The sequence below is a fragment of the Gorilla gorilla genome, chromosome 1, assembly GCF_029281585.2.
Source record: "Gorilla gorilla gorilla isolate KB3781 chromosome 1, NHGRI_mGorGor1-v2.1_pri, whole genome shotgun sequence".
In the NCBI taxonomy this organism is placed as follows: Eukaryota; Metazoa; Chordata; class Mammalia; order Primates; family Hominidae; genus Gorilla; species Gorilla gorilla.
In genome coordinates, this window is record NC_073224.2 from 119,447,115 (window position 1) to 119,519,203 (window position 72,089).

The 72,089-nt window shown below is 42.2% G+C and overlaps 1 protein-coding gene across 4 annotated transcripts; it reads right to left on the reverse strand.

The window, feature by feature from the left end:
* Positions 1-5,783: 5,783 nt before the first annotated feature.
* TSPAN2 (tetraspanin 2) lies at positions 5,784-50,227 on the reverse strand. Of its 4 annotated transcripts, XR_010129941.1 has the most exons (9): positions 50,088-50,227; positions 33,591-33,693; positions 22,847-22,944; positions 21,164-21,238; positions 19,586-19,684; positions 18,240-18,311; positions 12,159-12,242; positions 7,918-9,335; positions 5,788-7,856 (listed from the first exon to the last, which is right to left on the reverse strand). XR_010129941.1 is itself a non-coding variant. In XM_031009213.3 (8 exons), exons 1-8 carry the CDS (start codon positions 50,154-50,156, stop codon positions 9,270-9,272), a joined length of 666 nt encoding a protein of 221 aa, XP_030865073.1. In that variant the 5' UTR covers positions 50,157-50,227; the 3' UTR covers positions 5,788-9,269. The 4 variants fall into 4 exon arrangements, 2 of the variants coding, with proteins under 2 accessions (XP_030865113.1, XP_030865073.1); XR_010129943.1 differs by lacking the exon at positions 21,164-21,238 and having other exon boundaries at positions 5,784-7,856; positions 50,088-50,218; XM_031009213.3 differs by having other exon boundaries at positions 5,788-9,335.
* Between the last annotated feature and the right edge of the window lie 21,862 nt (positions 50,228-72,089).

Below are 72,089 nucleotides of genomic sequence, written 5' to 3' on the forward strand. Positions count from 1 at the left end.
CTGGTGCAACACCAGCTGCAGCAGCCATGAGAGTGTTGGTGTCACCTCATCCCAACTCCCGGCAGTGCAGCAAGAAGGGAGACTCCTTCTGCTTGGGGGAACAAGATGTTACTCTTTGTCTTGCAACTGGGTACCAGCCCAGCCACAGTAAAACAAAGCACCTAGCAGAATCTTGAAGCCCCTATTTCTAGGCCACTGCTCCTGGACCACACTTCTAAACCCACTCCAGACCAGGAGGGAATCCACTGCTCTGGCAGGGCAGACCCAATTCTTGGCTGGCTTTACTACCTGCTGACAAAAGTGTCCTTGGGCCTTGAATAAACATCAGTGCAGTCAGACAATAGCAGCCATGGGCCTTGAGTGTCCTAGTCCTATGCTGGTTTGGGAGGTCATGGGTATCAGATGCAACTCAGCGCACTGCCAGCTGCAATGGCCACAGAGTGCTTGAGTCACCCCTCCCACAACATCAAGTGGCCAACCCCAGAGAGGGACTCCTGCTTGGGGGAAAGAGAGGGAAGAGAGTGAGGGACTTTTCCTGGGTATCCAGGGAATTCCCTTATTTTCTCCAAGTCCATCAGGGATGGGTATCCAGGAATCTGCAAGGAATCTTAGTGTACCTGGGCTTTGGACACCCTCTAGTGCTGAAATAGCTGTAATGACACAGGCTTACTGAACTCAGCTGCCTTTGAATTCTTAGAAGGCCTTCTGAAGAAGGATGAGGATAAACAAGGCCAGACTATGAAGACTGGAATAAATACCTAACTCTTCAATGCCAAGACATCAATGAGCATCCAAAAGCATCCAGCACAAAACTTCAGGAAAATATGATCTCACCAAACAGACTAAATAAGGGGCCAATGGCCAACATTGGAGTGGTGGAAATATGTGATATCTCAGATAGGAAATTCAAAATAGATGTTTTGAGGAAGCTCAATGAACTTTAAGAAAACAGACAGAAAAGATTCAGAAATTTATTAAAGACATTTAACAAAGACATTGAAATAATAATAATAAAAAACAAATAGAAATCCTGTAGCTGAAAAGTACAACTGATTAACTGAAAAATGCATAATCACAGTGTCTCAACAGCAGAACTGATCAAGCAGAAGAAAGAATGAGTGATTTCAAAGACAGGCTATTTGAAAATACAAAGTCAGAGGAGAAAAAAGAAAAAAGATTGAAGTACATTATGAGATCTGGAAAATAGTCTCAAAAGGGCATATCTAAGAGTTACTGGCCTAAAGAGGAAGTAGAGAAAAAGATGGGGTAGAAAGTTTATTCAAAGAAATAATAGATCACTTTCTAAACCTAAAGAAAGTTATGAATATCCAGGCACAAAAAGGTTAGAGAATACCAAGCACATTCAACCCAAATGAGACTACCCTGAGGTATATAATGATTATGCTCTCAAAGGTAAAGGATAAAGAAAGGATTCTAAAAGCAGCAAGGGCTGCTTTTCTTTTGAAACAAATAACATATAGAGGAGCCCCAATATGTCTTGCAGCAGACTTCTCAGCAGAAACCTTACAGGCCAAGAGGAAGTGGGATGACATATTCAAAGTGCTGAAGGAAAAAAACTTTCAACTGAGAATATTGTACCCAAAAAAAGCTATCCTTCAAACATGAAGGAGAAATAAAGACTTTGCTAGACAAACAAAAGCTGAAGGAGTTCATGAGCACCAGATCTGACTTACAAAAGATGCTAAAGGCAGTTCTTTAATCTGAAAGAATAGAATGCTAAAGTGTGACAAGAAATCATCTGAAGGTATAAAGCTCATTGGTAAAAGTAAATACACAAATTCAGAATATTCTCACACATTAACTGTGGTGAGTAAACCACTCATATCTTTGGTATGAAGACTAAAAGACAAATCTATCAAAAATAATAACTACAACAATTTGTTAAGAGATAAGCGACATAAGGGTGGGTGTGGTAGCTCATGCCTGTGATCCCAGCATTTTGGGAGGCCGAGGCGGGTGGATTACTCGAGGTCAGGAGTTTGAGACCAGCCTGGCCAACATGGTGAAACCCTGGCTCTACTAAAAATATAAAAAAGATTATCCAGGCATGGCAGCAGGCACCTGTAATCCCAGCTACTAGGGAGGCTGAGGCAGGAGAATAGCTTGAACCTAGGAGGCAGAGGTTGCAGTGAGCTGAGATCACGCCACTGCACTCCAGCTTGTGTGACAAAGTGAGATTACATCTCAAAAAAAAAAAAAGCGAGAGAGAGATAAACAACATAAAAAGTTATAAATGGAGACATTAAAAAGTCAAAAAGTGGGGAAAGATGAGTTAAATTGTAGGGTTTCTTAGTTTCGTCTAAAAACAACTAAAAAACTTGCTTGTTTGGTTGTTTGCTTCTTTTCTTTGTGATCAAAGTTACCAGTTTAAAACAAGTTATTATAACTGTAAGATTTTTTTGTCTCATAACAATCACAAGCAAAAACCTATAATAGATACAGTAAAAATAAAAAGCAATGAATTAAAATGTATTACCAGGGAAGATAACCACAGAGAAAGATAGTAAGAATAAAATAAAGGACTTAAGAACCAGAAAACAAACAACGAAATGGCAGTAGTGTTTACCCATCATTAATTACATTGAATGTAAACATGGACCAAATTCTCCAACTTAAAAGACACAGGGTGACTGAATGAATGAAAAAACAAGACCCAACACTTTGTTTCTTTTTAAGTCAGAAACTGCAAAAAGAGACAAAGAAGGTCATTATATAATGGTAAAGGGATCATTCTGCAAGAGGATATAACAATTGTAAATATAATTGTACCCAACATCAGAGCACAAAAAGAGAGCTAGATTCCAGTACAATAATAGTAGGAAACCTCAAAACCCAACTTCTGCCAATAAATAGATCATACAGAGAGAAAATTAAAAAAAAGAAACATGAAAAGTAAACTACACTCTAGACCAAATGGACATAACTGACATTTTCAGAACACTCATAATACTGCTGCAGAATACACATTCTTCTTGCCAGCATATAAAAACATTCTCCAGGAAAGACAACATGCAAGGTCACAAAAGAAGTCTTAGCAAACTCAAAAAATTGAAATAATATCAAATATTCAGGCTGCAATGGAATAAAATCTAGAAATCAATAACAAGAAGAACACTGAAAATTGAATAAATACATGAAAATTAAACAACATGCTCCTCAATGACCAATGGGTCAATGAAGAAATTAAAAATATTTTTTAAATTCTTGAAACAAATGAAAACAGAAATACAGCATACCAAACCAATGGAGTACAGGAAAAGTAGTATTAAGAAGGAAGTTTATAGTAATAAATGCCTATATCAAAAAAGTAGAAAGACTTCAAATAGACAAACTAATGATGTACCTTAAAGAACTAGAAAAGCAAGAACAAACCAAATCCCAAATTAGTAGAAGAAAAGAAATAATAAAAACCAGAGTAGAGATAAAATGGTTACTAAAAAACAATGCAAAAGAGCAACAAAATGAAAAATGAAATTTTTTAAAAGATAAAAAAATGACAAACTTTTAGCTAGACTAATTAGGAAAAAAGAAAGACCTAAGTAAATAAGAGACAAAAAAGGAGACATTAAAACTGATACCACAGTAATACAAAAGATCATTAGAGACTTTTGAACTATATGCCAATAAATGGAAAAACCTAGAAAAAATGAATAAATTTCTAAATACATACAATTTACCATGATTGAATCATGAAGAAGTAGAAAACCTGAGCAGATTAATAACAAGTAATAAGGTAAAAGCAGTAATAAAAGTCACCCATCAAAGAAAAGCCCAGGACCTGATGGCTTCACTGCCAAATTTTATCAAATATTTAAAGAACACCAATTCTACTAAAACTATTCTCCAAAATTGAAGAGCTAATCAATGAGTCCAGCATTACCCTGATAGCCATACCAAACAAAAATACAACTACAAAGAAAATGACAGACCAATATTCCCGATGAACATAGATGCAAAAATACTCAACAAAATACTAGCAAACAGAATTCAAAAACGCATTAAGAAGGTCATTCACCATGATCAATTAATTGGGATTCATCTCAGGGATACAAGGATGGTTCAACACACAAAAATCAATAAACATTAATAGTAACAAGGACAAAAACCATATGAACATTTGAATAGATACTGAAAAGGCATTTGATAAAATTCAGTATCCTTCATGATAAAAACTCTCAACAAACTGGTGATAGAAGGAACATAACTCAAAACATTAAAAGCCATTTAAGATAAACCCACACCTAACATCACATATTGAACACGGAAAAATAAAAAATTAAAAGCCTTTCTTTTTTTTTTTTCCTTTGAGACAGGGTCTCACTCTGTTGCCCAAGCTGGAGTGCAATGGTGTGATCTCGGCTCACTGCAACCTCTGCCTCCCAGGCTCAAGCAATTCTCGTGCCTCAACCTCCCAAGTAGCTGGTATTACAGGCATGTGCCACCATGTCCAGAGAATTTTTGTATTTTTAGTAGAGACAGGGTTTCACCATGTTGGCCAGGGTGGTCTCAAACTCCTGACCTTGTGGTCCACCTGCCTCGGCCTCCCGAAGTGCTGGGGTTACCAGCGTTAGCCACTGCACCTGGCCAAAAATTAAAAGATGTGGAAAAAGACAACAATGCCCACTTTCACCACTTCTATTCAACGTAGAACTGGAAGTTCAATCCAGAGCAATTCAATGAGAGAAAAAAAGGGCATCCAAATTGGAAAGAAAGAAGTCAAATCATCCTTGTTTGCAGAAGACATGTTTTATATTTAGAAAAACCTAAAGATTCCACCAAAAAAATTATTAGAACTGATAAATGAATTCAGTAAAGTTGCAGAATATAAAATCAAAATAAAAAAGTAGTATTTTTATATGCCAGCAGTGAACAATCTGAAAAAGAAATCAAGAAAGCAATCCCATTTACAATAACTACAAAAAAATTTAGGAATAAATTTAACCAAAAAAGTGAAAGGTCTCTATAATGAAAGCTATGAAATGTTAATGAAATAAATTGAAGAGGACAGAAAAAAATGGAAAAATATTCCATGTTCATGGGTTGGAAGACTTGATATTGTTAAAATGACCATACTACCCAAAGTGTTCCACAGATTCAATGCAATCCTTATCGAAATACCAATGACATTTTTTCACAAAAATAGAAAAAAAAATGCTAAAATTCACATGGAACCACACACACACAAAAACTCCTGAATAGTCAAAGCAATCGTTGGCAAAAAGAATAAAAGCTGGAGGCATCACACTACCTTCCTTCAAAATATACCGCAAAGCTATAGTAACAAAAACAGCATGGTATTGGCATAAAAACAAACACATAGACCAATGGAACAGAATAGAGAACCCAGAAATAAATCCATGCATTTACAGCTAACTCACTTTTGACAAAGGCACCAAGAACTTACACTGGGGAAAGAACAGTCTCTTCAACAAATAGTGCTGAGAAAACTGGTTATCTACATGCAGAAGAATGAGACCAGACCCCTATTTCTCACCCTACACAAAATTCAAATGTATTAAAGACTTAAATGTAAGACCTGAAACTATGAAACTACTAGAAGAAAACACTGGGAAAATGCTTCAGGAAATTGGTGTGGGCAAATATTTTTGGGGTAAAACCTCAAAAGCACAGACAACCAAAGTAAAAATTGACAAATGGGATTACATCAAGCTAAAAAGTTTCTGCACAACAAAGGAAACAATCAACAGCCACTATGCAGAACAGTTTGGAGGTTCCTCAGAAAACTACCATATGACTCAGCAATCCTACTGCTGGGTATATATCCAAAAGAAAGAAAATCAGTATATCAAAGAGATGTCCGCATGTTCATATTTATTGCAGCACTATTCACAATAGCCAAGATACAGAATTAACCCAAGAGTCCATCAACAGATGGATAAAGAAAATGTGCTATATACACACGATGAAATATTATTCAGCCATGACAATGGCTGAATAATGAATAAAATCCTGTCAATTGCAGCAACATGGATAGAATTGGAGGATATTAAGTGATATAAGCCAGGCACAGAAAGACAAATATCATCAAGATAAATCATGTTCTCAGTCATATGTGGGAGCTATAAAAATTGATCTCATAGAGGTAGTAAATACAATGGTGGTTACCAGAGGCTGGAAAGGGTAGCAGGCAGGGAGGGATGAAGAAGGATTGATTACTGGCTACAAAAATACAGTTAGATGAAATGAATAAGTTCTAATATTTGGTAGCACAATAAGGTGACTATAGTTAACAACAATTTATTATATATTTTAAAAGGCCTAGAAGATCTGGAATGTTCCCAATACAAAGAAATGATAAATGTTTCAGGTAATAGATATCCCAATCACCCTGATGTGGTTATTACACATTGTATGCTAATATCAAAATATCCCACATATCCCATAAGTATGTACAACTATTATGTAACAATAAAAAAATAAAAATTAAAAAAATAAAGTATATGAGAGGATATGCATAGGCTACACGCAAATACTACACAATTTTATACAAGGGACTTGGACATCTGTGGATTTTGGTATCCACAGGGGGTCCTGGAACCATTCTCCTATGAATACTGAGAGATGACTGTATATGCAGTAAGAGTCCTTAGGGTGTTGCTTTTAAGTCAACTACCAATAGTAAATTATAGAAGGGTTACCACTCTGTTTTTTTTAAATCACATTATTTGATTGGTAGTTTGACATTTAGATAAGTTGCGTGAAGGTTTGTAGAAAGATATAATAGGACTTTAAGATAAATCAAACAAGCAATTTCAGTATATAGAAAATTTAATATGAAATCACTTAAAATATTTCAACATTAAGAAGTCTTAATTCAGTGCCTTGGCATGAGACATTTAAAAGCATGTTTGGGTCTAATCTCAAATTAGTTCAGGGGAACAGAAATAACTGAAAACTTATGTATATGTGTGTGTATATATATACACACACACACATCTGTATATACATACATGTATATATTCAAATTATATACATATAAAGATATTTGTAGATTCAAGATATATAGGGATTATATATCTATATATATTATGTGTGTCTATTTATACAGCTATATATATATATATTCATCTTTCTGTGTGTGTGTGTATATATATCCACACACACATATAAAATCTATTGTTGCTTAGTGGTGGAATTCTCTAATTTTACTCATACGCATATTTTGGAAAGCTTATCCCCAAAAGGGGCACATTAATCGTACATGGAACAGAACCCTTCTCTTCTACTTTAATTAATTTCATTTTAAATTTATTTATTTCTATTCTTCCACTTTTAACTATTGTAGTCTCCTTTAAACTTGTTAATTCAGATAGGAAACTAAACTCACTTTTGTGGAATCAGAGATGATTCTGAGTTGGAAAGAACCCGAGTATGCACTTGGGCCTGTTTCCTGTCTTCAGGCAGAGAGATAAACTAAAGCTAAGAGAGATGGACTGCCTGTTCTTTGCCTAAAAGGTCACATTTCTCAACTACTGGGGTACAAACTATATTTCATGAAGTAATTTTTGTAAAATAATTTTTCTTTAGCTATAGACACAGTAAAGTAGCCATGTATAATTGTTTTTAGCTTGCCTCAAATATGACCTTTGTTCTTCTAGAAAAATTTCCTCCAAAATCAGTAGCAGTAGCAAGTATGGCAGAAAGAGAAATGTGGTTCTCCATGGGAGAGAGACTATTTCAAGCAGTTATATCTTTTTAGCAAAATGTTTTGTGAGTTTTTTGGGAGTGTGACACTTTTAGTGCACACTCAAAGACTTGTGTTTTCACATGTATAGAAGTTCATCTGGGGGTTTCCAAAGCCTTCCGTATTTTCACTTATGTGTGGCCTTACAAAATGTAGTTTTTAAAAAATCTATGGTTTACTAAATGTAACACGTTAAAAACCACTGAAAAATTTGCCAATGTAAATCCTAAATTTGGGTTTACTAAGTTAAAATGAAGCATTAAGACCAAAAAAACATTGAAAATTTTATTTTCACAGGGGATTTGCATAAAAAGAACATTATTTTTGTTCTGTGTATATATAAGTATTTTTGTTTCCTTAACTTGTTTCTGTTGCCCACACACAACTAGGAGAAGATGCTTTTCTTTATTTTGGTTTGGCCAAAGATGCTAATGGCTAAATTATGAAGGACTTTGTTTTACTTATGTTAAGTGGTGAAAACTGTAGTTCTTAATCTATGAAGAATTCTCTAGGTGGCTATACAAGAAAAATACAAAAAGTTAGGAAAACATGTAAACGTAAGTTATGAGGTATTTCATAGATACAGTGCCTGTAAAAATTCTCTTTCCCACAATTTTCAACTGCCAGATCTCTTGCTTTAGTCTTTTTTCCTTATATTTGGAGAAACAGAAGAGTTTGACATAAAAGTCCCTTTGAGGATGTGAGGGTTGCAGTAGTTTACAGCAGGGTCAGAAAATGAAAGTAATAAAGCAATATTTACATGTTTTTGTATAAGAACAAAAATATTTCCTTAAAAAATTATTAAAAGTTTTTTAGTCCTATAAACACTCACTTTTATAGGGCACATGATTGTCTGTGTGACTTCTCTTTCCAGAGGAAGACTTTTTTATTTTTAAATTCTAGGAAAGCATGACTTATTCAAATTAGATTTTCCATGCTATATTTAGTTTTACAGATGTGTTTAGTTCTAAAACTGTGGTTTACTGTATTCTGGGGAGAGCATGTATATAAAAAAACCCAGGAAACCCTTACACCCAACTTAGACACAGTCAGTTTTAACACTCCACTGTGATCTCTCAATTCTTACAGCTTATTGCTTCCATTAAGAAGAAATCTCTGAATTCTCTGCATCTAATTTTCAATGGCTACAGTCTGAGAAACTGACCCATTATCACTTTTTCTAAATAGCCAAGTTCTCAGAGTTTCTGAAAGCTCTTTGATCTTTTTTTTCTGGGAGCGAAATAGGTTGTTCCTCTTATATAACAACAATCAGGAATTCCCAGCAAACAGATTTCATTACATATAAAGCATATTCCAGAAACACGCAGATCACACATGAATATGCTCTCAGTCATCATAAACAGGCATTCACTCAAGGGGTAAACCAGTAATGAGCCAAACATATGTACTCATGCAAATGTACAATTGACAGCAAATTATTTTAGATCCTAATGTCATTTCAGTATTAAAAATGAGCTGGGAGACAGCTCCTGTGACATTTGGTATGAAAGCTTCCGATTGCGATTTTCATGTAGAAGTAGCTTCATATCACATCTCGTGAGTTTCGTATCGCACAGCAGAGGACCATGCTGAATATCATGCCAAAGATCTGAAACAGAAGGAAACACTCATCAGTGACTTTGAAATGGGTACTGATGGGTAAAAAGATCAGCAGACTTCCTGGGTGTCTAACTCAAGTTAACAAGTAATTATAACCAATAATTACCAGTCACAGTTGATATTTTAGTATGTTACTTAAGGTTGGCTATGGGGTAAATAATTCTAGATTAACTGTTTAAATGTGTATTATTATTGTTAACAAGTAACAAGGCTCTGCTTTAACAGAACCTACCCTGCTTCAGAGTTATAGAACCGTTCTGAATACTTGTGAAAGACAGACACAATACTGGCTTTGGAATTTTATATTTCAGGTTAATCCCAGATCTCTTTTATACGTTTATTTTGAAAACTGTGTCCATAACCACTTGTTGTTTAGATATGCTTGTGGTCTAAATAATTTTCTATTGCTGGAAAAGCTCTGATTTTTTACAACTGTGTCCATACATCAAAAAATGGAGTATCAGCTGGGTGCAGTGGCTCATGCCTGCAATCCCAGCACTTTGGGAGGCTGTGGTGGGAGGATCGCTTGAGCTCAGGAGTTCTAGACCAGCCTGGGAAACATGGTGAAACCCTGTCACTACAAAAAATACAAAAATTAGCTGAGCATGGTGGTGTGTCCCTGCAGTCCCAGGTGCTTGGCAAGCTGAGGCGGGAGGATTGTTGAGCCCAGGAGGTCGAGGCTGCAGTGAGCTGTGATTGCACCACTTCACTCCCTGGTGAGAGACCCTGTCTCACAAAAAAAGAAAAAAAAAGTGGAGCATCACTTCATTCTCGGTCCATTTTTAAGGGCAAACGATGCTTCACTGTTTAATTCAATAGTTTTAGCAAAGCATAAACTAAAGGGTTTATACTATGGTGTTATTGACTTTTACCTTTTGGATAGTTCTCTGAGAAGTTAAATACTTGAGTGGAATCAATATCCACTTCCATGGTTTGAATAGAAGAATGCCAAAGATTCTTCTTGTCCGCTATTATTTCCCCTACGATTTTGTAGAGCCCATGGAACCCTATCTGTGGGCACCATTCTATAAACTACTGTCAATGCTTATTTTAAAAAATGGGTACTATGACTTTCTGGTTCTCTCCTCAATTCCATCCTAAGTCAGACTAGGATCTGTAAGGGCTAAATTCAATAAGATGTGAATGATCAGTTGTTTTGAAAAGGGAGGGGCAGAAGCAGGTAAGGGCATGGCCAGGAACAGGATTTCAAGCTTCTGGATGACAGGACTCAGTACCAGTGTGTAGCACAGGCGACACCCAATGGACTTTTAGTTAGCTGATTACATTGTGCAGCTCTCACTTTACAGAGAAAAGAACTAACGAAGAAACCTGGGGGTGCCGACTCAAGATAGGCTCACTATGGGCATTTCCCCTTTACCATTGCCATAAGGTTGGATGTAATCCCTACCTATCCTGGTTTCAGTGAGACTCCTTCAGTCTCAGCCTACTGCCGACACGAGTCAGGGGTGAATGCTTCTAGGCTGCTCATCTGCTGAGATTGTGAAACTCTCCATTATGCAGCACACGCTCAGACCTGCCTCAGGACTGTCCTTTGGGGAGCTGCAGAACTGCAGCCAGGCTATCCCCAGAGCAGGTGGGGAGGACCTGAGAAATGTCTCTTGATTTGGAGGGCCTCAGCAGAGTATTTCCAGCCACTTCTCCACCCCTCTGTGCTCTAAATACAGAAAAGGGGAAGGCGCTTGTGTGTCCCCTGATAACTGCAAATTCACTGATTTCCTCACAATTCCCACAGCCCTTGTCTTAGTTTAGGCCATGAACTAATCTACATAGAGGGCTAGAGACTAAGTGCCATCTTAGCATTAGCTATTATCATCCAACCCCTGGACAATGGAAATCATCCTTTAACCCGCCTTCCAAATCCAGTCTTGCCTCCCTCCAACCTTTCCTCTATCCTCTACCACAGGTTCTTCCAACTCTTGGTGACTCCCCTTTCCTTAAGGATGAAGCCCACCCTTTCAAAGGGGGCATACAAAGATCTCAATGATGTAGATCCAATACTCTCTCCATTACCACCTCTCGCAACTCCTGCCGTACCTGTCCGCTGCTATCCATTCTTCCCACACACTCTTCTTTTGTACTTTAGAAGTACAGAGCCACCTGGTGGTGGTCTGGATGCACTACGCTTAATACCATCTATGCCATTGCCTTTGCCTGGTAGATTATGCAGAGAGCTGGCATTTGTTGAGTGCTATATGTCCCAGACACTTTATTTATATTAATTTGTAATACTACTTTATATGTAGTATCCCATTTAATTTTCACGGCAATCCTATAAGGTTTATATATTAACAGAGGAGGAAATTGAGGTACAGAGAAATTAAGAAACTTTCCTGTGATCTCAGAGCTTGCAAATGGTGGAGCCCAGAGTTAAATCCAAACCATGTGATGCCAGAGCTCACCCTATTAATCTCTATGCTCTGCTGCCTCTTCAAATCGTAGGTGAGAGAGCTTAACCTGATATGTTGCATTGAATTTGTAACAGTAGAAAGAGACCCAGAACTGAAAATCATTTATCTAGGTTATGGATAGTAGCCTTAAAACGGGAAGTTAATAGCAATGATACACTTAAGGTCATAATGAGTTAAAGTTGAAATTTCTATTATATTTTAGAGGACAAACTATTAATATATTTATGAGCTTTGTTCTTAGAAGATGTAATACATTGTGAACAAAGGTCTTTTTTCTTTATGAGAATTCTCTCTTAAGATACTGTCACACTTGAAAAGAAATAAGATGCAAAGTTTCAAGGCTTTTTAGAGGGCAAAAAAGGTAAGTTCTAGAACTTTCTCACCGTCAGACCTGCAATTCCAATACCGACAATTCCAATGAGCTGGAGCTTAACACTGATTACGGTCTCAATTTCATCGATGCAATTCTGTTTTGAGGAAAAAAAGTCGGGAATAAAAACTGATTGTATGTGTCAGTCATTACCCTGATCCTATCCTTTCCATCTCTACAGTTCATTCTGTGAGAGTTAATTCATGCCAGCTTCTACTCATGTTTCAACAATTCATCTTTGATAACATCATCCTAATAAGCTTAACGCAAAAATGCAATTTGGGGAAAAAAATAGAAGCCTCTCCTTCGGGTGAGATTTTCATGTTTAGGCCACTGGCTTCTTCGGAGCCCTGAAATATAACTGGAGGAAGCTATTTGTCGGGTTCCAAGGAATCTAAAAATTTGGAGCCACTTCTTACTTGTAGCAAATAAGTAAAATACCCTTAAAACAATAACTCTTTGTTTTCATATTGTCATTTACAGTTTAAAATACTTTCTATGTCTTTGATCCAATTTACTATGCAAGGTAGGCATGACCTATTAAGAAACTAAAAAGTCTTAACAGGTTCAAGTGAAAGAAAGGAAAGCCAAGAATTAGAAAAGCCAAGTCTTGGAGCTAGAGGACCATTCTCTTCTGTGGTGGCTGGGCTGGGCTGGGTGAGTTCCTATCCTTTCATCTGTGCCCATAAGACAACTGTGCAGCATAGATTCAAAGGGCCTTCATGGATGTGGGGAAACTTAGACAGAAAGCCAAATAGATCACCTGTAACTATTATTAGTTTCCCCAACTTCAAACACTCCTATTTGGAGTGCTCTTAAGTAGAGGGATGCTCTCAATCCAACTGTATCCTCAGGTTGTTCAGATCTGTTCACTTGTCACTGGTTGGTTCCTTTGATAACATCTGAGCTACATAAAACCCTCAACTTCTCTCTTCGTATTTCCTATCACACTTCATTCATTCAACAAACATTTCTTGAGCATCTACCTTGCATTAGTCATGGGAAGAGGGGTGGTAAATGCGGAGACAATAGGATATGGTTTCTCCTGCTTTCTGAGTATTCACAGTTTAGAGAAGGACACAGATCCACAAGAGATACCTATAAGGCATTCTGACAAAAGTTTGAAAACTACTGTTCTAAGGAGTGGCTCCCTTACTTAGTGGAAAAAATGAGAGTCAACCTATAGCAATTCTTTCACTCTTCCTCTCCTTCTCCTATATACTTAGATGCTCCCTTCCTTCAGTTCCAGGCATTGCTGTAGGTAGCAAGCACACTCCTGACTCCTTTTTCTCTGATCAGAGCCAAAGAGGTGCCCTTCTCTGTTGAAAGTTAACCTCGTGGCTGGGTGTGGTGGCTCAAGCCTGTAATCCCAGCACTTGGGAGGCCGAGATGCGTGGATCACCTGAGGTCAGGAGATCGAGACCAGCCTGGCCAACATGGCGAAACCCCGTCTCTACTAAAAATAAAAAAGTTAGCCGGGCATGGTGGCACCTACCTGTAATCCCAGCTACTAGCGGGGCTGAGGCAGGAGGATCACTTGAACCTGGGAGGTGGAGGTTGCAGTGAGCCGAGATCGTGCCACTACACTCCAGCCTGGGCAACAGAGTGAGACTCTGTCTCAAAATAAATAAATAAATAAATAAAAAAGAAAGTTAACTTCATATCCTGCTTTGGGTCTTTCTCTCAGCTCCTCAGGAAGCCTGCACTGCCAGTTACTTTTTTTCCTTCCTATACATTCAGCCTCTCCTTATCCATTGACATTTCTACTTATCCTATCACCATGCTCAGGTTCTTCAATCAAAACAAACAAAACAACACTCGAGACTGTCCTCCTCTAGTTCTGCCACTAGGCCCTCCTTCCCTTCATTGCCAGCTTCTTTTTGTAAAAAACAAATGTACAAAAGGTATATTGGCTTTAGTCACAAAAGGAATACATGCTTCTTGTAGAAATCTGGAAAAGAGATTTTTTTTTTTTTAAAAGAAACGTCTGTATTCTCACCATAAAAGGTAATAAATTTGTTGGTGATACTTACACACACAAACACACCTACACCCTGAGGTCATTCTTTATATTCAACAGTGAGCTTTTTAAACTTAATATTACAACTTTAAAAATGCCTTGTTTCACTAAAAATGTCTTTGAAATCATGATTATGATGATTATTTTTTTTTTTGGAGACAGAGTCTCGCTCTGTCACCCAGGCTGTAGTGCAGTGGGGCGATCTCGGCTCACTGCAACGTCTGCTTCCCAGGTTCAAGTGATTCTCCTGCCTCAGCTTTCTGAGTAGCTGGGATTACAGGCACACACCACCACGCCTGGCTAATTTTTGTATTTTTAGTAGAGACGGGATTTCACCATGTTGCCCAGGGTGGTCTTAAACTCCTGAGCTCAGGCAATCCGCCTGCTTCTGCCTCCCTAAGTGCTAGGATTACAGGTGAAATCATGATTCTTAATGGTGGTAGAACATTTCATCATATGGATATACTACAATTTATCCAAACAATCCCCTATTGCCACATATTAAAGGTCTGTCCAGTGTTTTGTTCTTATGAATAACATGTAATGAGCATGGTTTGCACAAAAACGTCTGTCTGCATTTCTGATTCCTTTTCCTTAGAATAAACTCCGAGAAGTGGAATTTCTGGATAGAAGGGCATAAACATACTTAATCCTCTAGTCTTACATAGTCATACTGACCTTTAAAACTATTTACTAATTTCTCTGAAAATGCTCACGACATCACGTTTACCAAAACTGTGTATTATTGTTAAGGGAAAGGAAAAACACTTGGTCAATTTCATAGATTAAACAACAGCATCTCTTCATTTTAATTTGCTATTGATTTTAAATATTACTTTTAATTTCCTATATTTTCTATATGTTTAATGGTAATTTGGACTTTGACTTTTGTAAACTTTCTTTCTATGTCCTTGGCTCAAATCGAAACTTCTTGAAAGGATGCTCTCTCTCCTCACATCTCGCTCTCTGAAACCTGGGCTCTGTCCTCACTCCATCCCTCACAGCACGTCACCAGTTGGTTCCTTGCATGCTAAATCCTGCCAGCTTTTCAGCAGTTATTAGTAGACCTTCTTAGGCTTTCAGTTCCCCACACAAACCACGGCATTTCTGCCTCTGTGTTGTTGCTTACGCTGGTCTTTCTGCAGGCAGGCCTCCCCCTCCTGCTTTCTGCCCAATGCTTGCATAATTACTTTCCATTCTTGAAGATTTAGCTGAGACATCATTACCTCCCATCAGCCTTCCCCATCCCCAGCCTCTGGCCTCTCCTAAGTGCGTTTCCCTCTGTGCTTTCCGAGCACGTTGCACATTCCCTGCATTCCTAATCACTGGACCGTATGGACTTCATGTTCATCCCTCCTATCAGACTGCAATGCAAGCTCCTGGTGAGTAGGAACTTTTTCTCCTTCTCCTTTGCATCCACAGTGCCGAACATAAGGTAGGCAGCTGATCAATACTGAATTGCCCTCAACAGCAGCACCTGGGCCTGGTGACCATTCCCTCCCCTTCCCGTGGTGTCTCCTCACTTGTGTCTGGCCGCCCCTCCCAGTTTCGTTCTTTGGCATCTTCTTTTGCCCACCCTTAAATTGTTCCTCAGGGGTCTATCCTCATCCTTCTTTTCTTCCAAGTCTAATGGATCAAATCTGTATTTATAGCTTTAAGTTTCCCATCAAGTGTTGACACTCAGACCTCTCTCCTGAGCCACAAACCAGATTTTCCAACTGCCTACTGGATATTTCCATTTGGAAGTGCCACTGGCTCCTCAAAATCACCATTTTAAACACAAAGCTCATTTTCTTTTCTCCACAATTGGCTCCTTTTCCTCTCTCCCTCAGCTCCGTAAATGACACCATCATCTATGTAGGTGGTGAAGCCAAAAACCCAGTAGTGGATTCTCCTCTCTTCTCTGGTCACCACTCCTGTGGATGTCACTTTCTAAAGGGGCCTCTTTAACATCTCTTGCTAACAACAAGGACAGCAGCCTTCCCAATGGGTCGCTCAGCTCAACGCTATTAATTTTCCATCAATCCTCTATGCTGCCACTAGAGCAAATTCAGTAAAATGCAGATCCCTTCCCAGATTCTACCTTCAATGGCTTCCTAAGCTAGCAGCATGAAGGCTAGACTTTTGGCCTCACAAGAGTGTCCATGGCCCTTTGAGTATGGGTCCCTCCTTTCTGAAGTACTCATCTCCCACAGGCAACCTGGGCTTTCAGCCACTTCTGCTGCTGGCACTCACCTGAAGACAGCTACCTTTTCTCTCCTCCATGCCTTGCTCTGTGTTTCTGCCTGAAATATCCCACTCTTTTTTGTTTGCATCAGGGAAGCCCCCTGTGGACCCCGGAATCCTATGCCAGGTTCGTCTGCTGCGCTCTGTCCTGTGTAGCCTTAACTCAGCCCATGTGCTGTCCATGGCTCCTGTGCGGGTCTCCCCTGCCAGACTTGAGCACTTTGAGGGCAGTGCTGTCTTTTTCATTTCATCCAAATCAGAAGGACCCAACCAGTGTTCAATGGGCAATTCGGGATGCAAGCTGGAGCTAAAATCTCATCTACCCCATTCACAGCTGAGGGTCTAAGAACATCTATATTATTGTCTCCAAAGTCTCATAGTTCCCTCTCTCATTCCCACATTGCATTTTTCCCCAATTACTTCACTGAAACTGTACGACAAAAGTCATTAATGATATTCTAACCAACAAATCCAACAAACTATTTTTGGTCTTCATTTACTTGTCTTTTCCCAGCATTTGACTTTATGGGCGAACCAGCTCCACCCTGGCTTCCCAAGTAGACTCTGACTCCTCCTTCACAGTCTCTTGTGCTGGCGTCTTGGCCTCAGCCTGCCCCTGAAATGAGGGAGCCCCTCCTCCTTCTTTGTTCTGTTCACTCTCCCTGGTGCTCTCGCTCACTCCGAGGGCTTCGGCTAAGGCCAAACTGCTCAGTTTCCCACACCGTGTCTTCATCTCAGCCTACCTGTAAGTCAACAGGCACCTAAAGTACAAACTTGACCAAAACCAAAGTTTTCATCTGTCTCCAGGATCTGCCCCTTTCCCTATATTCAGAGAGTGGAGCCTCCACCCACCCAGCCACCCAAGCAGAAGTCTGGAAATCTTAGCCCCCTTCCTTCCACTCACTCACCACTTATACCCACTAAGTCAGCCAGGCCTGTTGATTTTGCCTCCTGAATGTCTCTTCGACTGTCACGTCCTTTCCGTCCCTACTATTTGTGACTTGCTGTGGCCGCTCATCCTCTCTTATCAGGGTGACCACAAGTGCCACCTAAGTGGTCTTCCTCCATTACTCTCCAACTCTATCCTACCCTTCATACCCCAGCGGCCTGAAAATACTTTCTACAACTCAAAGCGGATTTTGCTCATTCTCTGCTAAAATCAATGGCTTCCTCAAACTTCCAGGTGTAAAATCCTGCTTTTGCCTGCTTCTCTCAATATGTTGCCCAGTTCTCTCTGTGGGCTCCCTGTTCTCCTGCAGTCCTGGAGTTTTTCACGTGCTATGTCCGTGTTCCTGGTGCTTCCTGGGCCTGGAATGACCTTCCTTTGTTAGAACTCAGCTTGGGGACCCGCTCCCCTATGAACCTTTCCTAAATCTGCTGCTTTAGGGCACCCTGTTCAGACTTCTTACACCGCACTATTGACCTTGACTAAGTCTGTGAGGCCGCTGAGCACAGGGACCATGTCTTTTTCATCTCAGAGTTCCCAGAAACTGGCATAGTGTCTGACACACAGCACTGAATAAAGGATGCATTTGTCAGTGCTGTGACTCCCATGGAGAGGTGTGGGGTAACATTCTTGGGCACAAACTTCAGCCCTGGTGTCCTTAATTAATACGATAAGCAGGTGGCATCACTACTGGAAGTTGGCGTACCATCTTTCCCCAGGGCATCAGGGGACTGTGACTCTGCATTGCTTCACTTATTTCACATGGAGTAAGGCAAAGCCACAGAAGCCACTGGGAGAGGGCCTCCCAGAATCCCTGAGGTAGGAATTGAGCCCCTGGCCCTACCCTGAAGGCAAAACCACATTATACTACAGGTAGAGTAGGAACCTTGGTAGAAGCTTACCTTGTGTCCTAGAAGCTCCTTTGGGCATGTAGGTTGGACCTGTTCGGAGCTTTCTTTTCCACAGCACTGAAACTAGAGAGTCAGAAAAGAGACTTCAGGACCAGGCGGGAGGAGTAGCAGCTACAAGTCTGGGCACCCTGCTAAGGACTGGGGTGCCGAGGCAGCAAAGCAGCTCCGAGGCCCAGTCACTGCAACCCAGACTGCTATTTCTGGAAGGAGAGCGAAGAATCACATAATCATGCTGGCAAAACAAGAAAATGACTTCGCTAAAGCCATCTGAGTTTATGATGGGAAGTGACTCAAGGCAACCCAAACAAGGCAAGAAGCTAATTGACAGTGTTTGTGTAAATTGCTACTTTTTAGAAAGGGGTTGGGGCTTTAGATTCCTTCTTTCAGACTGGGAGTCATTTAACCTGCTGAGGAGCTCAAGTTTTATGAGCTGCAGAAGGACTCATTAGCTGGGAATAGTCTGGGAAAGAGGGGAGAAGTGGCTGCAGGAAATTCCAGGGTCCAAAAGACCAGATTTGAAGATTGGCCAGCAAACAGGTGTCCTGCTTAGGCTAGCTGGCCCTTTAAGACAAAAGAACCTGTGTGCTGCTTCAGGTCCTGGCGGCAGCTGAGGTGAAACCGTATAAATGTATAAATGGTGGCCAATTTCCAAGACATACTTGTCCTAGACAAGAACTAGGTACCTGAAAACACCTGGCCCAGGAATTCACAGCTACTTCTTCATATCACAGTGTCTAAAAAATCAGAATAACTCTGGCCTGGCCCATCTCCTCTGTAAGCCTTCTGTGATTAACTGCATGTAGCTCTGAGCACTCCACGGACAGCACAGTCCCACTGAATGTTCCAGAAGGGAGTGTAGCCATCTCCTGTGACCCTTCATTCTACAAATGAGGGAGCTGTGTGGGTATCAGGGAGGCCAAGTAACTTGCTCAAGGTCACAAGGCTGTTAAATGGCAGAGCTGCAGCTAGAAATTAGCTTTTCTGACTTACAGGTCACACTTGTTTCTGTTACACCACAATGCTACCCTCTGACAAAGCCTGCTATTTATTTGGGCTCCTTTCTCCGTAACCTTGTTTGTGCTCTTTTGTCTCTTTGGGGCATGTGTTTTTTGGGTTCATGCTCTTCTGTCTCTCTTGTGAACTCTGTGTGATAGACATCTTTCCCTTCTAGGGTTCCACACATAATGCAAACTGTGGCCCTCGAAAGGGCTAAAATAGGTGGTGCTACTTGGCTTTACTGAATTTATTTTTATTTTTAATCCTGGTGATTGGTGAGAACCTGGCTCACACATAATCTTTAGAAGCTGTGATTTTAAGGAAGAAGTGAAGTTACTCACTGTTGAGTGGAAGGTGATGAGTGTCCCATTGCCTTTTCCCCTGTCTTTAAGGTAATCATTGTAAGCCTCTTCATACATGGTCTGAACATGTCGGATAGCCTGAAGAAACACGAGGAAAAATGAGGGACTTCTGGGTGGGAAGTTTCAAACATTCTCCTTTCATCAAGGAAAATCTCCTCTTCCACACCTTTGAAAAACACTGCCTTTCTCATAAGAATGATACAATGGACTTTGGGGACTCAGGGGAAAGGGCAGAAGTGAGGTGAGGGATAAAAGACTGCACATTGGGTACAGTGTACACTGCTCGGGTGATGGGTGCACCAAAATCTCAGAAATCCCCACTAGAGAACTTACTCATGTAACCAAACACCACCTGTTCCCCACAAAACCTGTAGAAATAAAAAAAAAATACTGCCTTTCCATAGGTATTTTAGGATAATTCAGCAACATATGGAGAAGATTATAGTTTCTGGAGTTTCTAAGATGCTTTTGAGGATGGAAGGACAGACTAACCAGAACAGTTTTCACGGACTAGAAAGATTTCTGACAGTTCCCAAACCCAATTGGGCTTCAGCATCAACTGGGCCCCAGATTCCTGGGCTCCACCCAGGTGATTCGGATGCATAGCTAAGATCCGGACTTATACATTCCTGTTACCCCATTGGTTAAAAGCATTCAAATCTTTTTATGACGTGGTTTAAAAGACATTCATCACCAAGGAAAACTTTCTACATTCAAATATCATATAAAGCTTAGAGAATGCTTTTTCTAGTATAAAAGCTTGTGATTTCAAATCCACAGATATCTCAACAGGTCCTAAGATCCCATTCTACTTCTGTATGTAGCTGAATTTAAACTAACCTATGAACACAGCCAGTTACTTTAGAAAAATTCAAAAGGAGGTGACATTTACTATTCTACATGTTTACTGTTTTATAGTCTAAAATAAGTTCAGAAACATAATATTAATGACACAAGAGTTAATGTGAAATACAGCAAACTTAAGTTTCCATTCTTCCTCCTTTTCCATTCTCTTCTATCCCACAGTGTGTTTTACAGAGGAAGAAAGGCTACTTCCTCTGTGTGTCCTCCTGATAAGCTATTCTGGACACCTAGAATTGGGCAGCAAATATAAACTGGCTTCACTAGCCCACAGCAGGGCAGGCTCTGCTCTTTGTGAATGAAATGGACCCATCCAGGCCAATCCTTAAGGACAAATGGCAGTCTGACAGGGGATGAGAATCTAGATTCTTTCTCAAGTCTGTACTCTAACTCTTACCCCATTTCACAATGGGGAAGAATCTTAAATTAGAGATCCTTTTTTTTTTTGGTTTTATTATAGACCACTTCATAAGTCTAATGGAAGAGATGAACTATCTCCCCAGAAAAATGTGAGCATGTATATATGCCTGCACACTCATATACATATATGCTCAGTTCTGCACACCACTTCTAAGTTAAAAAGTTCTGTTTAAACTATAATAATGGGGATTATTTGGTTTCTTAACACTATCGTGGGTATCAATATTCTAACACTTTCAACCATCATAGAAAAACATTATAAGTAATTTTACTTACTACCCCCTTGCCTATAAAAGCAAATACTCCTGTGGTTACTTCAGCAGCAAATATCACCAGGAGGCAGGTAAAAAACTGTAGAGGAGAGAAAATACTAATTTCATTAATTTAATACCTTTTCAATTTATATATTTTGCACCTTAGTTTCCTTAAGTAATGGCTGAATCGCTTTCATGTAGTTCATTCATTCATTCATTCATTCATTCATTCATTCAGCAATTGTTTATTAGGCATTTATTCTGCACCAGGTACTGTCCTTGGTGCTGAGTATTCAGTGGTGAACAAGATAATATCCAAATGTCTCTGTTATCACGGACCTTGGATTGGACAGAGGAATATACGATAACCGTGTAAAGAAGTTAAAAAGTGAATAAGATAAGTTCAGGTAGTGATGTAAAAATCCCACCACCTAGAACACCATCTGGCACCTACGTGCTCAGTAAATACTTGACGAACACAAAAGACCTAGAAAGATATAAAATAAGGTCAGGAGAGGGAGAATCACTGATGCAGCCTGGGCATGGGGAAGGGGGTGACTGGAGACTCTGTGGTCTGGAAAGGCTTCTTTGAGGAGATGAGGTGAGGGGTGTTCTTCTGGATGGATTTCTGTTCTGGTCTATGGATTTGCTCTGATCAAACTAAGTTCAGTGATAAACAAGACAGAAATGTGCTCAACAGTAGGAGAAAGAGAAGGAATGAATGGCAAAGAAATTAGTTAGACATTTCACATAGCAAGAGATCAGAGGCTACGGCCAGAGTTAAAAATCCAAAGATCACAATGAGTAATGAGAGATGAGAGGCTGCCTATTAAAACTGCTGTTTCTGACTCCCTGTGGAGAAATATCAACACTTTCTCTCCTCCTGCCCCTCTTCTTCCTTTCTGTTTCTCTCAGGCTATACTGACATAGAATGTATAGCAGTTAATTGAAATTATTTAATTTTTTTTTAAACAGAGGTTGCTTGTTAAAATAAGCCACAAGAGGGATTTTGGTTAAGTTATTGATCTCAAACATAAATGTTTTCCTTGTAGATAACAGCACTTCCCTGGCTATAGAAACCTTTTAGCTGCCTCACCCACTGTGAAATATTTTTTTTTAAAGAACAATCATAGTCACCCCTTACAATTACTAAGTACTTTTACTCCCAAAACATCTTTACACCAATGACCTCATTTCTTTTCACACTTCCCATATAAGGCAGGAACAAAGATAATATTTTTTTTTCTTTTTTCTTTTTTCAAGACAAGGTTTTGCTCTGTCGCCCAGGTTGGAGTGCAGTGGTACAGTCATGGCTCACTGCAGCCTCCCAACTCCTGATCTTAAGTGATCCTCCCGCCTCAGCCTCCTGAGTAGCTGGGACCACAGGTGTGTGCCATCACACCCGGTAGAGACTAGGTCTCCCTATGTTGCCCAAGCTAGTCTTAAACTCCTGGGCTCCAGAGATCCTCCTGCCTCAGCCTCCCAAAGTGCTGGGATTACAGGCGTGAGTCATGGCACCTGGCCCTAGGAAATATTATTCATATATAAGAGATGGAGAAACCAAGACTGAGGGAGGAAAAGTGCATGCCAAGGGCTCAGAGAGTCCACGGAGGAGCTGGAGCCAGGGGCCAGAGGCACTGACTCCCTTCAGATGCAGGCCGCTCCCTCACCCCCACCCCACCATTTACCCCCACGCCCCACTTACTGATCCAAGCACACATTGCGACTCCCGCATGGCTCCGCAGCACCCGAAGAACCCCACGGCCATCATCAGGGCCCCGGCTCCAACCAGAACATACAGCCCTGTGGGGAAGAGGTCAGAGGAGACCATTGAGAGCCAACCGAGTGCCTCCACGACCAACTAGGCTTAAGACTCTGGGCACTGCAGAGCATTCTAATAGTACCACAAGGAGGTGCTATTCTTACTGCCATGTTTGACACGGAGGAACTGGGCCCCAAAAGGTAAAGCGATTTGCTTAAGGTCATAGAGCTGGTGTTTGGCAGAGCCGGGAGAAAAATAGCTGTGAGCCTCAAAAGCCTGCCCAACACTCCGACTCTGTCTTGCATCTCTAGTGATGGAGGCAGCCATCATTCAGGTGGGGATTTCACTTACTGCTTAGGCAAGCCCCAGGTACAGTTCTTACAGAGAAAGAAAAGGACAGAAATGCTCTGGTTCTGAGAGAACTAAAGCCAAGCCTTTTTGTATTTCCTTCTCTGATCCTGAGATAAGTTAGAATACAATATGGGACTTGGTACTTGTCTTACTTGGAATCATGTTAATGGTCTCTATTTCATTTTTTGCATTTTACTCATATGAGTCACCTGGAAACCACTCCCATTAATAGGGAGGGTGGGGGCTGGTGCCCCGCCTCTGTGGGGAACCCCTGGGCCTGGCATTCAGGGTGCTTCCTGGGGCGCCTCTGGGTTGCTGATGGTGGTTTGCGGGCAGATCTGGCAGTTTACAGACCTAGTAGGAGCCACAGGCGAGGCTGCTCTGCTTCCTGCCCCACCCGGACCTGGCCTCAGCGTTCTTTTCAGGGCCCTGAGGCCTTGCTGCTCTGCAGTCCTGAGGTGGGTATTTATTTCCTGCTGTTCCAGCTCTACCGCCTCCTCCCTTTCCCTTTTCTCTAGAAGAATAATTTCATGAGGGAATGGATGTGGTAATGTGAGAAATGATATCATATGAAAAATAATAGTGTTGTTGGCCCCACTACCTAAACACTTTATTGTTTTTAAAAATGTCTTTCACCAAAGGTCTAATATCCAGAATCTGTAAGGAACTTAAACAAATCTACAAGCAAAAGGCAAATAACTCCATTAAAAAGTGGGCAAAAGACATAAACAGACAATTCTCCAAAGAAGACATGCAAGCGAGCAACAAACATGAAATAATGCTTGTCATCTCTTATCATCAGAGAAATGCAAATCAAAACCACAGTGAGATACCATCTCATACCAGTCAGAATGGCTTTTGTTAAAAAGTCAAAAATAACAGATGTTGGCAAGGCTAGGAGTAAGGGGGACACTTTATACAATGTTGCGAATGTAAATCAGTACAGCCACTGCAGAGGGCAGTTTGGAGATGATTCAAACAACTGAGTTGAACTACCACTCGACCCGGCAATCCCATTGCTGGGTAAATACCTAAAGGAAAATAAGTCATTCTATCAAAAGGGTACATGTTCACTGCAGCACTATTCACAACGGCAAAGGTATGGAATCAACCCAGGTGCCCATCAATGGTAGATTGGATAAAGAAAATGTGGTACATATACACCATGGAATACTATGCAGCCATAAAAAAGAACAAAATCATGCCCTTTGCAGCAACATGAATGCAGCTGGAGGCCATTATCCTAAGCAAACTATTACAGGAACAGAACATCAAATACCGCATGTTCTCACTTATAAGTAGGAGCTAAATATTGGGTACACATGGACATAAAGATGGGAATGATAGATACTGGGGACTACTAGAGGGGCACAGGGGTTGAAAAACTAACTATTGGGTACTATATTCATTACCTCAGTGACAGGTTCAGTCATACCCCCAATCTCAGCATCACTCAATGTACCTTTGTAACAAACCTGCCCATGTACCCCCTGATTCTAAAATGAAAGTTGAAAAAGAAAAAAAAAAATCATTCACTGTGTTGCAATGTTTTCAAAGCTCTCACTTCCATCATCTTATTGGCTTCTCAAAACAACCTGGTTAGGTAAGCAAGGACTATTATTTCTGTTTTACAAATGGAGGTCTGAGAGTCAAGATGGCTGTAGGCAGGATGCCCTGGCCTGCAGCCCCAATTCCCATCCCACACTTCTATTTGACCACCCCACAGAAGCAACAACACCATATTCAGTTCCTTCATGGAATGTCTCCTGGTGGACCACCTTGCTGCAGAACATGCCCATTGCCTCTCATTGCTACTGCCACAATTGCTACATGATGCCGTTTGCAGATCTATCATGAAGTCACAGCCTACAGAACAGTTTCCCCCAAAATCTTTATCCATCCTATGCTCCAGCCACCTGGGAATTCACCATGATCTGACTGTGCTCTGCTCTTTTCCATTTTGTGCTTTTGCAAGTTCTCATATTAGTCTCTCATTATAGATTTCAAGTTGACAAACCTTATTCATCCTCTCTAGAACATGCCCTGCACAAGGCAGAATTCTTAGTCAGTGCGCATTGGATTAGTAGATAAGACAGAGAAAATCAAATCAGTTCCAGGCTTGCTGGCTGTCATCACCCATCTTTGCTTAGAGATATATGCTGGAAACAGGTCTCAGCAAACATCCACAAAGCAACTACATAGCTGCGCTCTCCAAAGCCAAGCACGTGAGGATGGTTGCTTCGCACCCCGAGAAACCCTGGAATATAGGAAAGAGGGAGGCTCCTGAGGAGGCGGGAGGCTCACTGGACAGGGGCACAGAGGTTTGAGGAGGCCAGAGTTGTTCCCCACTGTAAATGAAACTGTCTGCTCCCTCAGGCAACAATCCTTATCCTTCTGAAATAATGAGCTTTTCAGGAAAGTGTGCTTTTTTTGAATATTTCATTTTTAGGCTATCAGAATCCCAGAGCTCATGGCAAAAACAACCTGAAGCTACCCTAGCAGCTTCAACTTTGAGGCCACTTCTCTGCCAGCCTCCGTTTTGTATGTGTGGGCCTGTGACTCAGCCCAGCTCCAAATGAACATTGCTTGCTGGAGCTGAAGGGAAAAGCAGAAGAAATTCTACAAGAGGAAAGGTTCCCTGGGCGTGCCGGATCCAGTTCCAAATCTGGCTCTAATACTCCGCATGCCATAAGGCCACCTGTGGCTTCCAAGGATACTTTATCCTTCTTATCGTCTGACCCTCAAAAAATAGCTGCTGAATGTAATAATTAATTTACAGCCACATTTTAAATTCCAAGATGGTTACTGTAGAGCCTTCTCCTTCCCACAGGAGCAGGTGTGACAAACATACGACCTACTTCCCAAATCCCTCGTGCTTTCCGAGTCCTATTGCCTTTGATTTGAAAAATAGAAAACATTTTGAAATTACATTTTCATCATGAATAGCTGGGCTTTGGGATGCCAGTGATCTCTGTGACATGCTACCACAAGTACTTTCCCTGGGACACCTTCATTTTTAAAAATTTAAAAAGTATTTAAAATTATTTATTAATATTTTACTGATATATAATAGTTGTACACATTTTGGGGGTACATATGCTATTTCAATGCATGTATACAATGTGTAAGGATCAAATCAGTGTCATTGAGGTATCCATCACCTCAAACATTTATCTTTGTGTTGGGAAGTTACAATTCTTCTCACCTAGCTACTTTGAAATATATAAGAATTATTGTTAAATATAATTTTCCTACTGTTCTATAGAATACAAGAATTTCTTCCTTCTATTTAACTGTATTTTTGTACCCATTAAGCAGCTTCTCTTTATCTCCCCAACCCCCTACAGTCTGCGGCTTCCAGTAACCATCAGTCTACCCTCGGCCTCCATGAGATCCACTTATTCAGTTCCCACGTGAGTGAGATCATGTGATATCTGCTCTTCCTGTGCTTGGCTTGTTTCACTTAACATAATGTCCTCTAGTTCCATCCATGCTGCTACAAATGACAGGATTTCTTTCTTTTTATGGCTGAGTAATATTCCATTGTGTATATGTACCACATTTTCTTCATCCATCCATCTGCTGATGGACACTTAGGTTGACTCCATATGTTGGCTATTGTGAAAAGTGCTGCAATAAACATGGGAGTGCAGATGTCTCTTTGATTTACTGATTTCCTTTCTTTTGGATATATACCCAGCAGTGGGAATGCTGGATGATAGCTCTATATTTATTTTTTGAGGAACTGCCATACTGTTCTCCATAGTGGCTGTACTACTTTATATTCCCACCAATAGTGTACGAGGCTTCCCCTTTCTCCAGATCCTCACCAGCATCTGCTATTCTTTCTCCCTTTGATAATAGTCATTCTAGCTGGGGTAAGATCTGGAACATGTTCCCAGGCAATTCCATCACTCTTTTCTTAGGTTTCAGAGTCTTCTTTTAAGCTAGAAACATCATTTTAGTTAACATAAAAATGAGAGAGAACCTCCTAATGGCCTACTGGGATAAACTCATTTAAAAATGTGGTTCCCCCCTTTTAGGGACTGGACGTGGTCATCAATTTTAATGGCTTTCTAGCAGCAGATGGTTTTACATAATCTGCTAATGACCATTTTTTTATTTGAAATTTTTTTATGTCCCTACATTTATGTCCCTTCAGTATCCCCTGAATGCATATAATAATGCAAATATCTAGAATATTGAATGCAACTTAGTTTTTGGGAAGGGCAAGTGTTTCAGATTTAGGATGTTTTCACATTTTGGAATGTTTGCATTACACTGGTTGAGCATTCCTAATCCGAAAATCCAAAATCTGAAATTATCCAATGAGCATTTCCTTTGAGAGTCAGGATAGTGCTCAAAAGGTTTTGGATGTGGGGGAATTTTGGATTTTGGATTTTCAGATTAGGGATGCTCGATCTGTAATAACAATAGCCAATATTTACTGAGGGCTCATCACAGAACAGATACTATGCTTAAATATGTTCATATTTCATAGCTGAAGAATCTGAGACACCAAGAAATTAAATAATTTATGTAAGATTGCATAGCTAGTGAGGGGAAAAATTGGAACTGAACCTAGGGGAGCCTACTCCAAAGTGCACTCCCTGAACCCCTATGCTTTCGTTTTAGCAGTAACTCTGAAGAACAACAATGCTCTTAGCTAGAAATTGGTTCATTTTGCAATTTATAAATGGCAGTAGAGTTATTTTTCTTCTCCCTTGAGAAAAGTACTTGAGATGTCTAGAATTGATGATTCCTGGTTTTTCCTCTGAAAGTACAGGGCTGGGAGCCAGAAATCCAGGCCTGCCAACTATGGCTTTAGGTAAGTCTTCCTACTCTTCAGTTTCGTTAGCTGCAATATGGAAATGATTGTCTATTCCAACTTCTTATAAAAATGCTCTGGAGAAATTGTCTCAACAATGTAAGCTACAACACCTCTCTGGTATACAGCTACCATGGATGTCAGGTACAAGTGAAAACCAAGTGAAAAAATATGACCAGCGTGAGTCAGAGTTTTTAACAAGCCAAGCCACCCCCTTGGTGTTCGGCACTGGAATGCTTTCCTTATACATAACATCCAGCCACAATCAGAGCCAGGCTTGGAGACTCTGAGTTCCACAGGGAGAGACAGCTGCAGTCAGGCTGCGATCCTGGAGAGCCGAGTGGCTCCTGCGTGTGTGGGCAACCCCTTCTTGGAGAAAACCTGTTAATATCCTCTGCTCACAGACATGACTTCATGCACCAAGCACACAGTCTCTCCAGTTTTCCAAGGGCTGAGGGGCTCGCTCCCTACTCTATAACTCTAGAAAGAAGACCCCTGGGGTGTCTGCCCACTCCAGAGAGGGACTGTAACAGGAAGTCAGATGGGCAGGTTGCTGGAATTTGGAAGACACGGGGGCTTCTCCCAAGAGTGCCCTGAAAGAGACTAGCGTGGACAAGGTCTAGGCAACACGGAGCAACCCAAGCCCTCCTCTGCCAGCGTCACTCCTGCCAGGTCCTCTCTTTTACCCTTAGCAACCAGTGGACACAGAGACTTTGGAAGGGCCTCCAGGCCTTGGCCTGGATGCAGAGGGCCCTGAGAAGAGACACAGGTGGCAGTCAGTCTGACTATCCTCTCGCCCTGTCCTCATTTCCCACAGCTGGATCCTCCTGCCCTGCCCTGGGATTGACCACACCTCTGGCTTGGAGGTTATGTCCGATCTTTATCACAGGAAGGGAAACTCGCTCCATCCCCAAGGAAAGAGAACCAAGGATGCCAGAAAGGAATGCTTCCCCCAGAAGATGGGACAATTTCCCTTACAAAGTCTGGCAGTCGTCTACCCCGAAGCAGGGACCTAGACAGTGTGTCTTCCTGGGGTTCCTCTCAGAGAGGAGAGTCAAGGCTGGAAGGGCTTATTTCTTTAAGAACTATTTGAATGTGCCATGCCTGTTTAGGACACTCTTTAACAAAGGGGTGATAAGAGTTTAATGGGCTGATTTATCTGGAACCTATTCTGAAAAGGAAATACCCAGATCAGTGAATGGTGCCCTGTGACAGTGGAGTGAGATTTTCCAAACACTGGGCCTGCTTGTTTCCTAAAGTGCTATCACCTCATACTGTATGTTGTGCAAATCCATAAACAGCATCCTAGTGTATTTTTCTTCTTGTTTTGTTGCTGGAGAGCAGGTATCTTATGTGGAAAACTATTTACTGAGGAAAAAATGTCAATTTCTACAAACATGTCTATTGTCTTTCTATTTATATTATAAGACATACTTGAAGGGGAAAAAAGGTACCTGACTTCACAAGGACTTCTTGTTGCCACTATCCAGAGAGGCAGCACCGGGAGACAGGGCAAGCACGGACCTGGCTGTCGGCAAACCTGGGTTCCAGGCCAAGCCCCACCAGGAGGAGCTGGGAAGCCCTGGCTGACTGCCAGCCCCAGGTGCTTATCCACAGCCTGTAGTTTCCTTATTCTGCGTGGTGCTAAGTTTCTATGATGACCCACTTCTCTGAACTTTGAGCATGGATCATGAGTGCCTTTACCACCAACCACTCTGGGCTGCCTTAAGAAAGGGAGATGTGGTGGACAAGGAACGAAAGGTGGGTAAACCCATATCATGCCCTGTGACACCAAGAGCAAGCAGGAGGATTCAGGCCCTGCTGTGGCCTGCTGTTTTCCCTGCCCAGAATCCACTTCTTTTTCTCTATTAGGTAAAGGGAACTCCTCCATTCTCAGCCCATGTGGTTTGAGAGGGCTGACTCACCTCCAGCTCCCCGGTGGGCATGAAGCCCAGGCATATGCCCACAAGCAGCTGTCCACAATGACAAGTTTGAGGATGGGCACGAGGTCCAATACTGCTAACGAGAGTTAGGCCTGGGGCATTAGATGGATCTGTTGGAATGAAAAAAGCATGTTCTACTTCTGGAGTCACTCTGGAAGTGGAGCCTAGAGCCACTGATGGCCGTTTTATCACATGGAGAAGAAACCTGCCTAAGAATGGAGCCAAAGGAAAGCAGGGCCAAGAGATGGCTCCAGACTGGACTCTGGTCACATCATCTGAGTCCCTGAGACCAGTATTAACCCTTGACCTTTCAAGTATGTAAGTCAATAAAGGTCTATGTTGCTTTAGTCAATTTGAGTAGGTGTCTGTGATTTGCAATACGAAGAGTCCTGATAGACATGTCCATAAATATATGACATAATGAAGAATTCCTCATATCTCAGGCAGTGTGTGTACTGTTTGGTTTAGATTAGAAACAAAATCAGGAATGTGTGTGTAGAGCCAGTTCAGCCTCTGGCTCAACACAGGAATCTCCTGAATGAAACACACAATTCTGATTCTTGCCACGATAGTGGTTAAATATGACATGAAGGAGAGCTCACTTTCATCTATGGAAGTCTATTCAACCTTTTGATGTATCTAATCATGAAGGTTTTTATGTAGAACTGACATCTAGAGCTGTGAAATGGTTATCAGCCTTTTGTTTCTGGAGAAACACAGACTGAGGCTGCTCCCGGGGAGGTCTTCCATCTGTAGCGCCACGCAATGGCCCCTCCCTCTGATGGAGCAGGGGCTCCCTACTTAGACCTGTAACTCAGGTTTCCATCAGAAAGTCGTGAATTATTACTGAGAGGCTTGACTCTGCCTCTCACTCACCTCTTTTGCCATTTTGATTTCTTCTCTCCCTGAGTTTGATTAGGCAGGCTTAAAAATGTTTAATAATGTTTCTTATCTTTCTGTTTCTTTCTTCTTAATTCCTTCTGCAATCACTGTGGGTTATACCCTAATTTGTCCGGCCTGATTATATCAATAATCTGCTTTTTTTTTTTCTGTCCTGGGATTCCCCTTTCATTCTACTTCTGCCATAATAATCTCTTTAAAGTGCAGTGCAGATCATACCCTACGCCCGGCCCCAAATCATTCTTCTACTGTTTACCAACTTAACCCTGACATTCAAAGGCCTCTATACTTGTCCCCTCTCCCTCCCCAACATTCCGAATCCTACTGCCCACCATGCCCCAGTCCTCAGACCCCAACAGAGCCCCCAGCCCCTCCCAGCTTGCTAATCCCTCCCCACAGCCATTCTTTGTGCATGCCTTCCCCTCAGCCTTTCCAGTCCCCATTTTTCCTCTTCTCCATTGATTACAGCCTGGTCTTTAAAACCTAACTTAAATCCTTCTTTCCTTACCAGTTTAGAATGACCTCTAATGCACCCACTGCAAATACCACTTAGCTGGCATTTAGTCACATACTAATTTTTATTGTAACTTAAATTGTGAAGTCTATGAGTCTTTTCATTTATATTACAAGTTACATGGGGGCAGTTACAGAATTCTTATACATTGTTGTGTGACAGCAGAGCCCAGGACTGTGAATGCTGGCCAATGGATTATATTTAGCTTATACTGATAGGTTATATTTTTTTGTCTCAAATGTCCTTGCCCTGTGCATACTTCCTGGAAACCATGTGGGTAGAAAGGAGCATTTCAGTTTTATGTCTACGGCAGATTCCTCTGCTTTTTCCTTGTCACAAAATCCCAATCTTGTCCAAGTGTCACAGGTCCTGTGAGGAGCCCAGGCCCCTCCCCAGGCCCAGGGGAGGGTGTGAGGGTGTGAATATCAATTAGTCAGAGATCCAATCATAGTTATCCGTTTCTTGGCCATGATTGGTTTAGGCAGGAATACAGAATGCAATTTTGACTAATAAGCTGCAAGGGGAAATGTGTTGGGAGATTCTGAAAAAGGTTTTACTCATTCAAAAAAGGGACCCTATGAAGCGAAATTTGCTTTGTTCTCTTTTGGATGTTGCTGTATGAGAATATGATGCCTGGAGCCACTGCAGCTATCTTTTAAGGGGAGATGTCTAAGGACACTGAAGACAGCAGAGAGGGGGAAAGAACCTGGGCCTTTGATGACTTTGTTCAGCTCTGAACGAATTCTGGAAAGTCCCCATCTCCAGACTTCTTTTACTATATTTCATCACTGTTGAGATGATTTATTTTTTGGTATATTTTAACAATGCTGAAATTAGAATGCATCTTTTATGGTATGTCATAGCTAAGCTAAACTGGTAGCATTTTTTCCTTTCTTAGTGGAACCTAAAATAATTGAGTGTTTTACAAAGAGCCACATCTAAGATTTCCTGAAATGTGGAATGTCCTTATTGTTATCCATCTTTAGTAGGTTTTCTGCTACTCTCCTCTAAAAGTATCCTAACTGACACAGCTCTTTTCCTCGCAGGAGGATGCTGTGTGGGAAGAGTGTTTGTAATAAGAGGCAGCACAGCTGCAGGCTGGCCCTTCGGGAGGATGTCCCTGCTCTGAGTGGGGCCTGCGCTCTCTCTCTCCTGGAAGAGACTCTACTCTTCTTGTGATTTAGAGCAAATGACCTGTGCAGGATGATCCTCCTTCCTGCCATAGAGGTCACCACAGCAACTGAAGCTTACTCTATGGCTGGTGCAGATCCTAAAACAGCCAGTATGTGGGGGTGCCACCTCTAATGACAATTGTCTTGGGCTTTTTGAAATCTAGAGTCTTAGTCCACTTAGCTGGGGAATGAGGAAAGGTCACAGGAAATGCTAGAAGTAGGTCAACTAATCCCAGGGCAACAATGCTCAGCCCCTACTAAGAACACTGCCTTGGGGGTGGAGGCTGCATCCCACCCCACACTCCTCACCCCTTCCTACAGAGGCGGGGTCAGAGCTATTGCCCCTTCCTGCTGGAACCTCTTCCCAGGGGAGTCCCTCTCATCTCCTCTCCCTCCATCCCTCCTCTCCCTCATTCTTCTCTCTCCTCCCCTCCTCTCTGCAGTCCCTAGTCATGGAGAGACTGAGATTAGCACCTTCAAACCTGTATTTTGAGTTATGTTTTTTCCTAGACAATTTAAAATATAAGATCACAAAATAAAATCCTACAGGGGTCCTGTGTCACCCCATATGGACTAGTGAATGACACACTTGTGGTGTACCCACTTTACTCCAGGGGCAATAGGGAGTTTTCTCATTCTTTGAAATAAATTTTAGCTGCCTTTCCTTGAGACTTCTTTCCTTGAAACAAAGCACAACAGGCTGCTCTTACCGGCCCCAGACTCCCTTGATTTTGGAGAGCGGAGGAACAGACCGTGTGAGGGCAAGGGGAAGGGGTCGCAACAGCCTCTCTACCTGTCTCCAGCAGACAACCCGCAGGGCTACACCAGTGCACAGGGTCTCAGGGGTGGCTCCTTTCAGCGTCTTTCCCTGCCTCTCTGCCCTCCCCCTCCCACCAAAGTTCAAGTGCAGCTTCTGCTCTAAGTCTTTGCACAGCCCCATCTACTCTGAGCTGGAGCTTAGGAAGCTGGAGTCACTCACCCACATAGAAATACTCTGGGGACTTGTCCTCTGATGATAACTCCTTTATGGCACCTCCGAACCGAAACCATAGTCCAAAAGCAATGACGGCCGATCCAGCCAGCTGGAAGGCAAATGACACTGTGTTTACAGTGGAAGGGAAAAGAGCATGCACAGATCCGAGAGCAGGCTCTAGGCACAGGATGCTGACGAGGTCACCCCTTTGGAAATCACTTAGACCACCTTCCCATTTTATAGGGGAGAAAATGAAGGCTCAGAGAGGTGAAGTGATGTGCACGAAGCCCCTCAGGCCCCTGATGTGACATTGGACTGGGTTTTTCTGATTCTGAAAGCAGGGTTTTTCCATGATGCCAGGCTGCCCTGTGGTTATGGGGCACACACAGCACAGCCAGGGAGGTGTCTCAAAAGCAATGTTCCAATAACATTCCCTCTGGAAGGCATCTGCCCCTGCCTTTTTGTCCCTTGCTGGGCACGTTGGATCTCTTCACCCACACCACAACGAGAGGTGACTATGTCTCAGCTGCCAGGTCACCAAGAGCACAATGAACTCCAAGACCTGGGGGAAACCCACTTTTCTAAATGGGAAGAAAATACAGCAACCTCAACCTCAGAACCCACCCACACCTCGTGAGTGCACAGTCCCCAAATAGAAAGTGGTTTTAGGGGCATTTGTAACCCTCTCCGCCATCCTATATGGTCACTGCCCTGACTGGGGATGGTTTTGCTGGTAGGGAGATAGCCCAGTCTTTTTTTTTTTTTTTTGGTTGCTATTTTGAGTTTCCATGGAAAGTGAGAAAGGAAAAAATAATTTTCTGAAAAAGCGTGGTCTGTGTGCTGTGTGGCTCATGGAGAGGCTGAGTGGCTGGCGCAGGCAGTGGCTAGGCAGGCTGGCGGCTGGTAGAGTCATCACCCGGCTTCCTTTCCTTCCCTACTCTGAAGGCTTTTGTGAGGCTCAGCATGGAAGTTGGAAGCCCTTTCTGCCATCTCAGGACTGTCACTGCTGGGTGCCAGCAGGCTCTAGCCACGGTGTTTTCTCTCCACAAACACCACTCTCGAATTTCACTGTATCAATCCATCAACAGATATTTACTGGACACCTTCTGGGCCCAGGGCACCATGGGAAAGTAAGCAGAGGTATAAAAATAGCCTCTTAATTCTGCTGGCCCATCCAGTTGCTGTTGGGCTGCCCTAGCCTACCACTAAATGAACAATTTAGAGGCTTCCCCTGCCCAAACAGAGCAGAGCACACACAGATGCTGGGAACAGGAGCATGGAGGATGGAAATCAGAGGAGCAGAGGTCTAAAAGGAAAAATCGCACCAGAGACAGCATAGTCCTTTTTATACAGGGGACTTCTATCTTGCCAGGCAGCTTATAAAGGACCCGGAACTAGCCTTCTGGACGATCTGGCTGGATTTCTATGAGGACTTTATCCCTCTTCTCCTTCTATCTCCCAAGGCCAATCCCCTTTGTGGCCAGCTTCTTCAGAAAAGAGGTGCGACCTCAGTGAGGAGGAGTCAGAGGGGCAGAATTCTACCAGCTGGACTCTCCCTTGTGGAGTAACTAAAAGTTTCCAGTACTTAGAGGAAAGCACTAATTGGATAATGTGAGGGGCAGCTAAAGGACCCGGGATCAATCAGCTTTTGAAAGACGTCTGCATTTAAAAAAAGGGTGGCATGGCATGGAAACATATTGAAAGGAGTTTTGCTAAAACATTATTTATGAAGGGCAGGATTCCAGGTGACTTTTTTCCTTCTCAGTATATTTTCTAAGTTCTCTGCATTAAGCAAGTATTTCTCTTGTAACTTTAAAAATATATTTTTAAAGTGTTACACGGTAGTTTCTATGTGCAATGCAGAAAAAGTGGGGAGAGTCTTCTTGGGCCATGCTTTAACTTGGGAGGACACCAGCTTTGAGGTCCTTGCTGTTCCTGTGTAGGAAAGAGAGCAATGCCCTTGGTCAATCACCTAGGTTCCTCCTAGGAGCATCTGGAGGCTGCCTGGGACAAGTCTGCCCAGCAAAGCCTCACAGGCAACCCTGCATGCCCTCATCTCTGTGGCGACTCAATGGAAAGACAGAGTTTCCAAATACAAAGCAAGACCTATTGACAGAGGCATCAGGCCAAAGCCAGCAGCCACCGAGCAGACTGTGGAGGAGGTGACTGGTCCCAGGGACACCCTACCACGAGGCCACATTTTTGGAATCTCTGTACACAAACTCTAATTTATAGCTGTCTGGGATTATCCTCCCAGACAGAATACATTTGTCCAGTTCTGGCACAGATGTGTTTGATGCATAATGGAAAATTAAAAGAGAGGTTGCAATTTAAAGCCATCGGGCAATGGGAAAAAATCTGCGCTTGCTCATCCATGCCCCTAACCCCAAACCACACGGGTTTCCTCCTGGGTCAAGGAAACTGTGGCTTAGCTGAATGTCATCACTGTGTGGAAAGGAATCCTCCCAGCAGGCTGCTGCCGGCTGTGTCAGGGATGCTGTGGGTAAGGACCCGGCCAGGGTTGATGCTGCTTGTGACAAGAGACAGGGTGATCACTGCTTTGGAAAGTGGCATCGGCACAGACCACACAGCACTTTGGTCCTTTTTAACTCGCCATTCCTTTAAGATTCATGGAATGCTCTGTGTTCACTGGGCTTTGGTCACAGACTAGAAATTGCTTGAAAAAAATTCACACCAGTTCCAGTCCAGTCAGGAACAAAGTGAGCATGTCAGTGTCACTAAGTTCTCAACATTCCCTGTATTCCATAGAGCTGGAGGAAATGGTCTCCCCAAAGACCTGAAGGAAGTCTTCAAACTCTCTAATCCTAAATTTTAACCCAATGGGGCCAAAACTGCCTCATGCCCACATTCTCTCTTCTCCCTTTAATCTCAACCCCTCTTTTGCATTCAGACATAACATTGCACCTCAGCCAATGTTAAAACAAATAAGAAATGGGAGGCTACTATTTTTTTTTAACCTTTCCTTCTTCTGCCTCCAGCCACATCTCCCTTCCCTGTCTTTCTTCCTTGCATGTTTATTAAGAATAAACTACAGTCCAGGCCAGGTACTGTGCTCAGTGCCCGGGAAACGATGATGAAAAAGACCTGGTTCATAGTCTAATGTGGTAGATAGTCACATAAAGTACTAAGTGCACTATAATGCAGGAAGTGTGCTGAAGAGGAACAGCATGCACACTGCCAAGGGATTGGAGCAAACTGTAGCCACTGGCATGCAGGAGGAATCATTAAGTTTTGATTTACATCTTGAAGAATGAGTGAGAAGTCACTGGGCAAGGAACGACTGGCAGCAGAGGCGAATTCCAGGTAGATATGGTAGTACAGAGGTTCATTTCCTTACCTCGACGCTGTGTTTGTTAAGGAGAGTCTGGGGGAGGTCGGAGGTTGGGGCTTGAGAGGGTGTGGGACAGACCATGACTCGGCTTCTACTTTGTTTGCTACCATCTTGGAAAGCCCATAGCAAGGTCTGCCTGAGGGGAGGAGGGACAGAAGCCCACACTTTGATGGAAACCATCAGGAGCATGAATGTTACCTGGAGGTCAGACATAGCAGGGAGCCAAAGGGAAAGGCTTGAATGGCTGAGGACCAGAGACAGGACACCAGGGGAGTGGACGTGGAGAGCTGTGAGAACTACGAACTCACTGTACTCATTGAAGAACTTTGCTGAGGGCTGCCCTGCTTCCAGGACCAGCGCCAATCCCTGTGCCTTTGGAACAATTACAACTAGAAACATTGTTGTTTTTCCAGAAATGGACTTTTTCATACAGAAGCAAAAGGTGGACTTTGATGTTAATCCTTTAAAATACACTTATTGAGCAACTACTATGAGTCAGAAGCCAAAGTTTCAGAGATGAGGAAAGTCCAGTCCTTCTTCTGGGGCTCAAGGAGACGCTAATCCCCACTGGGTGGCCCAGGAGGGAATCCAACCCTGCAGGTGGGAAGTCAATCCAGAGGCAGCCCACCAGAATGCACATGAGAAATTGCCAGAAAGCACCATTTTTTGAGTCCTCCCTCCCTTTTTTTTTTTTTTTGACAAGGTCTCACTCTGTCACCCAGGCTGGAGTACAGTGGTGCCATCACAGCTCACTGCAGCCTCAACTTCCCGGGCTCTAGCGATCCACCACCTCAGCCCTCCAAGTAGCTGGGAATACAGGCACACACCATCACACTAGCTAATTTTTGTATTTTTTGTAGAGATGGGGTTTTACCATGTTGCCTAAGCTAGTCTTGAACTCCTGGACTCAAGTGATCTGCCCACCTCAGCCTCTCAAAGTACTAGGATTACAGGTATGAGCCACCGCGCCCAGCCTCATCATTCCTTTTCTGAGGACCGGTTGTATGTGAGGTACTCAGAGAATGTGATAAAATAGTATTTAAGGGCAAGAGTGTGCCAACTGTTAAAAAGACGACAAGAAAAATACTTAAAAAAAAAAAGGAGATAAGAATGCAGGGAAATGAATAGATAGTGACAATAATTCCAAGTCATTAAATAGGGGATCATCACATATGGTTATAGTACATATTGTCTTGGGCAAGTTCTTTCAGTAGCTAACCATATTCCAGAGAGTTTGGAGGACACAAAATTGCAAATTGTAAGCACATGTCTTTAGTGAAAACAATGTGTGTTCTAAAACTCAAGAAACAGAAGAAGGACTGAAAACTTGATTAGAAAGCATTTAAAGCAAAGTGGATGGACAAAAAGTTTTCTTTAATAATGGCTATCTGCCAAAAACAAGTCATCGTGCATGAAGCAGAGCTTGCTAATAGATTTCAATTTTATTTTACTGTACTTACTTCCATTTTCCTGGGATTGCTGATGAGATGTCCTATCTTGAGGACATATTTTTTCATTTTAAAAAAAGACAGGTTTCACAAATTGCAAACATGGACCCTAGGCAGGCGCTGCGGTTGGAGTGGGGTGGTGCTGAGATGCAAGAATGCAGAGATCATTCCCCATTCTGGCCTCCCCAGTCTGCCCAGCTGTCCTCCTTTTCCCGGAGGTTAGCCAACCAGATCACCAAGAGCAAATACCTGCTATCCACTTTCTAGTGACTAAGTCCAGCAAAAAAGCCCCCTTTGGGGGTAAAAAGCATCATTTAGGGAAGTTCTAGACAGCATGTGCACTTATACCTAAGTGGAAACCACAGGTCCTGGCCCTCAGATGCTCCAGCTACAGTTTCAGATCCTTCCTGCCCCTGTGGAGGTCTCTGTTCTTGCTGTTCCCTCCTCCGCCTCCCCCTAGCTGACACCCATTCACAGCTCTAACATTAATTCCTCAGGGAAGCCTACCATGACCTAGATAGGTACCTTCTTTTATATCTCACATAATGTTTTCTACTTAAATATGCCCATATTTTGTAAATTAAGGCCTAAGCTCTGTGAGGGCAGGGACAGGGTCTATATTGCTGTTTCCCAAACATAATCCCCTCTGCCCTGCAGAGTGGGCTCCCAATAGACTTTTGCTAAATGAGTGAATGGAGGACCTTCACAAAGATGCTATAGACTGAATTGTATCCCTCCAACCTGCAAAATTCACAGGTTGAGGCCTAATTCCCAGTGTGAGGATATGTGGGGTTGGGGCTTTGGGAGGTAACTAGGTTTAAATGAGGTCATGAGGGTGGGGCCATCATGAGGGACTAGTGCCCTTATAAGAAGAGATACCAGAGAGCTTGCTTTGTGTCTCTCCACCATATGAAGACATGGCAAGAAGGTAGCTGTCCACAAGCCCTCACCAGGGAGCCCTCACCAGAATCCAACCTGACTTCCAACCTCCAGCACCTGACCTCTGACTTCTAGTCTCCAGAACTGTGAAAAATAAATTTCTGCTTCAGCCACCCCACTCTGTGGTATTATTTTTTTTTAAATGTCAGCTTGAGCTGATTAAGACAGGCTGACAGGAGCAATTGCGAACAACCTCCTTCACAAGTCTCCAAGGGAATACTTCACAAAGTGCTATTTTCAAACTCATCTGCACCTGGGAAACACTGCAGATACCTTGGAAGGCACTGTGTGAACACGCTGTTGAATATGCTCAGCAAAACACATGCCTCAGAAACAGAAAACAAAACTAGAGCACATAGTATCAGTTCTGTGTTTTCCTAAGCCTGCAGGAATGTGTGTTGTGTACCATCCACGGATACAAAGAATAAATCTACACAATGTAAATCTACACAATGTATACATGCCTGCCACTGGCAGGGGCATATGAACACAATACAATTATAGCGACACACACACACACACACACACACACACTTGCATGCTGCACTCAAATGAAAGAATGAACAAAATCAATTCTGTATTCTTGCTTCTCCAGGGTGAATACCAACTCATTTGCAATTCTCTTCTTTGGGATGAAGTCACAAAATTGGAAATGATGCTTCAACCCTAGAATTTTCATTAAATGCTTTTAAGCTAATACTTGCTCTTGGTGGCAATTCTCATCCCCATTGGAATCACATAATGAGCACTTATGATTCTTGATCTGATTGTAAACCCCATTATGATACCATAAGGGTAATGGAGTCTCACCCTCTTAGCAGGCAAAAATCAGAAGCACATTTGCTCTGGAAGATGATCTGAATCTTCTCAAAGAGGAAAACCAGCTCCCAAGATTTTTATTCTGTCATGCAGTAAAAGCAAGGCAAGGATTCAGATGGCATTTCTTCAAAATCAAGGGTTTTATCAGAAAAAATACAAGAATTGAATGCCATACAACATCTATGTCAAATGGTCTCCGAAGGACCTCGCTACCTTGGCCTTCATCAGGACCAGGTGAGTGGGAACTGAGAGGCAGGACTGTGGCAGCCTGTGGCGATGAGAAGGCTGTGTTAGTCTGGAAATGCATGGCAGCTCCTTTAGGTACCAATGCTTCTGATCTCCCCATTATTTTCCTCATGCCATTTCCTAAGAAAAAGCTCACAGTAAGAAAAACTTCCTTCAGGTAAGAGTATATTTTATAATCGACCAATGCTTAATTCTCTGCACTGATGGAAGGGTGCTGCAATTCAGGCCACAATAAAATCAGGAGCGTTCCATTCATCTCTGCAAAGAACACTGGGCTATACATTTGTGCCAGATGCACCTTCAGTTTGTTTAAATTGTTATAAAGTTAACTTGCATGGGTCAACCAACATTGCTGGGGGCAGTTTAGAAGTGCTGGAGAAATATAAGCTCAGGGGAAGGAAACTAACTTGGGATGAAAAGCTTGCTGCAAATGATAGAGCAGATAATTTACATATAGACAGTGGAAAGTATGTTGTTTATTCGGTGATTATACATAATGTCTTTTCTCTTAAAAATACAGGGAGAAGGAGAAGGAGATTAGGGAACATCAAGAATTAGGAGAAAGATGATGGCTGTGTAGTTTTCTTGCTTTTTATTTTTTGAGACAGGGTCTTACTCTGTTGCCCAGGCTGGAGTGCAGTGGCCTGATCACAGCTCACTGCAGTTTTGACCTCCCAGGCTCAATCGATCCTCCCACCTCCTCCTCCCACTACAGGCATGTGCAACCATATCCAGCTAATTTTTTCTATTTTTTGGTAGAGATGGGGCCTTACTTTGTTGTCCAGACTGGTCTTGAACTCCCGGGCACAAGTGATCCTCTTGCCTCAGCCTCCCAAAGTGCTGGGATTACAGGTGTGAGCCACCATGCCCAGCCTATGTAGTCTTCTTTATACTATACAGCAAAATGAAATGTCATAGACTACTGGCTAAGGATTCCAGGGAGCAGATGGCTTTCTCAAATGAAGATCAAATATGTACAGAACTAAAATCTGGTCTACCAAGTCACAGAAGTGAACTGAACTCAATGTCTGCCTTACTTACCTCATCAAGGGGATAAGCCCGGAGAGGAAAAAAATGGTCTTTTCTAGGTTCAGCGGACCTCCTCCTTGGAACACCCAGCTGGCTCTCATCCTAGGCCTGCCCTCTGCATATATAATCACTTATCTTGGAGGCCACAATGACTACTGTGACATCTCATCTATATAGAGCTTTACATAAGCAAAGACAACACATTAAACAATATTTATTTATAGTGGTTGGGAGAACTACTTTGGAGCAGATAAACAATTCTTAATTATTGATCAATAAATAATGATCTTCATCCAGTTTTAGTTGTTACAGAATGACAGTGGTTAAAAAAATGTTTCAAATGGAACTAAGGCTAGATTAGAAAAGCCAAAACAATTTGTTTACTAAGAAGTTAGCATGGGTGGAATCTAGCAGAAACTGTGAAAGTCTAGCTTGGTGCTCTATAGAGATTTTTCTTAAAAGCCATTTTACCAGGACCTGTTTGAGGTCAGGAAGGTGCAGCACTGGTCCGTTCACAGAAGGCTAGATAGACTCTGGCGGGAGCAGGGAGACAAAGTCAGCTTCCTGGATGAGTGACAGCAGCTTCCAATGCACCCCTGGCCCTGCTCAGCCTTGCTCTGCCACCCTTGTTAATAAGCTGACTCTTTCCCAATCACCATTATGATGTGGAGGACAGAGCTTGGCACACATCCTGGAATATCTGCCAACTGTTCTTCTAGAAATTCACCTCTTCTGGGTGTTCAGAATATATAATGATGCCCTTAGGGTAATAAACACATTTGCGCATAAGGTACGTAGGTGTAAAGGAGTTGTAGTGGATAAAAATGGGGGTTCTAGGCATTTGGGTTTGAATCAGACTCTGGCACTTACTGGTCCTATAATCTTGGGCAAGCCACTTAAACTCTCTAACCCCAGCTTCCTCATCTGCAAAGTGAAGGTAATAATAGTACCTCCTAAAGAGACTAAATGAGTTCATGTTACACACTGAGAACAGTAAGTGCCTCACACTTTGTGCTATTATGTTGGTAGACTTGCTAATGTTACCTTCAAACCGAAAGCTTAATCTTCAAGATAGGAAACATTGCTCCCATGGTTCCAATAATGTGGTTTGCTGCAGCCATCCTCTACTAATTTTTATTTTAGATCCACACTCCCTCTTTCCATGACAGCTGGAATTCCTTTCGGTTTTCTAAATCTTCTATACTAGAAAGTCAGTGGCCTTTTGTGGAAACTATGTCTCCTCTCTTTAATGTTTTTAAGACCCCATAAGAGAAAAATATGAATAGATGTATTTATGAGTGAAAGAATAACTATATTTAGGCTAGGGCTGTCAAGAAGACCTTTCTCCAATGATGTAAATGTCCTATATCTGTGCTGTCCAGCATTGTGGCCACTAGGCACCTATGGCCATGGAGCTCTGAAATGTAGCTAGTGGGACTGAGAAAATGAAGGTTACATTTTATTTAGTTTTAATTAATTTAAATAGCTACATGTGATCAGTAGCATAGTCGCCGCATTGGACAGCGCAGGTCTAGAATTCACAAGCTTGTCAGAGCTTCAACCTTCCTCTCCGATAGTCTGTAGACTTGGAGTGGTTATGAGTACAGACTCTGGGGACACACATAGAGACACAGCTCTGCCACTGGCCAGCTCTGAGACCTGGGCAAGTCTCTTCAATGCTTCAGACCTCTGTTTTCTCATATGTAAACTGGGGATGATAACTGCTACTATTTCATAGGGTTGTTGTGAGGATTAAATTAGTTAATAAATGCTTAGGAAAGCAGCTGGCACATAGTGTACATTTATATAGTGCTTACTATTCTTCAAGTTTTTGCTCCTGAAATTAACTTTTTAAACTGTCTCTTGATATATACCCTTTCTCAATTTCCATGTTACTTTTCCTCTGCCTGAAACTGATCAGCAGTGTTCCCAACCTCTCTCCTTCCTGCTTCTTCTCCCATATGCCTTAGTATTTTTAGGCATCTCTTTGTACCTGTTTCTGGAATGCATCAAGACTAAATCTGACACTGAATATAATCTCCCTGATCACAGGCTTCAGATTTTCCAAGTTAGCAGCATTTCTTATACCTTATATTCTACATGTTCCAATAAATTAAAACAATGAAAAAAGCATGGGGTTTAAAGTCAGAAGACCTGGGACATACCATCTACTGTGCCTGACTTTCAGCTTTCACAACTGTAAAATGGGAATAATTACACTATTTCGTGAGATTGTTGTGATTCATGATCAGGTGGGATAATGCATATGAAAGCACTTCGTAAACTGAAACATTGTATGAATGTTAATTAGCATTGTTATTTTTGTTCCCAATCAAATTCAAAGAGGATGAAAAAGGCAGGCCAAGGTAACCCGAGGTAATTCATCTGTAAGATGTGCTCCCAGCCCATCTGGTATTTCCATCTTGCTGGCAGCATTCTCTCTTTAATTCCTTAGCAACCATGACATGATTTGTTTCAGTGCTCAGTATAGCATCACTTGTTTTAAGGGAGCAGCTTCGCGATATTAACTGTCAAGGTTGGGGGATAGAGGTTACGTTCTCTTTTGTCACACATGGTTGGAGACCCAAAGACACTTCATGGCTGATGTTCTAGAACAACATGGTGAAATGCAATGAACAATGGACAGGTGGCCTCCCGGTAATTCCAGAAAGCATCAAGTATTAGTGTAAAAAAGAGACTTAATAAAGGTAAAGTGGTAACTGAAATTAAAAGAACTGCCAAAAACAAGCCAAGTGAGTAAGCCAAGAAGCAGGGCACACCCTGCTTCAGTCAGAAACAAGTGCCACTGCTGAATCTGTGACCTCTTCAGGCCACATCTAAAACAGGGGTTCTCAAAGCATGTTCCCAGACCAGCAACACGAGCATCACCTGGGAGCTTGTTAGAGATGCAGACCCACTGAATCCGAATAGAGCTGAATAAGCTCCCTATGTGATCTGTACGCACGTTAAAGTTTGAGAGGCACTGATCACCAAAGGTTTTCCCATTGCTTTTCTTGGCCTCCACTTAGTAGCACAGAAGTGGGAAAGGAAATAAACAGATCCTGCTCCAGGGTCAGTGCACACAACTCCCTTAGCTGGAGCCATGCTTAACTCTGTTAGGTACTGAGGGATTGGGAGAAAGGGGATGCCAAAAGGACACAGTCCCTGCCCTCAAGGAGCAAAGACTAAACAGGGAATAAATTCTAATCAAAGGCAAAATGGAGGCTAAATAAAGGCATGAGTGCCTCAAGATCAAGGGCTGTGTCTTAATCATCTTTGAATTCCCAGCACCTGGCAGGGAACGGTAGAGGAAGTGATCTCTCCTTTTGACTCCACGCCCTTGATAAACTCCAAGCCTCTTGCCACCTTGCTTGCTTAGCTGGATGTAAAACACCTGCCTGCTTTGTTGTGCCTGTATGAACCTCTTGGATTCTAGATTCTACTTTCCCATTTGTACTTCTAGTATTTAAAAACAACTATTACTGATATGTTATTATTTACTGTATGCATGAACCATACTTATAACCTTACATATATTAACTCATTTTATCTGCACAAAGTTCACAGATATTAGTAGTTTATTATGTCCATTATACAGATGAGAAAATGGAGGCTCAAACAGGTTAAACAACTTGCCCAAAGTCCCCTAGGTAGTAAAGAGTGGAGGCAGGAATAGAGTCAGGCAGTATGATGTCAGTATCCACTGCCCAGGTTTTGGATTCCTGGATTTGAACTGCCACACTGCATAGGTCTGTCCGAGGTCTACCGGAACCCTGGGACCATAGCTGTGGCTTCTTCAGACTGTCCCTGCTCGTAGGCTCTCTGTTCCTCCTAGCAATTCTAGGTCCACACTAGGGGACACTGGCCCCTGCTACTCTCTTTCCACCTTGACAAAAATCAGAAATGAAGATTCTCCTCCAGCGAGGCTGAGAACATTCCTATCTGCCTTATGGGCTGGTCTCCAAAGAATACTTTCTTTAGGTATTTTTTCCTAAACCAATGTCTCTGACAGGTGATTGCTCTGAAGTTACTGTTTGAAATAAGTTTGGGAAAGAGTGGAAGGTGACCTCTATGAGATTCATGTGAGTCAAACTTCTTTGACTCCCAAGCCTGCAAGACACTGTCTTTCTTAAATGTACCTGTTAGGCATCCCCAAGTGAAAACCCAAAGCTGTATTAATAATGGTGAGAAGGAAAGGAGGGCAACTTCAGACTTGCCATATATGGAATCTGCTTTTCAACAATGAACAGCTCTGCTTCCTGTGGGTCAGTAACGCTGAGCAGCTAGTGCAGCACAATGATAGGAAAACACTGACCATACAACAATAAACCAAGGAATAAACAGCGCCCAGGTTTTCCTTTAAGCCAACATATGCGGCTTGGTGGGGGTGTAGTGTTTTATTTATATTGCTATGCAACGTAGGAAAAAAAAAGGTGATTTCAATGAAAGGCACAGGAATATGCTCTGCTATCTGATCGCAGGTCTGAATTTAGACATGACAGATGTTGGGAGGGGTTTCACATTTGACATCAACCACGATAAGAGAAATTAATGTAGTGGGGTTAATGGCTAGGCTTTATTTTGTTTTTAAAAATTCAGTGGTGAGTACAGTCAGCGGCCCTGGGCCAGGGAATCCTGTGCTGGCTCTGGCAGGGCCTGGTTGTATGTTTATGAAACCAGGAGCACAGCCTAGGGAAACTTAAAGCAAGCTGCCAGAGGAGGCTGCAAATTGATCTGTTAAATCGCAGATCACCAAACAGACCCTGTCCCGCCTCTATGCTTACCTCTGGCGAGGTTCTGATTGGAAGGAAGTGCTGTCACCCAAGGAACCCTGTAACTCCGAGGGGCAGGCACGTGAGCTTCTAAGGGTGTGTGTAAATTTATACTTCAGTCACAGCTAAAGTCTGGCCTTCTAGGAAAACTATCCCCCACCCCTTTCCCAAACTTCCCACGAAGCCCTCCAACCACAAAAAAACAACTTTAGAAACTTGAGTGGGGCTTTTCTGGAATCAGGTTCCCTCAGTTACAGTGAAGGCAGGTATCTAGATACTTTATCCCACACTTTCCCTTAAGTCATGAGGTGCCTGTTTCAGTTGCCTCTTCGCTCTAGTTGCTGCCTCCACCCCCACCCCCATGAAACTGGGGGAGAGGAAGGTCCTTCATGTCCTACTGCATGCCTTCTACATGCTAGGCACTATTCTAGCACTGGGGATACAGCTATGAGCAAAACAGAAAAAACAAAATTCTTGCTCTCAGAGTGTTTTAAGTTCTAGTGGGGGAAAATCCACAAGTACAAATTGACAAGATAAGGTGTAGTTATCCTCAAATGAAGACAAATTGCAAGTCACTTGGCAAACTTATATACTATTCCCCACCAAGAAAGGAATCAGGAGAAAGAGAGCTAACATTTATTGAATGCTTCCTATGTGCCGATAACAAAAATAATAATTAACATTTTTGAGCATTTACTATGTCCTAGGCTCATAGGAAGTTGAGGTCACATACTTTATATATTCCCTCTTAATCCTCTCAATATTTCTGTTACTCCAATCGTACAGATGAGAAAACAAGCCTAGAAGTAACAATAACTTGCTCAAGTACACCCTGTTTGTGCAGGCATGCCCTGCTTGGGATCTCTGCACTCCAGCCTGATGGCTTCGACAGTCAGACGGTGGTGCACACTCCCCCTTGCTCTGCTCCTCTGCTGGTGGGTGGTGCGTCACCCCCTCGCTTTGCCCAGCTCCATTCTACCAGTCCTTCCAGGTTTAGCTCGAATAGCTCCTTCTTAAGGAGAACTTTTCTGGCTCCTCATCATGACTGTGATCCTTTCTCTAAACTCCTTACTTAGATCACATATAGAGAAGGTCGGATCTAACCTCACTGGTTAACACATTCAAGCACTTAAAACTGCACTGCTCCTACTTCCTTTCCTTACTGTGCTTACGGTCAACAGTGTGAAACTTGTCACTTGATTCCACACTGTCTTATTTTTGTGTTGTTCCATATCCACTGGTCTCGTTTCCTCAATGAGATGAGCAACTTAGGGAACTGTGTTTATATTTATAAATTATTATTTGTTTAATCATTGTTTAACAGAATGGGTCTCAAATTTGAGCATGGATCAGAATTATGTGAATGGCTTGTTAAATTAGATTGCTGGATCCTACCCCCAGAGTTTCTGATTCAGCAAGTCTGGGATGAGCTGAGAATTTTTTTGTTTGTTTGTTTGTTTTTGAGATGGAGTTTCGCTCTTGTTGCCCAGGCTGGAGTGCAATGTGGCACCATCTCAGCTCACTGCAACCTCTGCCTCCCGGGTTCAAGAGATTCTTCTGTTTCAGCCTCCCAAGTAGCTGGGATTACAGGCACCCACCACCATGCCCGGCTAATTTTTGTACTTTAGTAGAGATGAGGTTTCATCATGTTGGCCAGGCTGGTCTCGAACTCCTGACCTCAGGTGATCCGCTTGCCTTGGCCTCCTAAAGTGCTGGGATTACAGGCATGAGCCACTGTGCCCGGCCTGAGAATATGTATTTCTGACAAATTCCCAGGATATGCTGATGCTGCTGGCCCAGGAACCACTTTTGAGAACCACTGGTTAATTGAATGTACCACAGTGCTTAAGAGAAGGTAGGCAGCCGGGCGCGGTGGCTCACGCCTGTAATCTCAGCACTTTGGGAGGCTGAGGCGGGCAGATCACGAGGTCAGAAGATCGAGACCATCCTGGCTAACATGGTAAAATCCCGTCTGTACTAAAAATACAAAAAAATTAGCCAGACGTGGTGGAGGGTGCTCGTAGTCCCAGCTATTTGGGCGGCTGAGGCAGGAGAATGGCGTGAATCTGGGAGGTGGAGCTTGCAGTGAGTGGTGATCGGGCCACTGCACTCCAGCCTGGGCTACAGAGTGCCCAGTCCGTCTCAAAAAAAAAAAAAAAAAAAAGAGAAGGTAGGCTGAGTTTGAATACCATCCCTGCCACTCACTAGCTGTGTGATCTTAGGTGACTTAACCAATTTGAGCCTGTTTCCTCATCTGTAAAAAATGGGGATAATAATAGTATATGTACATCAGGACTCTTGTGAGGATTATGTGTAATAATGAAAGTAATATGCTTAGCACTGTCCCTGACGCATTGAAAACATTCAATGAATCCTTCCAGCTATCACTGGAAAGGCTGGTACAATATCAGGCACTACATAAGCACTGAACCCAGCTTAAGAATTCCTCCTCAGGCTTAAAACTTCTTTTGAATTCATAAGCAGTGAGAATGAAGGTTGTCACTGTGGCGTGACATCTATAATTAACAGCTTCTGAAATTAAGCCAGATTCCTAAAAAATACAACATAAAGGGTCTTCAGAAACGCCTCTCCCTATAGTATGCTTGATGTAAATCCCCACGTGTACAAAGGCCATGTGTCTCTTTAAAGTTCAGGGGATGTCGAGGAGGTACCTCCTTCACACCTTCCACTGCTGAAGGATACTGAAGAGCTTGGAGTTGCTGAAGTCACCCAGGCATCTGGGCTAATGGATTGACAGACAAAAGAGGAGCCCATCATTCAATAATTAATTAGTTGCAATCATGGGAAGACAACGTCCCCCAGAGCAGATAGGACAGCCACCTCCTCCAACCTGGTAGTTTCAAAGCACCCAGGCCCTGGCTGCTCTCAAACCTCTTTATCCAATGTTTCCCCTCAGGGTCTAGCTGAGCAGTTACACTGGCTGACATTCTCTTAAGAAAGCCCAACAGGAAATGTGCAGAAAAGACAATTTTCAGACCTTGTCTCACAGTCCTGCAGGCCCTGGGACAGGGTATCCAGGGATGTAGGTTTGGTCTAGCTGTATCCCTGTCTCGATAATATAGGAGACAAGGGTCAAGATCCTATCTCTCTGTGAACCATGAATCCTGGGAACGTTGTCAGTTCAATCAAACCCTGCAAAGTTGAATGAGATCATCTCTGGGAGAATTAGTATTTAGCAGAGGCTGCGGCTGGGGGTTGTGGAGAGATGCTGCTGCCCTTTAGAAGCCCTTCCATTCCCCATCCCCTTCTCAGAAGAGAACCCACCACCTCCTCTCACCCAGGGGTACCCTTACCCTGATGCCCAGAAAAAGGACGACGCCCCCCCCACCACAATTTTCACTCCTATCTCCAATTTCCTAAACAAAACCATCACAGCCAGGTACAGTGTCCACACACTCGAATGGAGCACGACCCCAGGCAGCCCCAGGGCAGGGGTTTCTCTCCCATCACCCTGGCCAGGCCCTGGTTCCAGCTGGTAGGCAGAGTGAAAAGGGGGTGTGTGCACGGGAGGCTGGAGGGGAACAGGGACCGCCAGGGCCCCAAGTCCTCCGGAGGTGAGGAGAGGCTGGGTCCCCGCACCTGGGGTCACTAGCTGGGAGATAAAAACCAAGGCAGGTGGGGGTTCCTTCCAGGAAAGAGCCACACGGTGTCTCTCCCCTTCTCACCATTTCTCATTGATCAACCTTCTGTCTTCCCGTTCTCTCCCTTCCATCCCTCCCCTCCCTCTTTGTTTGCCTTCTCCTCGCCTCCGCGTTTGAGCACCCAGCCCTCCCCACGAGCGCGACTCGGACGCCGCAGTCAGCAGCTCGGGGACCCCGGCCCCGCGCCCGCCACCCGGCCCCCTGCCCTGACCGGCCTTCCCGGCTCCTGGTCTCACCCAGAAGAGCAGGTTGAAGCCAAGCAGCAGGTACTTGATGCACCGCAGGCCCCCGCGGAAGCGCCCCATGCTGCGGCCCGGCGGCGGGATCCCCAGTCCCCAGGCCCGCGCTACGAGCGCGGGGAGCGGCAGACTCCGGCGGGGAGGGGGCGGAGCGGGGCGGACCGGGGCGGGGCCTCCGGGGGGCGGGGCGGGGCCCGGCGGGGAGGTGCGCGTGGACCCCAAGCGGCGTGGCTGGCGACGGGTGGGGGCGCCAGGGGGTGGAGATCGAGCGGCCCGAGGGAGCACGTTCGCTCTTCTCCCGGACCCAGGGACCACCTTCCTTCCCTCCAGTGGGCGCACCGCCGCCGGCTATCGGAGCACCTGCAGGGCGGGAGCGCCCACCGGGGACTGGGGACCCATTTAATCAGCGCCCTGTGCGGAGACCGGTTTGAGGCCGGGGCGATGCTTGAGGGATAAGCACTTGGTCTCGTGGCTATGGAAATCTAGGAAGGTGACCTCGGGTAGAAGAGCTAAGTGGGGTCGGAGGTTGCCCCGAAGCTGGCAGGACCCGTCGCGGGGCACTTGACTGAGTGTCCAGGGCTGCGGCTCCGCGGCGCGGAGCAAGCACACAAGCAGCTTCTAGGGGACCCTCCCTCCGGCCCCTCCCCCCTCCTCGGGGGACTCTTACCTTAATAGGCAAGAACTGGGAGAGGGTGCGGGAGGCGGCGCCCTGAGTCCTGAGGGCTGCCCTCAACCCAGCCGGCCAGTGGAGGGAGTCTGACTTCTCACGTCCTGCCGGGTTCCACTGATCGGAGGGCTTGGAAGGATCCCAAATTTTCGGGATCTTAATTATGATGTGGAGATGGGAGAAAGGGGAAGGGGGCGGTTTTTGTTTTGCTTTGTTTTTATTAAGTTAGGCTGTTGGCAGGAAAATCAGACTCCCACTTCCATTGACTAAGTGTCTACAATATGTGGTGTCAGACAGTATGGGGGAGACAAGAAAGTAAAATTCGGAGAGCTTATGCATAAATTCAGCAAAACTTTGAGTGCCTATTATAGGCCAGACATAGTAGCAAGCCCCAGGGACTCAACAATGAGGAGACAGCCAGGCCCAGAACCACAGTCTCTGGTGTTGGAGACAGATCTGTAAGCAAATAAGGTGAGGAAAGAAGGGCTGGGTGCTAGACAGGAGTGCCTGGCCTGACTGCCTTAACCAGAAAAGGCATTGCTAAGGAGAGGGGCCTGATCTGGTCTAGAAGAGGGTGCCCAGGCGGAAAAGATCAGTCCAGGAAGACAGCATGTGCAAAAGCACAGGGCTGGAGAGAACAAGGCCTCCAAGGGAGTTCTGAGAACCGCAGTTAGCCCGAGTGAAGCCTGGTGGGGGCGGAGTGAGTCAGGAAGGCAGGAGGCCAAATCACAGCTTTCAGTCGGCTGACCAATGTGCCAAACTGTCATTGGCCCCGAGTGTCCCCACGTGCAACATGGAGGTAATAGTACTCCCCTCATAGAGTCGTGAAGATAAATGAGTTAGTATCTGTGAAGTGCCTAGAACAGTGCCTGGCACAGATTAAGTACTGCATAAGGGTTAGTATTATTGTATCACACTCTTATCAGTCAACCATTCAGTTTCTACCATGTTGCCATCTTTGCCTACCTCTGTGTCTTTGGACATTTGTTTGAATATCGACTCATTTATAAAAACTAGTCAAAGACAGAAAAATGAAAGTGCTAATTCTGGTAATAAACATGTCTCCAACAATGAAATAAAGACAAAGATGGAAGTCATTAGGTATGCAGAGAGAAGTGAATCATTAGCTTCAATCAAACACTTATAGTTCTATATCTGTCACCTCTGTTTTAGTATAAAGAAAAAGAACTAAGTTAAAGAGTAGTGTCTGGAACATAGAAGGCGTTCAATAAATCAACTGAATGAACAATGATATTATACTTTAAATATATCGTTGAATTTTACATCTCTAAGACAAAATATGTCTAGAGATTATATAGAGGGAAGAGAACCCCTATTGTAACATATACATCTATTGTTTGTTTTTTTCATGCTACGACTTTAGCACACATGTATTAGAGACAGATGGTGGTTGCCTGTCCAACATAACAGTTTCAGATCTTTAGTATGGACTTGCCCAGTCGCCCTTTCACAAAGTTGTATGTCTTAAGGGAAGCTGACCCTTGACAGGAATAGGCGAAGGTAATCCCATTTCCCTTGTAGTTAGTTCAGGAAACAAATTGACAAGCTTTCTGACTAATGGGATGGGAGTGGTGTCTACTGAGGGGCCAGATGGTCTTCTTCCTCTTGAAGCTGTTGGGTCTGGATGGTATACATAGAGTTGCTATATCCATCTTCATACCAGCCTGAGGACAGATCCAACATTGAAAACAGCAAAGCAGGAAGTTGAAAAAACCAGAGTCATAGGTGATATTACCCCATAACTGAGTTAGCCATTTCTGAAGCCAATTGAGGTTTAGGTTTTTGTGTACATGTATGTGTATGTGTGTGGACGCATGTGTGTTAGTCCGTTCTTGTGTTGCTACAAAGTAGTACCTGAGACTGGGTAATCTCTAAAGAAAAGAGATTTAATTGGCTCACAGTTATGCAGGCTGTACAGGAAGCATAGTGCTGACATCTGCTTCTGGTGAGGCCTCAGGAAGCTTTCAGTTGTGGTGGAAGGTCACAGGGAGCCAGCGTGTACACAGCGAGAGTGGAAGCAAAAGAAGTGGGGAGTTCCACACTCTTTTAAACAACCAGATATCACATGTGAACTCAGAGCAAGAACTCACTCATTATAGCGAGGATGGCATCCAGCCATTCATGAAGGATCCACTCCGATCCAATACCTCACACAAGGTCCCACTTCCAACATTAGGAATTGCCATTATCAACATATATGTATGTATTGTGCCTGAAAGGCATCCCATACGTTTTCAAGGGTATATTACTATAAGAAAGTACAGGGCTACATTAAATGACATAATAAGGAAGTTAGCCTTTAAACTGTCACTGGCATTGCTCCCTTTTCTTTTTTTCCTGTCTTGAACTCAGACATGATGCTTGAAGTGCTAGAACATTTTGTGACTATGAAGAAAGGTCAAGACAATTGCAGACCTTCCAGCTAGGACATTGTGGAACTGCTGAACCAATACCAGCAGCTACCTAACTCCACATTTCTTATTATATAGGAAAAATAACCCTCTTTTTGTTTGACTTTGTGTTGTTACATGTAGCTAAAGATATTCCTGACTGGTAGAGGGAAGACAATACATTCATTTTTGGATCTGCTGAGTTTTAGATATGGTGGGAAATCCAGATGACGTGGAAATATGATTGGATTCTGGAGAAAGGTTTGGATGGTAAGTTTAGGGTAAAGATTCTTCAGCAAATGGTGATAAATAGAAGCCAGTGGTCTTAAAACTGTTGCCCACACATGCCCTAAAATAGTTACAAAAATATTTTCTCTTGCATTTTTTCCCAATATTTTATTATGAATATTTTCAAACGTACAAAAAATTTGAAATAGTTGGGCAAGGAGCACCGTATACTCACCATCTAGATTCTACAAAAAACATTTTGCTTTGGTTGCATTACTTATCTATACATCTGCCCATTTCTCAATCTATTTTTTTATTCATTTCCAAATAAATTGTAGGCAATATGTTTCACTCCTAAACTCTTGAGCATGCATAACATTACCTAGAGTTCAAATATCTATTTACTATTTTTCTAAAATTTACCTCAATGAAATGTACACATTTTAAGTATATTATTTAATAATTCTTGACAATGCTTTTGCCTTTCTAACTCCGAATCCTATTAAGATATAGAATATTACTGTCACCCCAGGAAGCTTTCAGGCTTTCATATAACCCACTCCAGTCAATCTATGCCAACATCCCTCCTAAAGGCAAACACTGTTCTGATTTTCTTTCACTATAGATCCCACTTGCCTGTTTTAAACCTTCACATAAATGGCATTGTATAGTATTACCCTCATACATTTTTAAGTTATGGGTAAAATTATTTATTATAAGTTTGAATATTTTCAGAGATGTCATTTCTGGTGTGTCTTAAATATTGACTTTTAAAATCAAATGGCCACATTACTCATTTTAATACATCCAGTAGAAACTGAATGCCAGTATGATCTGCTACCTATTATCATCGATTAAAAAATACATGAACAAGGCCAGGAATGATGGCTCACCCCTGTAATCTCAGCACTTTGAGAGGCCAAGGCAGGAGGATCACTTGAGTCCAGGAGTTTGAGACCACCTGAGCAACACAGTGAGACTCTATCTCTACAAAACAAATGAAAAAAATTAGCAGGGTGTGGTGGTGCTCGCTGTAGTCCCAGCTACTCCAGAGGCTGAAGTGGGAGGGTCACTTGAGCGTGGGAGGTCTAGGCTGTTGTGAGCTGAGATTGCACCATTGCACTCCATCCTAGGTGGCAGAATGAGACCATGTCTCAAAAATAAATAAATAAATAAATAAAAAATAAAAAACACATGAGCAAGCTCCTCTTTAATAGGGTGAAAATTTTAATCTTTCCTTTTGCTCCTTGAACTTGTATTTCCGTTTTACAAAATGTCATCCTAAATTAATGCATGTTTATGCTTGAAAGATTTTTCTTGAATGTCCTTTTATACTTGTCTGAACAAAATTTACTACGTTTATTAAAAGAAATTAAACTTTTCCCCTGAGACCATAAGGCTGTAAATGTTAACTAATTTCTTCTAGATCAGGGGTGTCCAATCTTTTGGCTTCCTTGGGCCACATTCGAAGAATAATTGTCTTGGGACACCCATAAAATACACTAGCACTAATGATAGCTGATGAGATAAAAAATCACAAAATACTCATAATGTTTTAAGAAAGTTTATGCATTTTTGTTGGGCAGCATTCAAAACCATCCGCCACGGGTTGGACAAACTTCTTCTAGATTAAGTTACTGTTAAAATTATTTTTGGTATACAGGAGGTTAAAATTGTATACTAAACTTAAAATATAGTTTTAAATAAACAGTCACTAAACTTAAAGGTAAAATATTGCTGGAAATGCATCTCTTAATGATATTGATGGGGTTGGTATTTTTTTTTCTACTAGTTCGTATATCCATGAACGAATATTATTGCTAGAACCACAAAGCTGACCATAAATTCCCTTAATATTTTTCATTGTTTTGATATTAATGTTGAAAAACTCTGTTTAGACAAATAAGTAGATAAAGATGGAAGATGTTTTTATAGCAATGACAATCAATTCTTTAAACCCCTTCTGAATTATGTGCCCCAATTCACACACTGATACATGCTGATATGGTAATTCCCAGTGTTGGAGGGGGGACCTAGTGGGAGGTATGGATCATGGGAGTGGATCCCTCATAAATGGCTGGATGGCATTCTCCCTATAATGAGTGAGTTCTTGCTCTGAGTTCACTGTGAGATCTGGTTGTTTAAAAGAACATGGCATCTCCCGCCCTTGCTCCCACTCTTGCTATTAAACTATTTTTAATGATTAAATCAGCTGAAAATTCCATTTGGCCTTTCTTCAATTTTATTTTTTTATTATATTATTTTTTTTTTTTTTGAGAAAGAGTCTCACTCTGTTACCCAGGCTGGAGTGCAGTGGCATGACAAAACTCACTGCAACCTCTCTGCCTCCCAGGCTTAAGTGATCCTCCCACCTCAGCCTCCCAAGTAGCTGGGAGCCATGTACCACCACACCTGGCTAATTTTTGTATTTTTTTTGGTAGAAATGGGGTTTCACCATGTTGCCTAGGCTGGTTTCAAGTGATTCCCCTGCCTCAGCCTCCCAAAGTGCTGGGATTACAGATGTGAGCCACCTCATCTGGCCCTTTCTTCAATTTTGTTGAAAGCATAGAGTTGGAACCCTTCTAACTTACAAAGGCATTTATTACCCATATTATAGTTATCTACTTTCTCAGCACCTACAGCAAGTTTGCAAATTGGTGACCAAGAGATTTCTACAACCTGGGGAAATATACCCGATTCAGAGTGGGTGAGCGGTAGCTTGTGGAAGATATCTTGATTGTAGGCATATTCCCAGGCAGATTGATTCTAGGAAGGAATACACCTGGAAGTTAATGAGTGGGAAACTGATTCTCTTAAAACTGTTCATGCTGGAGCACCTCTGGAAAGAGTTCTTGTATCCCCAGGACATGCATGCCTCAGAGATATATGGCTGTCTTAAGCCATGAGAATGGATGATATGCCCAGGAAGAGTGTGAAAAGGGTTGAGAACAGAAACTTTAGAGCAACAACATTTTAAGATGTGGGCAGAAGAGATGTGACACTTAAAGGAGACTGGTAAGAAATGACCAGAGACATAGGAGAAAAATCAGAAAAAAGTGGCGTCACAGAAGCTGAGTGAGGAGTTTCTCAATGGAGGCGGTGTCCACAGTGCAAAATGCCTCAGCAGCAGGAGGTGAGAGAAGAGAGCATTGCATGTGGTGACCTAGCACCTTAGGACACTGACAACCTCAGTAACAGCCACTGCAGAAGAGTGGGGGTGGACTGGGTAAGCTGGGCCACAACTTAGGAGGGAATGAGCGGTGAGGAAGTCATAACAATTGCTCTCTTTTTTAAGGGAGAAATGTGCTTTTTTTTTTAACTTTTATTTTAAGTTCATGGGTACACGTGCAGGTTTGTGATATAGGTAAACTTGTGCCTTGGGTTTATTTGTACAGATTGTTTTGTCACCCAGGTATTAAGCCCAGTATCCATTAGTTATTTTTCCTGATCCTCTCCGTCCTCCCACCTTCCACCTTCCTATAGGCCCCAGAGTGTGTTGTTCTCACCTGTGTGTCCATGTGTTCTCATCATTTAGCTTATAATTGAGAACATGCGGTATTTGGTTTCCTCTTCCTGCATTAGTTTGCTAAGGATAATGCCCTTCAGCTCCATCCATGTCCCTGCAAGGGACATAATCTTGTTCTTTTTTATGGCTGCATAGTATTCCATGGTGTGTATGTACCACATTTTCTTTATCCAGTCCACCATTGATGGACATTTAGGTTAATTCTATGTCTTTGCTATTGTGAAGAGTGCTACAGTGAACATACGCTTGCTTGTGTCTTTATAATAGAATGATTTATATCCCCTTGGGATATACCCAGTAGTGAGATTGCTGGGTCAAATGATATTTCTGTTTTTAGTTCTTTGAAGAATCACCACATTGCCTTCCATAATGGTTGAACTAATTTACACTCCCACCGACAGTGTATAAATGTTCTTTTTTCTCTGCAACCTTGCCAGCATGTGTTATTTTTTGACTTCTTAATAATAACCATTCTGACTGGTGTGAGATGGTATGTCATTGTGGTTTTGATTTGCACTTCTCTCATGATCAGTGATGTTAAGTATTTTTTTCATATGCTTGTTGGCTGCATGTATGTCTTCTTTTGAAAACTGTCTGTTCGTGTCCTTTACTCACTTTTTAATGGGGTTGTTTGTTTTTTTCTTGTAAATTTGTTTAACTTCTTTATAGATACTGGATATGAGACCTTTGTCAGACACATAGTTTGCAAACATTTTCTCCCACTTTGTAGGTATTGAAACTGGGTATTGAAGGAACATACCTCCAAATAATAAGAGCCATCCATGACAAACCCACAGCCAAAATCATACTGAATGGGGAAAAGCTGGAAGCATTCCTCTTGAAAACCGGCACAAGACAAGGATGCCCTCTCTCACCACTTCTATTCAACATAATATTGGAAGGCCTGGCCGGAGCAATCAGGCAAGAGGAAAAAAATAAAGGGCATCTAGATAGGAACAGAGGAAGTCAAACTATTCCTGTTTGCAGACAACATTATCCTATATATACAAAATCCCATTGTCTCCGCCCAAAAGCTCCTTAAGCTGATAAACAACTTCAGCCAAGTGTCAGGATACAAAATCAATATGCAGAAATCACTAACTTTTCTTTTCTTTATTATTATTATTTTTTAGATGGAGTCTCGCTCTGTCACCCAGGCTGGAGTGCAATGGCACGACCTCGGCTCACTGCAACCTCCACCTCCCAGATTCAAGCAATTCTCCTCCCTCAGGCTCCCAAGCAGCTGGGATTACAGGCACGCGCCACCATGCATGGCTAATTTTTTTTTTTTTTTTTGTATTTTTAGTAGAGATGGGGTTTCACCATCTTGGTCAGGCTGCTCTCAATCTCCTGACCTCGTGATCCACCCACCTTGGCTTCCCAAAGTGCTGAGACTACAGGCATAAGCCACCACACCCGGGCAAAAATCACTAACTTTTCTATAAACCAACAACAGTCAAGCCGAGAGCCAAATCAGAAATGCAATCCTGTTCACAATTGCCACACACAAAAAATAAAATACCTAGGAATACAGCTAACAAAGGAGGTGAAAGAGCTCTACAAGGAGAACTATAAAACACTGCTCAAAGAAAGCAGAGATGACACAAACAAATAGAAAACTTTCCATGTTCATGGACGGGAAGAGTCAACATTGTTAAAATGGCCATACTGCCCAAAACAATTTATAGATTCAATGCTATTCCTATTAAACTACCATTGACATTCTCCACAGGACTATGAAAATTATTTTAAAATTCATATGGAACCAAAAAAGAGCCCAAATAGTCAAGACAACCCTAAGCAAAAATAACTAAGCTGGAGGCATCACATTACCGTACTTCCAACTATACTATAGGGCTACAGTAACCAAAACAGCACAGTACTGGTACAACAGTAGGCACATAGACAAATGGAACAGAATAGAGAATAGAGGCTGTACACCTGCAACTATCTGATCTTTGACAAACCTGACAAAAACAAGCAATAGGGAAAAGACTCCTTATTCAATAAATGGTGCTGGGAGAACTGGCTAGCCATATGCAGAAGATTAAAACTGGACCCCTTCCTTACAACATATGCAAAAATCAACTCAAGATGGATTAAATACTTAAATGTAAAACCCCAAACTATAGAAACCCTGGAAGACAGCCTAGGCAATACCATTCTGAACAATTGCTCTTTCAAGAGGCTTAGCTGTGAGTGGTGCAGCAAGATGAGTGGAAGCAAGCTTCTTTTCTTTTTCCTTTTCTTCCTTCCTTTCTTAATGGGGAAGATTTAAATGTGTTCATAGTCCTGGGGGAAGGTGCCTGGGGAGAGAGAGGTTGAAGGAGAAGAAAAGCGAGAGCAGTGTTTCTGAAGAAATAGAATGGGACCGAGAACCAGACACTGATGGGGGCTTGCATTTGGAAACAAGGAAAATAAGCAAGGGTGGAGTTGTAGTACCATTTTGTATTATATGTCTCATAACCCTAGTATCTGAACTCTCTGTGATCAGACTTTGCTGCCTGTGGACTTTTCTACGTATTGATTTTAGTGTTTTGTTCCTTGTGTATTATGTGATTTTTTTAAAGCTGTAAACTGCTTACTTTCCTTGGAAATTTGTGGGAATTCTTTTGAGTCCTTAGTTGAGATTTTATTCCTCCAGAGAGGATTTTCTTTGCCTTCTGCAAATCACCTCAAGGCAGTACCATAGTGTTAATTCAGACAACAAATCCATGTGAAGCCTGGCTTGTGGTTACAAGGTCTCAGGGGAGATTTTCCCCACTCCAACACCAAGTCCAAAACATATACATTTCTTTGTCGTCTTTTGCATGATGGGTTTATTTCCTATCTACTCTTCCCTTGAGGGTGTATCCTTTGGGAGGAGGTACCAGGTTTGGGTGGGGTCTCCTAATACACTGTCTATATTAATGGCATTTTAGGCTTTACTTCACAAACCCCAAGCCGTTGCAGCTGTCGAAACAGAAACCCAGGGCAAAAGGTGGCTTTGGTGCCTGCTTACTTTGAGTTCTTGCTTTCACTTCATTTTGGCCTTTGTAGATTCTCTTCCTTTTGTGCTAGCTCAACAATGTAGTTTTATTTTTACATTCTTACATATTTTATCCAGGGTCTTAATTTCAGTCGAGAAGGTAGTTCAGGATATCAAATCTGCCCTACTGCTTGAAAAGGAAGCCTGGTGTGCCTGCTATCATAACTTTGGTTTTGATAAGCAAACACGAGCAGTTTTTGACTGCTGGGTTTACAGCATAGGAACCCTGTTGCTATGCAGCTGTTGTTGGAAAATAGTCTGTGGGCTCAGAGTTTCTAAACCAACCGTCTATTGGATGCCCAGAGAAGGAAGGAAAGCGAGGGCCCTGGCTTGCTGATTACAAACCATCTCCATGGTCACAGGTTGCTGGGTGCTCCTTTTACAATGTTTTCCCAGCAGCATGCAGGCAGCAGTAGCTTCCTTTGATCATTTTTCAGTTTCTGTTATTTGCTAGTGAGAGAAAGTTTATACCTGCTTGTGGGGACATGAGTGAAGAAAGAGAGGGGACTTTGAAACAAGAGAAGAGAGCAAACTCAAAAGGTAACTGATTGTTTTCATAGGACCCTGCGGGAACAACTAGCCCATTTTTGTTTTCACTCGTGCAGCCAGTTGGGGGAAGGAGAGGAACATAACTCATCCAGGTCTGAGGTCTAAGTCTGAATATTTATTGTGCCTCACAGATGATCCCCATTTGAATCATCCAAATTAGGAAAGAGTTTAAAAAATTACTGAGTAATAGTCTGGCAGAATTTTAATTGTGACTTTTCTTGTTGACTTTAAGGTTTAACAGAGGCCCCAAAGGCTGAGAGCAAAATTGTAGGTACTTAAGTACCTTTACATTCTAAAGCAAGGTGCGAGATTGTCTATATTAGTCAGACATTATGTATTCATATAAGAGATTTATTATAAGGAGTTGGCTCATGTGATTATGGAGGCTGACAGTCCTGAGGTCTGCAGTCAGCAAGCTGGAGACCCAGGAGAGCTAATAGTGGGGTTCTAGTCTGAATGCTGTAAGGCTCCAGACCCAAGGCGAGCTGATGTTTCAGTTCAAGTCCAAAAACAGGAAAAGATCTATGTCCCAGGTTAAGCACTCAGGAAGGAGTTCCTTTTTACCTGCAAAAGGGTCAACCCTTTTGTCCTATTCAGGCCTTCAGCTGAGCAGATGAGAGCTGCCCTTTAAGAACGGCAATCTACTTTACTTGGTCTACCAATTTAAATGTAAATCTCATCCAAAAACACCCTCACAGGCATACCCAGAATAATATTTGACCAAATATTTGGGGACCCCCCTGGCCTAGTCAAGTTGACATGTAAAATTAACCATCACAAAAGAACAAAAGAACAAAAGAAATGTAAAACAGGTAGGCTAAATTGAAAACATACAATGAGATGGTAAACTTATACCTAAATATATCAGTAACTTCTGTTGAAAATAATCAAGAAAAAGAGAGATTGCACAAATAACCAATGTCAGGAATAAAAAAAGATTAATAACTCCAGATCTGCAGAGATTTAGATAATAATAAGAGGATAATACAAACAACTACAAATAAATTTGAAAGGTAGGTAAAATGGACTGATGCCTTTGAAAAGTAACATCAGAATGCACTCAATGAGAATTAGAAGTTTGAATAGCCTTGTAAGCATTAAAAAATTGTATATGATCTTTTCACAAAAACAAAAAAGTCCAGCCCAGATTGTCCTTCAGTGGTGTGTTCTTCCAAACGTTTAGGTATGAAGTAATTCCAATCTTATGTAAACTCTTCCAGAGAGTAGAAAAAGAGGGAGCATTTAAAAAATACTAGAATTATGAGACTTGTAGCATGATCTTGAAACCTAAACCTGAAAAAGACAGGACAGTAATGAAAAGGAAAATTATAGGTCAATTTCACTTATGAACATAGATGCAAAAATCTTCAGCAAAATAATAGTCAACAAAATAGTAATATCTCACTCATTTGTGGGATCTAAAAATGACAACAATTGAACTCATGGACCTATAGAGTAGGAGGATAGTTACCAGAGGCTGGGAAAGGGAGTGGGGAGTTGGAGGGGAAGGTAGGGATAGTTAATATGTACAAAAAAAATAGAAAGAATGAAGAAGACCTACTATTTGATAGTACAATAGGGTGACTATAGTCAATAATAACTTAATTGTACATTTTAAAATAAAGAGTGTAACTGGATCGTTTCTAACTCAAAGAACAAATGCTTGAGGGGATGGACACCCCCTTCTCCATGATGTGCTTATTTCACATTGCATGCCTGTATCAAAACATCTCATGTACACCGTAAATACATACACCTACTATGTACTCCCCCAAATTTAAAAAGGTATGTATTAATACATAAAAAGCCTAATACATCATGACTGTATAGGGCAGGAATACAATGTTGATTTACATTTCAATCAGTATAACCTACCACATTAATAAAGGAGAAAAATCTGTGGTCATCTCAGTAGATACAGAAAAATCTTTTGATAATTCAACATCGATTTGTTGTAAAGATTCTAAGCAACTAGGTATAGATGGGAATTCATTGCTATAAGATAACATTTTGGTGACAAGACACATTCCTGCTATCACTACTTCTACTCATCACTGTACCAGAGAGCTCAATAAGAGAAATTAAATGTATAAGGTTTAGAAAGAAAGAAAGTTGTCATTATTTGCAGATGATCTAATTGTGTGTTTATTTTGATTTTCTACATAAAATAATAGGTTACTAGAATTAATAAGAGCGCTTATTAAATTTTCTGATGATAAAAATAAATGTGAGAATACCTTTTCATTAGATCAGTAATGAATCAGAAACTAAAATTTAAAAGAACATAGCTTAAAATAGCATAAGAAGTATCTATTCTCTAGAAAAGACATGTAAGAACTTTACAGGGAAAAATTAAAGTCTTTGTTGGGTAATGTTAAGGAAGCTGTTAATGAATGGAGAGATATGCTATGTTTGAATTAGCAAAACTGACATTTAAAAAATGTCAATTCTCTCCAATTTGATGTATAGATTCAAAGCATTTACAATAAAAAAATCTTCACAAAGATATTTTCTGTAGGTTTTTCATGGCAGCATGTGACAAGATGATGCTGAAAAATTTATATGGAAATTCAAAGGATCAAGAATAGCTGAAACATCACTGAAGAAGAACAAGGTGGGCTGAACTCGCTCTACTAGATATAAGATTTATAAGCAACTGCAGTATTTAGGACAGTGTAGTATCGGCACTGGGAGAGAAAAAAAAAAAAAACTAAAAGGAAAAAAAGCCCAGAGACTGACTTTTGTGTATGTGGACAGTTTGTTTATGACGAAAGTACCACTGCTATGCACTGTGGGAAAATGTCCTCAAAGAATGACACTAGGGCAACTGGGTATCCCTATGTAAAAACAATTAACCCTAATCTCACATCACACACAAAAATTAACTCCATTTGGGGTATATACTTAAATGGAAGGTAAAACTATTAATATAAAGTTTATAGAGAATATTGTTTATTGCTTTATTGGCCCCGATTCTTCTCTCCTCCCTGCGCCCATGCCCTTTCCCAGGTGACTTTGCAGTTCCTCTCATAAAAGGGGCAGATTATGTTTTTCCTCCCGGGACTCTATGTTTGGCTTAAGTCCTTTGGTGGAAGTGACAGTGTGCCATTCTGGGTCTAGGCCTCAAGGGACCTTGAACATCTCTGCTTGCCCTCTTCCACTTATGCCATCCCCATGAGAAGGATATGCCTGATCCAGCCCACTGACCTTGACAGGGAGATGAGAGACACATGGGTAGAGTTCTCTGGTGAAGCTGCCCCAGCCAAACCCAGCCTGGAGCCAAGCCCAGCCAATATAAAGTGAGCCCATCCTGGACCAGCTGACCCAGGCACCTGAATGAGAACAAAATAATTTTTGTTTTCCATCATTGAGCTTTGGGTACATTTGTTAGGCAGCAATAAACTAACATCAGAAGGTAATATAGGAAAATATCTATATGACTTCCAGATAGGCAAATGTGTTTTAAGCTAGTCACAAAAGTACCTGCTCACCATAAAGAAAAAGAGTTTTTATGTTAAAATTAAGAATCCTCATTTATCAGAAAATACTATTAAGAGAGTAAAGAGGCTTGCCATAAAACGGAAGATGATATTTGCAACCATTCAACAAAAAACCAGTATCGAGAATATTTTAAAAATTCCTACACAGAATTAAGAAAAGACAGATGATTTTACATTTTATATAAAAGTCCATCCACCTTTATATGCACCTGTTGCAGATAAAAATGAGCAAAAAGACTTGAAAGAGTATTTTGCAAAAGAGTAAATCCACCTGGACAATAAACATACGATAATGTTCTCAATCCCAGAAACCAGGGAAATGTAGATTAAAGTCAACAACAAAGTGGTAGCTTAGACCCCAAGATTGAAACAGTGTCAGTGAGAAAATACCAGTTACAGAGATAGTCAGGAACCTTTAAGAAACAAGATGCTGGATGTTACATTGAAAAATATGTGCTGAGCTGTGCTGCTCTGTAACTACCTGCCCCGTTGTGAATCTGACCCACAATGCCTGTGAGAGTGGTGTTTTCTCTGGAGGATTCAAAGGAAAGGACAGTTGCCTTCTTCCTTGCATTGCTACAGGGCAGAGAGAATACTGCAGGAGGTGAGGGGCAGAACAGAGTTTATAAACTCAACTGCAGTGTGAAAATGCTGGTTACCTCCACCATGTCTTACGGTGTAGCAGCCATATGTTTTGAGTTGGGTAGATCCCAACCATCTTCAGGGATAAGCCCTGATTGCCCTAAGCCATTCATCATAATCCCATTTCCCTGGCCTTGGATGGCTATATAACCTACATTGATTCAATCAGACTGAGGTTCTGGACTCTTGCTGAATATTAAACACATGTATGACCTAGAAGTGCTGCAGCCATTTTGCTATTACGAGGAACCCAGTCTGAAGACAAATTGTGTACAAGGGAAGGGGCAGAGCCAAGAGAATTATGGAATGAAATCCAGTTTGATTAGATCATGCCTGAAATTTTCTAATTACTACACCTTTCAGTTATATGAACCAATGAATTTCCTTTATTTTTCAAGCCAGTTTGAGTTGGCTTTCTGCTAGTTGCAATAGAAGCATCTGTAGAAACTAGAGCAACAGGTGATGAGGAAAGATGTACTGAAATTTCTGCAGGATCTGGTGATGAGGAGAAGCACAAGTTATACCATCAAATATGGAATGGAGGCTTAATGGGTTTAAAAATAATATTAAGGGGGAAGTTTGACTGAGGAACTCTGGCAAATGCCACTTGACTGACACATATGATATCTAGTAGCTTAGTGAAGTTTAGGGATGGTTCCTTCAGAGAATCAACTAGAAAGCCTTTTAAAACTCCTTTGAAGAGAATATAAGCTCTTGAAAGGATCCCAAAGATCAATCATTTCATCAAACAGCTGGGGAAACTGAGGCCCAAAGAGGTTATGTTTTAGTTAGTACTTAAGATGGGGCCAGGTCCTGGGTGTCCAGATTTCTCATGAGGGTTCTATCAACTCATGAAAGCTCATCATCTTAGATGTGTATAATGAAAAACTTTCATTTTCATCTACTCACATTGAATCTCATTGACTCTATTTTTTCTTCCTCACCCAGCTTCTAAAGAGCAGCAAATAGGTAACTGTCAGTCAAATTTACCATCACTTGCTGATGTGGGGAATTCCTGGGGTGCCCCATGTCCAGATCAGTTATGTAAGCCCTGAGTGAGATTCATCTGTCACAGAGGCTTTGACTCTGCTCATTGCCTTCTTAGCTGCTGGTGGTTTGAAGCTTCCCTTGGATTTGGCATCTTGTCCTGGGTTCTTGCTCCTACTCTCCTTGGGGTTCAGTTCTCTCTCCTGGATTTTGAGCACAGTGGCACCAACTCCCTTATTCCTGGTGCAGGTGGAGCCGGCTCTGGCTGTGGTCGTGGATTCTGCCATGATCTCTCCAGGTCCTACCTGAGAATTTGATAGTCCTTGACTTTTCTCTTTTTACCCCCAACATGGCTTTGTCAAGCCCTGTGATTCTATCTGATGTCTACCACCTTTCTTGTCTTTAAACCACTCTTTCAATCCCCACCTCATTATCTTTTGCCTGGACCATTACAATAGTTACTAAAGGCCCTAAACCAAAAGGATCTGAAGAAATGTGCACCTTTTCTGTGGGAATAATGTAAATAATAGAATTTACTGAGCACTTAATGTGCAGAGCTCTGTTCTAATCTCATTATAGTTATTAACTCTCCAAACAACCCTATGCATTATTGCCATTTTTTAAACTGTGAAACTTAAGCACAGAGGAGTTAAGTAACTTGCCCAAGATAACAATGACAGTGGTTGGCTTTGAATACCAGAGGTCTGGCTACAATAATGTTTGACCAAATATCTGGGCTCTCCATAGCCCAGTCAGGTTGACATATAAAATTAACCATCACAGGGAGCAGAATAAATATAAAACAAGTAGGATAAATTGAAAATATACAATGAGATGATAAATCTATACCCAAACATATCAGTAACTTCTGTTGAAACTAATCGAGAAAAGAGAGAATGTACAAATAACCCATGTCAGGAATTAAAAAGTATTAATCACTGCAGATCTGCAGACATTCTCCTGAATGCTCCAAGAGCCTGCATTATTAACCCCATACTAGTAATTCACCAAACATTGGATAATTGTTATGTGTCAGGCACTATGCTAGGCACTGAAAATATTGAGTAAATACCTGCTCCTGGGGAGCTTATGGGCTAATGGAAGTGACAGTTACAAACAAAATGTTACATCATTAACAAGAGCTTTAATAGAAGAACGTATACCATGATGTGGCAATACAGAGGAGGGGCCTAGGGAGCTGTGTGAGGCTTCAGGAAGACATCTCATTTTAGCTACTGTGTGAGGACTGAGTTGGAATTTGATAGACAGTGAGGGAGTGTGTTTACTGGGATGCTGGAAGGGAGACTAACCCAAGGGATGGTCTGTCTTATCCAGGGAATGCCAAGGAGCTGGGTGTGGCAACAGCATGGAGTGTGCGTTTGGAGGGGCAGGTGGCTGGGGGCAGGTGGGAAGAGGTGGGGAGTAGTGGATAAAATGGCATTTGAGACCAAATTTAAAGCATCTTGTCTCCATAGCTGCTAAGTTGTAAAAACTTTATTTTGTGAAGAATAAGATATGTGCTTTGTTTTGTTCTGGTTTTCGAGACAGGGTATCTCTCTGTCGCCCAGGCTCGGGTGCTGTGGCACGATCATGGCTCACTGTAGTCTCCGCCTCCCAGGCTCAAGCCATTCTCCCACTTCAGCCTCCAGAGTATCTGGGACTACAGGTGTGCGCCACCACACTGGGCTAATTTTTTGCTTTTTTTTTTTTTTTTTTGGTAGAGACAGGATTTTGCCACATTGCCCAGGCTGGTCTCCAACTCTTGGGCTTAGGTGATCCACCCCTCTTGGCCTCCCAAAGTGCTGGGATTACAGGTGTGTGCCACCACATCTGGCCTCTCAGATTGATGTTTCACGAGATAGAGTACTGGACAGAGTGGAGGACACATTCATCTAATAAATAAATTTTAGTTGCACAAGACCCTGTGCAGATAACTAGATACTATCTCAGATCTTGAGAAGCCCACACATGTTCTGAAAAAGATGTCCATCAAAACCTCATATTTCAAGGAGCCAAACATTGAGTCCTATGTGAGAAGTCCTGAATGCTCCAAGTGCAGTGACAGTTCAGACAGGAAAGATTCCTTTAGGCCACAGAGGGGTAGAGGAAGTGGGGCTGGCATCAGAAGGCTGGGTCCGGAATGATTATTGTGATTTCAATATGGCTTGCTCCTTGACACACGTTCTAGCACAGCTAGGTGATAGAAATGACCGTTGTGAGTGTGTGGAAAGGTGGTGTCCACATCGGCCAGAGCGCCAGTGTGTAAAGCCAGGTCTTGATTGACCAGCTGAAACAAGATTCCCAAAGTGCAGTACCCCTAGGCGATGTCCTAGATGATTTTTGGTGGTACATGATAGACATCTAAAGTCTATTAGTTAGGTGTTTATATTAATATGTATTGAAAATACTTAAACAAGAAATGATAATGTTGCTTCTGACTATACAAGAAAATGAGGCAATTTAATCAATAACTGGAAGTAATAATATGGATGGTGCACAGATATGACAAAAATTGTTGAGGAAATATGCAAATAACTGAACATTTGGGGGAATTGGGCTAAGGAGTTTAGGAAAATTTAGGAGGGTAGGCACCATAAGTGTTAAAGAATGGTGCTTCTCTAGAAAGATCAAGCTGAGAGCTGGTGTAAAATGGATTAAACTTTAAAAAGTAGAGGCCTGAGCTGGAGACACCAGTAAGGAAACTGTGGTAATGCATCAGTGGAAAGAGTTTCCTTTATAAGGAATCTGTGCTACTTTTCCTTCACACGTCCCTGTACTTGCTCAAGGTCTCACTGTAAATGCATCAGCTTGCTTCACATGGAAGTGACACTTGCTATCAGAAGTGCCCACAATCTCTTCTGCTGCTTTGCTGAAAAATAGACATTTCTTGATTTTGGCAGTGGTATTTTGACGATTTGACACATTATACATCACAGTTTCATTTCTGGACTCCTTTCCTTGGAATCAATGCCACTCTTTTTGCATCAAAAAGTTTTCATCAGAATGCAATGGGAGAAGTCTTCCAGAAAAAAAGGTAAAAATAAGACTTTCAAAAACTATCAGGCCAGTGCCTCAAAACTGCAAAGAAACCTGAGTTCTATCCCAGTGAAACTAAGCAGTGCAGAGGCAGCAAAGGCTCCTCCTCCCACCCCAATGTCCAACTCTTGTGCAATGTTTAACTTCAGTCCTTTTGCAATGTCTGCTTTCTTTGAAGAATTGTGGATTTCTTAAGATACTGTAACCCACATTTGCAATGTTCTTCCTGTGAGAAATTATGCATTAAATTAGCACATTTTGAGCAAATCTTGCCTATTCGGGAAGGAAACTACATAGCTATTTCAACGGATGGATCTCTTGCAGCAGGAGAAGTGGCTCTGGTCCCTCTTGGATGCTTTCTGCTTAAAGCCTTGGAAGCTTTCTGCTGGCAGATCCTATGGACTCGTTTTCTTGACATTTTGAACACCCAGAATCTTGTCTATAGATAACACACTTATCCCTTCCTTCATTCTCCCAAGGAGGGGAACACTTCAGGGTCAACCTTCATCCTTAGATGAATAGGTTTAGACATACTTATCAGCGGAATAAATACACTCTTCAGTTTCCTCTGCCACCTCTTAACTACTTTTAGTGGCTTATGTATTGAATGATGCCTTATCTCTCTGAAAGCTACAGAGGAGTCAGAGAGTGAGGCCTGGGGAAGGGTTGTATGACATGTGACCTTATTTGAGGTGCCATCTAGCAGCTTCTTTGTCTGCTTCCCGTCTCCCAAGCCTCCATATGGCTTGCCTCTTGACAAGAGGGTGCCTGAAAGAGTTGCTTCCTAGGCAAAACCACAGGCAAATCCAGTTTGTCCTTGATGATCCTCCCACCTTTCCTTTGGAATCTGTAGTAGATATCTGGTGGATTTTGTTTGTTTTACCAGGATCCCTTTTCAGTTCTTTGGAAACATCACCCCAATTTCTTTGTGATTTTCCTGTGGGAACACCCCTCCCCCTTGGAAGCTGCTTTATCAAGGAACTGTCAGTTTAGGTGTGTTGTCTTCTGGCAAGAAATGAGCATGTGACCCAAGTGTGGCCCATCAGAGTCTGTCTCTGTGGAACTTGAATCTTGAGAAGAGTGACACAGGGCTCAAGAATGCCTGGAGCACATTTGTCCTGAGGTGGTGTGTCTCAGTCCCCACCACCTGGATCTGCAGCACCTTTTTTCTTCCCATCCATCTCAAGGCCCAGTTGTTCAGCCTTTCTTTTGATGCTACAACATCTTCTTGAAGTAAATTATTTTTTTTTTCTAAAGTAAACCGGACTCTGTTACTGTTGCTTATAATCAAAGAAACTTGAAAAATCCATCCTCTACTCATTTTCTTCGTCCTTTTCTAGGCTTCTTCCCAACTTAAAGCTCTTTAGTGGTGTCTTAGTCATTTGGGCTGCTATAAAAAATACCATACAGTCAGTGCCTTATAAAAAACAGAAATTTATTTCTCATGGTTCTAAAGGCTGGAAAGTCCAAAATCCAGGTGCTGGCAGATTTATTGCATAGTGAGGGCCTACCTCCTGGTTCATTGATGACAGTCTTTTTGCTGTGTCCTCATGTGGAGGAAGGGGCAGAGGAGCCCTCCAGGCCTCTTTTTAAAAGGGCACTAATCCCATCACAACCCAGAACACTCATGACCTAATCAACCCCCAAAAACCTCCCTCCAAATACCATCACATTGAGATTAGGTTTCAGTATGTGAATTTTGAGGGACACAAACATTCAGATGACAGAAAGTGGCTTCACATTTCTATTAGAATAAGACTCAAGTCTCAACCACAATCTGTAAGGCCCAGCCCTATCTGGCTGTCTGGCCCATGGGGACCGCTCTGCCCACCCTCCCACCCTGACTTTTCCTTTGCTCCCTCTTCCACCCCACTCACCTTCTCTCATTTCTTTGGGTGCTCCTGCTCTCTCATCACAGGGATTTCACAGCTGCACCCCTCTGCTTGCAGTGCTCTTGAGTCTGCCTTCCCATGCCCTCCACATGCCCTTGGCAGGGTTGATTAGGTTAGGGGCTTTCTTAATGCACCTGGTACTTCTGCATCATGGCACTCACCTCAATTTGTAATTGGATATCTACATGTTGATTATTTGATTATTGCTTATCTCCCTCAATAGACTATAAGCTTCATGAGGACATGTTTTTGTCCATGATTATATTCTGGTGTTTGACAGAGATGTACATAGGAAAAGCCCAAAACATCTTTTAAATTTCTTTTTTTTTTTTTCTTTTTAAGATGGAGTCTCACTCTGTTGCCAGGCTGGAGTGCAGTGGCACTATCTCTGCTCACTTCAAGCTCCACCTACTGGGTTTGAGCGATTCTTCTCCCTCAGCCTCCGGAGTAGCTGGGACTACAGGTGCATGCCACCACCCTGAGCTAATTTTTGTATTTTTTGTAGAGACGGGGTTTCACCATGTTGGCCAGGATGGTCTCGATCTCTTGACCTCGTGATCTGCCCACCTCGGCCTCCCAAAGTGCTGGGATTACAGGTGTGAGCCACTGTGCCCAGCTTAAATTTCTTTATTATAGGTTCAGGGGTACATATGCAGGTTTGTTACATGGATATATTGTGTGATAGCGAGATTTGGGCTTCAACTGAACTTGTCACCCAAATAGTGAACATAGTACCCAATAGGTAGTTTTTAGACCCTTGCCCCCTGCCTCCCTCCTTCATTTTTAAAGTCCTCAGTGTCTGTTGTTCTCATCTTTATGTCCATGTGTACCCAATGCCAAAAAATTTTTGTGGAATGAATACCTTTTAAAAAGTGAAGTCTGACCTTGTCAGACCACCTGAGAGATGAACCTGTGTTCCTAGCCTTCTTCTCACAATACGATTTCTGAGCTTCCTCTGCTCCCTTTAGGGCTCTGGTCTGCACTAGCATTTGATGGCTGGAATAGTTTAACAGCACACATAAGCATGGTTTTTGCTAACATGCTTTCCTACAGTTCTTCTTTCTCTGGCTTTCTATTGTACTCCTGTCTAATGTTGACCTCCTGCCACTTGATTATATTCTCCTACTGAGGCCTATTTTGTGATAGAATGGTTACATTCTTGAAAGCAGGAACTAGGGGGATAAAGGCTAACTCTTTTCCTGGTTCTGCCCCTTTGTAGCTGGGTGGACATAGGCTAATTCATTTAATTTCACTGAAACTTAATTTACTCATTTTAAAAATGGGGATGATATCTGTTCCACTAAATATAGCTGTCCCTTGATGTCCATGGTGGAGCAGCTACAGGACTGCCTGCAGATACCCCAGTCCATGGATGCTCAAGTCCCTTATGTAAAATGGTGTAGTATGTGCATATAACTTACACACACCTTCCCGTGTACTTCAAATACTCTTTAGATTACTTAAAATAGCTAATACAATGTAAATGTTATGTAAATAATTGTTATGCTGTATTGTTTAGGAAATGACAACAAG

Excerpts from the sequence above, each read along its gene's own strand:
- TSPAN2 (XM_031009213.3), bottom strand. The coding sequence starts at position 50,156 with ATGGGGCGCTTCCGCGGGGGCCTGCGGTGCATCAAGTACCTGCTGCTT. Across the intron at positions 21,239-22,846 it reads CGCAATGTGTGCTTGGATCA|TTTTTTACCTGCCTCCTGGT; the intron begins GTAAGTGGGGCG and ends TCTCCTCTACAG. Across the intron at positions 19,685-21,163 it reads CTTTTATAGGCAAGGGGGTA|GCTATCCGACATGTTCAGAC; the intron begins GTAAGTAAAATT and ends GTGTTTCTTCAG.